At 37.4% G+C, this 72089-nt stretch overlaps 1 pseudogene; it reads right to left on the reverse strand.

The window, feature by feature from the left end:
• Positions 1-24378: 24378 nt before the first annotated feature.
• On the reverse strand, positions 24379-25890 carry LOC105099342 (solute carrier family 52, riboflavin transporter, member 2-like; annotated as a pseudogene).
• Between the last annotated feature and the right edge of the window lie 46199 nt (positions 25891-72089).

A 72089-nucleotide genomic window follows, 5' to 3' on the forward strand; every position in this document is an offset into this window, starting at 1 on the left:
GTTACGCTCTCTCAGCTCCTGCTTCAGTCCCTGCATGTATCTATTACAGTGTGTAATCATATATGTATTAGCGTGATTCATTTCTGTCTCCCACACCAGACTGCTGGCTAGAGGTCAGTCTGCTGGTTCATAGTAGCCTCCTTGGAGCCCAGGACAGAGTCAAGCATCCAGCTCCTGCTCAGAAACCCACAGCACTGTCTAGCGCCATGCTGCGGTGTGAACATGGCTCTGCCACCCATTGGCCCTGAGCTCTCAGTAAAGTTCTTTTCCTCAGCTATAAAGTTGGGACAACAATAGTGCCAGTTATTAGGTGATATTTATATGAATTAATGTAAGTATAGTGTTTAGAAAAGGACCTGGCAAGCACTTTAAAAGCTTCTGCAATGATTATTGCATACAAGTGATATATTGTCTAAGTAGTAAGTTAAATGTTTTTAGGGAACATTCAGTGAGGAAAGGGTTATCTTTCCACTGCTGTCCAGAGAAAACCCATAGTATAGTGTGTGTCAGGGAATGTGACAGCAACCCTAATGCCCTGGTGCTGAGAGGTGCTCCCTAGTCCCTGTATCACACAGATGTGAGGAGAGAACATTCAGAATCACAGTCCAGCTTAGCAGTTCAAGCACAGGCTTTGGAGGCAGACGGATCACGATCAGATCTTGCCTCTGTCACCTATAAACTTTGTGATGTTCAGGAGTTATTCAATTTCTCCATATTTAAAACGAGTATAATAATAGTACCCACTTCATAGGGCTGTTGTGGAGATTACATGATTTTGTATACGGGGTACTATTTGGCAATCATAAATGCTCAAAAAGGCAGCCATTGTTACTAGTCACAGTAACTACAGCCAAAGAAAACAGTGGACAAGGGCTCGTAGTTTAGAAGTAAACTTTAGATAGCCCATAGGTCGTGTTTTTTGCAGTCAGTGTTGTGACTAGCATGTAACTGTTGGATGTAATCCCTTATGAGGAAATAAATACTTCCCGCTGCAAAAAAAAAAAAATTCTTAGTATTAAATTAATTTAAAAAATATTTCTATTGCCTGCTTATTTTAAGTAATACTCACTGCAAGTAGTTTCTAGTAGATAACATAAATCAGACTGCTAATGTTAGGAATGGTTTGAATCTCAACAACCTCAGGATTTACAGGCACGTGAAGCACCTCCCCGTCAAGGTACCTTGAACTCTGAGGGCTGCTGGTACCAACTAAATCAAAAGTGCTGGTGTTATTTCAACCAAATTCAACTTCTGAAATTCTCTCTCCTTACACAAACACATTTCTTAGTTTTAAATCTGCAGAATGTTAATATAAGATTCTCAGCATCTGGTTTACTGGAAAAAATATGTTTGGATTACTTTAGAAATGCAGATTTCTTGTTAGTTCTATGACAACTTGATAAAAAAAAAAGCTAGATTTTTATTTAGAATTTCTTCCATTGACATTTATTCCTTCGTTTAAATTGTGTACCCATTCATTTTTAGCAGGGGGCAAATGAAGTTGAATAAAGACATTCTACCTACAGGATTAAGTCTCTATTCAGAGTAGTCTGAGAACTCTGTGCCCTGGGGGTAGCAGCACTCAGCAACTCCCCATTATAATCAGTCTTCATGATTAAACATTTTTGATGACATTCTCTGGGTCCATTTTTTAAAGACAATTATTCTCTTTGACTATGTATACTTGACGTGATGTCAGTTTCTTGTTTTCTCAAGGAAGCTAGATAATTAAGCTAGAGTTTAGATTTTTTTGTTAGTGCTTATGGAAACTGAAGTACATGATATACTCAGCAGGAATCCAAATCCGTGGCCATTAGTTTACTCATGACAATCACATGTTTCTGTCGCTCACCAGAAGCTGGGGGTTATTGTGCTTTCTTTGATCTCCCCAGGCTGTACTTCTGAACTGTCGGCTGTAGAATGTCAGAGAAACTGTGTTCCAACTGTCAGCGAGCCCCGTGGCTTCAGGCAGGGCAGGCCCTCAGGTTGCCTCTCCACGTTGGGTCCATTTCCCCACGTGACCCTTTCTTTCCGCATTTGGTCACTGGGAGCTGTATTCTAGATTCAGAGAGCCAGAACTTGGGAGGTGGTGGGATGTGGTAGAAAAAAGGGGTCTTTCTTTCCATCTCTCCATACAGCAAAATGCTTGGTCAGGGTGTTTGAGAAGAAAGCTCAGCCATTCAGTTGCTCTCTTCTCCTGATGAGCCTTTCCTGTTGCCTTTCCTAGTAAACCTTCCTCCCGTCTCCCAAAAGTTTTTCTTTTGGTCCATAGCACCTGGATGTTGTAAACTGCAGAGAGTGAATGGACCCGAGGGTGACCAGGCTGAATTTAAAATGCTGCCACCTATGTTTGTGCCGGTTGTAGCCCACGTTCGTGGTGCTGTCTGGAGTTGTGTGTACCTGCACCACCGCATGGGGTGACCTTAACCAGGATAACGGTGCAAGAGAAATTTAACTGAAGGTTTACTCGTCAATTTTTAGTGCCAGCTACTTAACTTCCCAATTAAGTGCTAGGTTTTGCTTATTAAAAAACCACATCTAGTACATTGGAAAAATAAGTATTTTAATAGCAATTTCCTTTGAGAACTTATAAAACTCATCCTAGTTGTCAAAAGCACAGTGTATGGTATTTAAGGTGTTACTCATATGTCAGTATCACTCCTTGTCTCTTAAAGTAGATAAGGTGTGTGGGGATATATGTGCATGCAGTATTTTACCAAGAGACCTGCAGTATCATGGTGAGGGTATAGCTCAAGTGGTAGAGCACACACTTAGCATGTACAAGGTCCTCGGTTCAATCCCCAGTACCTCCTCTATAAATAATCAAGTAAATACACCTAATATACCCCCATCCCCCCCAAAAAGAGATGATCCTGCAGTATGATCCAGGATGAGGAAAGCCATGGCTTACCAAATTTTAAAATATCCAAAGAAAAGTTCCATATTTTAAACATAAAACTACCAAAACATTAGATAAAGGAGGGTATTTTTGTAATCTTGAAGAGAGGAGGGGCAGATACACCACCAGAATTATAAAGAAAAACTGGCAGAATTGCCTCTAAATATTAATGTCTCACTGACCTTTTTCTTTTTAATTAAATTTTTATTTTGAGATAATTGTAGATTCACTTGCAGTTGTAATAAACAGCACAGAGAGCTCTGATGCACTTTTTACTCAGTTTCCCCCAATGGTAGCACCTTGCAAACCTATAGTACAATATCACAACCAGGATATGGACACTGATGCAGTCAAGATACATAATATTTCCATCACCATAAGGAGCCCTCATGTTACCTTTTATAGCCACAGCTACTTTCCTTCTACCCTCATCTCCTCCTTAACCCCTTGCAACCACTAATCTATTCTCCATTTCTGTAATTTTGTCATTTCAAGGATATTACAGAAATGGAACAATACAGCATATAATCTTTTGGGATTAAAGAAATCAGCATAATTCTCTGGAGATTACACCTAGGTTGTTATGTATATTAATAGCTTCTTCCTTTTTATTGTTGAGTAATATTTCATGGTGTGGATATGCCACAATTTACCAAATCATGCACTCCTTGAAGGACATCTGGGTTATTTCTAGTTTTTGGCTATTATGAATAAAGCTATTATAAGCATTAGTGAACAGGTTATGTCACCATAAATGTTTATTTCTCTGGGATAAATGCCCAGGAGTGCAACTGCTGAGTCATTTGGTAGTTATATGTTTAGTTTTTTTAAAAATTGCCATTTTACAGTCCCACAAACTGTATGAATGTTTCTCCGCGTTCTTGCCAACATTTGGTGTTGCCATTATTTTTTGTTTTAGTCATTCTGATAGGTGTGTAGTGATATCTGATTGTAGTTTTTTAAAAAAATTTTTTTAAATCTTGTTTGTTTGTTTGCTTTTTGGGGGGAGGTAATTCGATCTATTTATTTTTGATGGAGGATTGAACTCAGGACCTTGTGCATGCTAAGCATGTGCTTTACCACTTGAGCTATACCCTCCCCCTATCCTTGTAGTTTTAATTTGCATTTCCCTAGTGGTTAATGATATTGAACATTTTTTCATGTATTTATTTGCTATCTGTATATCTTCTTTGGTGAAGTGTCACTTCAAACTTTTTGTCTGTGTTTTAATTGGATTGTTTCCTTTTTTTTAATATTGAGTTTTGAGAGTTCTCTCTATATATTCTAGATACTGGTCCTTTGATGGATATGTAGTTTCCAAATATTTTCCCCCCTCTGTAGCCTGTCTCTTCATTCTCTTAACTGTCTTTTGCAGAGAAAAGTTTTTAATTTTGATGAAGATCTATTTATCGATGTTTTCCTTTTTGCTTGTCCTGTTAAGTCTAAGAACTTTATGTTCAGCCCTAGACTATGAAGATTTTTCTCCTATGATTTTTTTTGAAGTTTTATAGTGATATTTTCTATATTTAAGTCTGTGATAAGTTTTGAGTGAATTTTTATAAAAGGTATGAGACTGAAGTTGAAAATCTTTTTCTTAGAATATGGATGTCCAGTGCTCCAGCACTATTTGTTGAAAAGGCTTTCCTTCATTAAATTGATTTTTCACCTTTGTCAAAAATAAGTTGGGCATATTTGTGTGAGTCTATTTCTGGGTTTTCTATTCTGTTCCATTGATCTATGTGTCTATCCCTCTGCCAAAAACACACAGTCTTGATTATTCTAGGTATATAGTGTCTTGAAATCAAGTAGTCTGGTTGCTTCTACTTTATTCTTTTACAAAATTGTTTTAGCTATTCTAATTCCTTTGCATTTCCATGTAAATGTTAGAATAACTTCTTCTATGTCTATGAAAATATTGCTGGAATTTTGGTAGAAACTGTTTTAAACCTGTATGCCTATTAAAGGGAACTGACATTTTTGAGTATTCTAATCCCTGAACATGGTATGTTTGTCATTTATTTAGATCCTTGATTTCATTTACCAGCACTTTGTAGTTTTCAACATACAAAGCCTATACCTGTTTTGTTACACCTATATATTTAATTTTTTTTTGGAGTGACTGTAAATGGTATTACAGTTTAAATTCAATGTCTCTGGACTCTTTACCAGTATATAGAAACATAATTGATTTTTGTATGTTTATCTTGTATTCTGTGACCTGGATAAGTTCACTTATTATTTCTAGTTTTGTTTTGTTTATTTGTTTTCTTGTAGACCCCTTGATATTTGCTATGCAGAAAGTCATGTGATTTGCAAACAGGGATGGTTTTACCTCTTACTTTCTGACAGACATACTTTTAATTTCCTTTTCTTTTCTTATTGCACTGGCTAGAACTCCCAAAATGAGACTGGAAAGAGTGATGAGAGCAGACTTTCTTGCCTAGTTTCCAATCTTAGGAGAAATATTCAGTCTTTCACCATTAAGCATAATGTTAGCTGTAGGTTTCTTTATAGATGCTCTTGTCAAGTTGGGGAAGTTTCCCTCTACTATTTTTTGGACAGCTTTTATCATAAATGATTGCTGCATTTTATCAAATGCTTTTTCTGCATCAATTGATATAATTATTGATTTTTCTTCTTTAGCCTTCTTTAATATGGTGGGTTTCACTGATTTTTGAATATTGGATCTGCCATGTATCCCTAGAATAAACTTGATTTGCCATGTTCTATAATTCTTTTTATATATTGCTGAATTTTATTTGATAATGTTTTGTTAAAGATTTCTGTATCTGTCATAGTGTTTTCTGTGGTGTTTGGTGGAGTAGCATGGTTATTGTCTAAAATGTTTCATTTTACTAAGTTTTCCCCACTCCTGATTCTTTGACTAGAGACAGCAGACTTTTGTTGAGGCTTCTTTGGTGTGTGCCCATTGGCATTTCTGAGTTGGCAGCTTCTTCAGCTCAAAGTTTGGCCTATCTGAGGCAAAAAGAAAACCCAGAGAACTCGTCAAGCTGTTGTTCCTTGGATCCCAAGGTCCTTAGCCAATCTTCTTCTCTCCACTTTTCAGAGTCTTCTTACGCTGCTTGTTTTATATATACTATAAATACATGTTTCTATTTACATAAATATATGTTATATATGTTTGCTATATATATAATGTCCAGAGTTTTTAGTTCCTGATGAAAGAAATAGAGAAAAGTACATCTATTCTATCTTTCCAGATGTGGAAGGATTCCTTATTGATTTTTAGAATTTCTTCCAATATCCAAATGTTAATAATTCTTCTCTTACTTGTACTGCAGGTATTTTCTCCAAAGTGTAACTTTTCTTTTAATTTTGCTTTTGAAGTGTTTCCTCATTTCATTCACAGGAATTTTTAAGCAGACTTTTTTTTTTATGGGTGAGAGAAAAATAGATAATTAAAATAGAAATATGACTGGCTAACAACTAGTATACAAATTTGATATCAATGAGTTCAATTTGAAGCAAAATGATGATATTATAGAGGTGCTACAAATTTCAAGTTTCAAAATGTGAAAGATTTGGTGGAAAAATTTCATGAAATATCAATCCATAGTTTCCTTTGCTTATAAGGAACTTTAAAGATATATGCAATTCTGGAAATTTTTCATCCTACTGTGATGTCTCTAATTGTTAAAAAAATCAACAATATTTACAAAGCAAATTTTACATGGAATATCTTGGAGATGTTAAGGATTCTATGAAAATTAGAGATGTATAGAATTGGTTTTGTTATGTTTTTACTATTTTTGTGCAATTCACAAAGGAGATATAAAATTAAAGCACTGGAAATACTTAGAAAACAATCTCTTTCAAAGGTGCAAAAGTCTTGGTACTCTAAGTAAGATAAATTGTCTCTGTGAGAGCTAAATGATCTTTTTAGTGTATAATAGAACCATACTGTAATTTACTAAAAATACCAAATTACTAGGCCCCAATAAAGAAAGAAATATTATCTAAATATAAGTTTCCTTTTAGGGCAATGGCTTACTTTTCCTGTTTCCCAAGATGCCTTCAGCTGCTTATGTGCTTTTAATATGTAGTATTAATTTTCCAATACAAAGCTCTTGAGAATTCACAGCATATTTAGTTTCCTCAGAAAAGTATTTTAGAGGATTACATTGCTTGGTTTTGTGTTCCTGGCCTCACATAATCACGTACACTGTATTTGACTGATGAAAATAGGCTTGGGAGGTTTGGGAAATTTTATGGATGATAATGTGGATATCTATTTCACCATTATGTCTACAACTGGCATTCATTTTTCTCCAAGGAAAGGGGACATAGGCACTGGATTAATCTCTAAATCTAATTTCAATCTTTTTCATAATAAAAAGTTACTCAAACTGTAAGCTATCAGGAAAATTACCTGATTCATACTTGCCTCTACCTGTCTATTTTCTGAGACAGTTGCTAATGCAATATGAAAGATGGGTAGGATTAATAAAGCTAAGTAGAGGACTGAATTAGCCACTGTTGGCTGGAAAATTCTCATCTCAAATTAGAGAATCTGAAACAGCAATCAAATGTCTTCATGTCATGATGTAGGTATAAAATAAAAGTAATGATAATTATTGAATTGTGGAAAAGTGGTGATATAGCATTATTTGACAGGCTGAAAAGGAATAGTTCTTAAACTATATTTTACTGTACTGGAATATAGTATTTGAATAGAGATTTTTAGTTTGGAATCATAGGGAATGGCCATATTTATAGGTCAAATATTAACAATTTCATATGGTTCAGTCTATACAAATTACCCAAAGTGACCACATATAGATGTGGTAAAATAGCAAAGTCCTTGAGTGTGCTGGATGAGTAGGGATGAGGTTGGGGAGAGAAGGTGTAGCATGCTGGATCACATAACACAGGAAACAAAAAAGTCAACTCTTCTGTACAGCAGGAGAGCAAATTTCAAGATGTTAAACCTTACTTTCAGGCCAACTATCAAACCATCACCTCCACCCTACCCTCACCAGCACCTCTGTGCAGATGTGTTCACAGGTGCATTGCCGTGTGAGAGTTTGGATCAGTCCGTAGGAAGAAGAACCAGTCATTCCTAGCAAGATAGAGATCTTGGTGTGAGAACAGTATGAAAAAATAACATGGGAAACACAGAAAAAGTAATCATGAAAAGATACAGAACTACAATAAAAGGAGCAGTGCATTGTATCTATTCCTATCCTGGTGTGTGGCTGGCTAGATTTATTTGGTGTTTTAATAGTTACCGGAAAGCTCTGTTGTTGTTGTTTTTTCCCCTCATAGGCAAACCTATGTGCTGTAGACAGATCAAGTAGTGTCACTTGAGAACTGGTTTAGATATATGAACTAACATGCATCAGTGAGTAGCAAAGCCTCAGTTCTTTACTTGAAATGTAGCTGGGTTTCTAGAATTAGCTGTTAAAGTTGTTGGCACAAGCAGCCTATGCAGGTTTTAAAAATTATACAACCTTCTGGATCTAAATTTCTGTTAGTTGTTCTTTGCCAAATATGATATCTTCGGTGTATTATTAAGAAGTACATCACAGACTACAAAATGCTCTTGAATATGGAGCACTGACTATACACAATAGGGAGATAAAAGGAGAAGTAGCACAAAACATAGTCATTTATTTCTTTTACTGTGTGGAGGAATTGTCTCTGTGTATGTTCACTCTAGCTGAAGAGGGAATGCATAAAAAACATGAAACCAGGCAGAATTTTGGAGTTATTCTCAAGGAGTGTTCCTCGTTCACTGGGGAACATACATGGAGAGCAACTCCTGCACATAGTAAATAAAATAAAAATTTAATGTATGGTTATAAATCCTAAGGAAATGTGTCACAGTGTCCTGTAGACAAGGGTTGAGTTTCTGTCTTTGGCTGACTCTGAGTGACTGTAAGGTAACGCCTGGAGCTGACTTTTAAGAGAACACCCAGATAGCAACAACCAGTTGAAAATCAACACTCATGCAAGAGAAGCTATTAAAAAGGAGAACAAGTCTGAAGTGAGTCTGGGGGGGGGGGAGCATGGATCATCAGAGGCACTCATTTTTTATACAAAGTTCCTTTCTGTCAAAAAGAGTAACTGATTTATACAGCTTTCCATTTATTTTTCCTTAAGAGAGTATTCACTGCCTACCATATGTCATTCAAATTAAAATTTAAACAACCACTGAAAACATCAATTCTATACTAACTGAGACCTTATGAAGAATCTAAGATTATTTTTTGCATTTAGTGTACTTTCAAATTTTTGCATTTAGTGTAGATTGTGATTCCATTTTCATACACCGTATACATTTCACTCCCACATATCTATCATGTAAAATAATGAAAAAGCAAACATCAGGATGCTGACATTGTACATAAAAAGATAACACCAGGAAAAACAAAGTTAAGGCAAATTTTCAAAAAAGTAGTCAACCTGATTCTACCACAATTTGAATAACTTTAAAACCACATCACATTTATTTCAGAGATGTCTTCGGCTTCTGATTTGGTTACCAGAAAATGGTTAAATGCACATGAATATTATTAGGAAATCTTGAGGAAGCTATCACTACTAAGATTTGAATACATTATTATAATTATTTTAGATAAAATCAAATTGGTTGCAAATACATTTCCTTGAGCGCAGATTTCTGGTTTATTTCTTAGGGGGTCTCATCTCTGTGGTCAAAATAAGTGCAAACACTCATCATCCCACTGAATGTATTTTACTAATCATTCCTCTCCCCAGGCAATGCAAACTCAGTAAAATAAAGCCAGCTTCTTCCCCACTGCCTGACGTGGGCATCCAACTCTACAGCCCAGACAGCATGTATGTAAATTGCAGTACGTATATTGCAGATGGAATGAATGAAGTGGTTGTTTGCAAAAATCAGTTTAGCAAATTGCAGCATACTAACCATGTGGTGGGATTTCAGCCTCTCTATATTTTTCCATATATAATATTTATTTTCAAATATCAAGACAGGGCTGATGAAACATTCATTGTAGATAGTAACATTGCTAAAAGATTTTCTGCTTTAAAAAAATGTTTTCAGTTAATCTCTGTCCATTTCTTTCTCGACACATAACCTTAGCTTCAATTTTATAGACAAGATTGAGCTCTGTATCACCTGCACGTCTTAATTTTCCTCCCTGCTGTCCCTAAAACCTCTATGTATATTCACTAGACCTTTGTTCACTTCTTCTCTAGGTAAAAATTGTACCTTGTCCTTGCTAAGTCCAAAGCTGATATCTGGATTCCATTTTGCTTGTCCTCCCAAGTGAACACACTTTGTGTGTAATCCCAGGTATTCAACTTTTCACGTCTTCACTTTTGCCTTCTCTGCTTGCTCCACCTCCTCTGCTTTTAAACATGTCAACTTTTCTGTTACAACATATTTTCCCTTGATCCTGCCGCCATCTCAAGTTGTAAATATCTCATGATGTTGAGCATCTTTTCATCTGCCTGTTGACGATCTGCATGTCTTTGGGAAAAGATCTATTCAGGTCTTCTGCCCATTTTTAATTGGGTTGCTTGTTTTTCTGATATTGAGTTGTATGATCTGTTTGTATATTTTGGATATGAACCCCTTACTTGTCATATGATTTGCAAGTATTTTATCCCACTCAGTAGGTTGCCTTTTTGTTTTAGTTGTTGATGGTTTCCTTTGCTGTGCAAAAGCTTTTAAATTTAATTAAGTCCCATTTATTTATTTTTGCTTTTGTTTCCTTTGCCTTAAGAGACTGATCCACAAAAATATGGCCATGATTTATGTCAAAGAGTGTTTTTTTTTTTTTAGGATTTTTATGGTTTATGGAATTAAATTTAAGTCTTTAATCCATTTTGAGTTTATTTCTGAATATGTGTGAAAAAAAGGTTCTAATTTCATCCTTTTACATGTAGCTATCTAGTTTTCCCAGCACCATTTATTAAAGAGGCTGTCTTTTCTCCATTGTATCTTCTTGCCTCCTTTCCTGTAGATAAAATGGCTATAGATGTGTGGGTTTATTTATAGCCTCTGTACTCTGTTCCATTGATCTATTGTCTGTTTTGTGTGAGTACCATACTGTTTTGATTACTGTAGCTTTGTAGTATAGTCTGAAGTCAGGGATCATACCCAGTTAAGGGTGGTCCTGTGATACTGTTCTGCTAATAATATGTAAGCTGGAGTCTGTTGTGGGGAGGGTTCCTGTGAAAGATCTTGCTTCCATGAAGAAAGTGATAGATGCACCTGGCACAATTTTTTCCCTTTCATTCTGCTGTAAAAGTGGATACAATGCCTGAAACCTCAGCAGCCATCCTGCACCCATGAGGGAAAACACAAGACTGTTGCAGAGACAATCTTCCTGATTATTGCATCCCTGAGACAAATGCAAGCATCCATATACCTTACAATCTGTGAGAAAAATCAACTCCTCTATTTGTTTAACTTGCTATAAGGGAGATTTTTCTGGCATGTGTAGCTGAACAAAAGCTTTAGCTGACATGTAGCTTATTTTCCATTGTATTTCCTAATTTGATATTGCTAGCATAAAGAACACTATTAATTAATGTACATTGATCCTGCTGAATTCTTATTCATTCTATTAAACAATTAGTTTGTATGTTGCATTGATTTGCTTGAGATTTTTTTGTAAAAGATCAAACCATATGCAAATAATGCTAAACTGTATCATTTCTCCCAATCTTTATAAGAATTTTTTTGTTTGTCTTAGTGTGCTGGCCAAGACTTTAGAGTACCAATTGTCATTCATTCTACAAATATTTATGGAGCACCTATTTTATGCCAGACACTGTGCTTGCCACTGTGGCAAACAAAACTTCCTTACTATACTAAGGACATTCTTGTCTTGTTTCTCATCTTAAAGAATTCATCTCAAGTTTCTTTTTAATCATGATATTTTCTAAGGTTTTTGGTAAATAGTCTCCATAAGGTCAAAGGAATTCTATTACTGATTTCTAATAATTAGAAATAAATTTGTTAAATTGTATCAGAAACTTTTCTGGGTTGATCATTGTGATCATATTTCTTCCACAGTTTATTAATGTGCTGAATCATACTGATATTTCTTAGATTTAACTATCTGTGTTCATGTGCTAAACTTCATTCGATCATGTTATATTACTATATCTTAAATGGACTATTGGTTTCAGTTAATATTTTATTTAGGGTGTTTTTGCATCTACATTCTTAAGTGAAATAGTCCTATACTCTTCATTTCTTCCTGTTTTTTATTTCAATTTTGGAATCAAGATTATTTTAACTTCATAAGATAAAGGAGACTGCTTACTTTTCTTACTTTTTTTTTGGAACAACTTTTTTTTTTTTCTTTAGGAGGTCATCCGTTATTTTAATGTTGGGTGGAATTCACTTGTACAATCTTCTGGGTCTGTTCAAGTTTTGTATTTCTTCCAATTTTGGTATTTTATATTTCCTCAAAACTATGTCCATTTTTTTTTAGATTATCATATATATTAATGTACACTTTTTCATGTTACCTTTTTATTATTTCAAAGTATCTTTTGACATTCTGATATATTTGTTATTTCTCCGTTTTATTATGTACTTATAGCAATTTAAACAAATAGAGGAGTTGAGTATGTACTTTAACTCTTTTTTTCCCATCTTATCAGAAGTTTTTCCATCTTACTAAACTTTTCAAAGCTTCCAATCTTTGTGTAGTTTATCACGTTCTGATTCTCTTGTTTTCTAATTTATTGATCCCTTATAGCTGTCAGTTTCTTCCTTCTCATTATTTTGGGCTTATTCCAGTGCTCTACCTTCTCAAGTTGAACATGTAGCTTACTTGTTTAAAATTTTTCTTATTTGAACTATAAAATTTCTTTGAGTACTGCTTTAATGGTGTCCCACAAATATTGACATGCAGTGTTTTCATTGTTATTCAGTTCTTAGCATTTAACAATTTCCCTTTTAATTTCTTCTTTAACTCAGGTGTTCTATCTTAGAATATCTTGTTTCCAGACATGCCAGCTGTCATACTTCTGTATTTTCAACTCTGGACCAGTCTGTAAGCTCCTCGAGGGAGACGTTGTGTGCTTTTCCTCATTGTCTTTCCATACAACACCTACTGCAGATATTTTTATACCACTCTAAGTGCTTAATGAATTTCTGTGATAAGTTGGTAACCTACACTAGAAAGTTACTAAACTGAAGTTTACATAGCATTGCTGTCATTGCTGGTTATAATGACAACTCTTCTTAGTGCCATACTGTAAAGAATTGTCCTCTCAGGGAAGGCATACCCTATAAATGGCCCAGCTGACGAGCTCTACTGAACTAACAGAAAGTTTAAGAACTGCAAGTAGATGATTATATTCTTACTTTTGATGCAGCTCCTATGTCTACTTAAGTCCCTGAGCAACTTTCCCCCCCTCCTTTCATTATGGTAGATGTCTGCCACAAAGCTGCAAGGTGGAAAACTTAATGATGTAATGCTGCTTCCAGCTCTGCATTTATTTGTTTGCCTAACCCAATGAAGCTAACTGACTTAGAAGGAACTACAGATGCTACCACTTATTTTTACATCCCATAGCTTTACACATATGGCTGCTTCACTATCTGCTAAAGGTGTTTCACACTCTTCTCTCTCCACCTCAAATAGACTGTGGGGTTTATTACTTTGCTAGAAATGATGAACTAAGAATCATTATTTCTATTTCTCAGTGCCTGAAAGGCATAAGTATGTATAAATTTCCATTTTAAATTAGTTGGTTAAAAAAAACAGAGACTAGGTTATGAATAAATAAGCATATCTTAAATCACAGGCACGTTCATAAATGGTTTGATCTAACAGTACCTCCACTGCTGCTTTTATGCTATTTATAATCCTGACCCCAACTCTCTGGATGACAGCCTAAGGAATGTGACCCAGGATGAACAGTTATTCTGCTGCATCTATCGGTCACAGTGAAGAAGTCACTATGGATAAACTGTCAACTCTCCTCCACTCCACTCCCTCACCCTCTTACCATTTATTGTTTTAAAGCTTCTAGATACATTCACGCACATTGCATGGGCAATGATAGCTGTAGAAAAGATGACCTTAATTTTGAACGCAGATCAAAGTTCCTTGGAGGAAAGAAGGTCTTTGTTTGATGTAGGGAGATTGATCAGGAAAGAGACATATTCTCGGACATATTTTTGAGAAAGACTTACCTATTCCAAATCAGTTAGAGAACCTCCCCTTGCAAAAAGAATATTTATAGATAGCTTTATATTTAGTTGTTTGTAAAAACATATGTTTGTGCTTTCTTTTCTTTTCTTTTTTCTTTTTTTGATATAAAATATGTTTCCAGACATGAAAGCTCAGTTTATAACATTGTACATATTTGGATAATAGCCCAGTGCACAACAGCTTGACTTGTAGCTGTTGTCCAAGGAACCAATAAGGTTGTAGATTAGGGATCATTTGCATCTGAATATCTGTGTTGATTTCTCTTTGTACAGGGGCTTTATCACTAACAATTTGCTTTTTTGTCCCAAGAAAATTTTCAGTTCATTCATTCATTCATTCAATAGAGGATGCTCATGTTCTCCCTTATATTTCTCCCAGAGGAGAGTCCTACTCTTTTCCCACTGGATGGGGGACTAATGGAATGACCAATTCAGTTTCCTTCTCTTTTAGTCTAATTAGATGGACTAATCACTATTACTGGTCAGTCCTATTGCCTGACAATGAGAAACCTCTCTCCTGGGAAATACCTGTGTCCTGTGTTCATGCAAGATGGTCCTACATGACTGTTCTCCACACCATAGGACTCCTGCGAGGGGCTTTTTCAGGAACTATGGACAGAGAAGGGGAAGTCTGACACTTTCTGTTTTTTCTGGGTTGCAAATGCTTTTGCAGACTAAGCGTTTTCAAGAGGCCCTACTGTGGCCTCAGGTTCTAATTACATTCTTCAACACAGCTTTATCAGTCTTGTCTTTTCTTTTTTCGTCCCTTCCTCCCTCCTTCCCTTCCTTCTTCCCTCCCTCACTTCTTTCTTTCTTTCTTTTTTTTCTTTTCTTTCTTCTTCCTCCCTCCCTCTCTCCTTCTCTCTCTTTTTCTTTTGTTAATAGATCATCATTAACAAAACTGATTTTTAGATCTCTATACATCTTCCAGCATCCATTCTTTACAGGGAAAGGCCTGAATGGAAGGAAAGGTGAGGTATGACACTCTAAATCTCTAATATTATGAGATATAAAACATACAAGGCTTCAGTCCTCAAGTAGCTTATAATGTAGTTGAGGAGGCCAGAAAATAGCATATAAAGTTCAATTAAAAATTTAAAGTATTAGTGTTAAGTTTCAACTCACTGATGCAGACAGAGATTCATAAAAGACAGCAATCATTGAGGGTTGAAGTACTCAGAGTAAGATTTATAAAGAAGACGGTAGAACTTTGGAAGCAAACTGGTTTCAAATAAGTAGAGAAGCATCCCAGAAAACAGAACTAAGAAGATAAATTTTGGGCAGATTTTGGATTAATATAAGGAAGCTCTTTCTAATATGGAAGAGCCATATTAATTTAAGATAATTCGTTCTAGCAGAGAACCAATTAAAGAAATTCTTTGAGCAGAAAATATAATAAGTAGGGGGAAAAAGTTCGACTGAGAATTAGCCTATGGGATAATATAAAGCATGCCAATTTACGCATAATAGGGGTCCCAGAAGAAGAAAGAGAAAAGGGGATTGAAAAGGTATTTGAAGAAATCATGACTGAAAACTTCCCAAACCTAAAAAAGGAATCACATACCCAAGTACAGGAGGCATAGAGGGTCCTGAACAAGAACCCAAATAGATCTACACCAAGACATATTATAATTAAGAGACTTAGAATTGAAACTGAAATTAAGAAAATAAATTTAGTTTATCTTAGAGTTAATGAAATTTTAGTTTTAAGTCCACATATGTATTCTTACAATAAAAATAAATCTAATGAATTTAAATAAAATATTTCTGATTACACTGTATGATGGTATGTTGTGATAATTTTCACAAGGTTTGACTTCTGCAACTTGGTCAAAAAAATTTAATGCTTTTTCAATTATTCTTTCTTTTTCTTTTCCAAGTTAAAATGGCCAGTGTATAGCATTGAGTTAGTTATCATCTTTGCTTGTTTTATAGTTTAATCATTGGCTTTTGGATTCACTTATTTAATAATATAATTGATACCCTTGAACCCATGGTCCAATTCAAGAGCTATGGTGCAACTTTCATCTTTGCTTGTGCCCGTCTCTCTTCCCTCCAACTGCTTCTTCCCTTCCTGTTACCACTATCTTGAATTTTGTGCTTACCATTCCCTTGCCTTATTTTTTCAGTTTTAATATAAATATTTGCTTCAATATTTTTAGTTTTATTTGCTTTTGAACTTTAAAACAAAGGTTTCATATTATATCTAGTCTTTTAGGACTTGCTTATTTCTTTAAATATAATAATGCAAAAATTTAACCGTATTGCTGAATGTGAATTTTAATTCATTCATTGTTACCGCTGTATGTCATTCCACTGTATGACTATACCACAGTTTATATATCTGCTCTTCAGTCAATGTACATTATAGTTGTTTCCAGTTTGGCTACTTTTATTTCATGCTGCTACAAAAATACTTTTTGGTGTCTTCTTGGTCACATGCGCAAGACTGTGTCCAGTTAACAGTATGATGTCCAAGAAGGAAATTGCTGGGTTGAAAGATATGCATATCTTCAAATTTATAAGACAGAGCTAAAGTTTTTTCCAAAGTGTTTATATCAATTTATACTCCCAACAGTAACATATAGGAGATTCTATTAACTCACATCTGCTACAACACTTGGTGGTGTCAGGTTTCTTCATTTTTATCAATCTATAGTTATAAAATGGGATCTCACTTGGTCTTGATTTGCACTTCCTAATTTCTCATGAAGCTGACTTTTTCGTATGTGTTGGTCATATGTGCTTCCTCTGAAGTGACTGTTTATGGTTTTCTGTTCTCTGAGCCTCAGTATTTTTTCCTTTTCATTTGCAAATGCAGATAATAATGCATATCTAATAGTATTTAACCAGATACTCTATGCAAAGCATCTGGTCTGTGTCTGTCACATAGTACATTTTCAACAGAAAAAAATTTTTTATTCTTTCCTTCTGTTCCTGAGGTTATATTCTGTTCTCACACATTTCCGGATCCTTCCTTTCTTCTTCCCACCCTCATTCCTTTCTTCATTCTTTCTTTCCTTTTGTCATTCCAACCTTAGAGTCCTTCTCTTATATTCCAGCCCACTCTCTGAGGCTCTGTAACCTACATGGACCATCCAAGGAACCAAAAGGTGCTCACTGTCTTTTTGGACTTTCAAGAACCCTGTCTGAGTGGACCACTGCTTCCCCATGCCACCCCCTTATTAGGAAGTACTTCTACTTGGTCTTCAACCATATTTTGTTGACAATTTGCTCAGCTTATGATCAGAGACTTCTGTTCTTTTGGATTTTGTGCCTACTCCTCAGATTGACTCTTCTTTGTCACATCAGCTGTTTCCCCAAGGCCTCATTTCATCCTGCGGTAAGTTAGCACACTTGCTCCCTGGGTCCCAAGATACGACTCTACTATGAGCACAAGAGTCATCTAAGTCTGGGCTTTGCAGACTTTATTGTATATGTGAATCACCTGGGGGTTTTCGCAGACATGGATTCTCATTCAATACATAACAAACTTTTAGGTGATGTGAATGCTATTGGTCTGTGGACCACACTTTGAGGAGCAAAGGTTTAGATAATTTCTGATTTTAATGGTCTGAATAGTAAACCATCACATTTTATTCTTGAGAACACTTTGCTATCTTTTCTCTGTATCCTCTCTGGCTTATCAGTGACTCATATGTTTATTAAGTAAATGTTTTTGAGCACCTACAATGTGGCTGGCATTAATTTAGTGAAAGAGACACATCAGTTAACAAAATAAACAACCCTGTCCTTAAGGAAGTACCATAGTTTAAGTGTAACTTCTAAAAAAGCAAATGATTAGTATACATAAAATAGATAAACAAGTTTACACTGTATAGCACTGGGAACTATATTCGATATCTTGTAATAGCTTATGGTGAAAAAGAATATGAAAACGAATATATGTATATTCCTGTATGACTGAAGCATTCTGCTATACACCAGAAATTGACACAACATTGTAAATTGACTAAACTTCAATTAAAAAAAGCAAATGACGTATCTTTTATACTACATTTCTTCTGTTCCTCATTTCACAAAGCAATACTTTAATTTGTTTTTACATGACAAAGACAAACAGCACTATTTCTTGTTACCCTTGACTCTATGTGGCAGTCTCCACTGAATGCTATTTTAAGTTTTATGAGATTTAAAAAAATACTTAAACTGTTTACCATATAATTTTATTAAGAATAAACAATCTTTTAGTTTAAAGTTTTTAATAGAATAAACCATGGAGAAAAAGTATGCTAAAACTTTTGCAAAATAAACATTTAGGATTTTTTTTTGATAAAGAAAAAAAATTTTATTTCTACATCTCTTCAAGTTTTCTTTCAGACTAATCTTCCCTCATTTATTATTTTGCTTTTGTATTTCACCACAGGAAGTAATTCTCAATAAACCTTAAAATTCAGGGTGGCTTGGTGTGCGTTTCTCTCCATAACACACTTCAAGGCAAAGCTTTTGAAGTGGAGCAAACTTCAAAGTTGGACTCTAAGCTTTTGAAGTGCATCTACCCTGAGAGCGATTTTCAAAACAAGAGTTATATGTTCATTCTCCCTTGTGCTTCACACGTGACAGAGAAGAATTTGTGCTGGCAAACAGCACCTCTCCCAAGGCCTAAACAATTTAAACCAATAAGCGCAGAGTCCAAATGGTTTAAGACTTTAGAGGCACAAGTCAAAAATTTGTTTAAAAATATGAAAGGAAGCTTGGAGGCTCTCTTTACTATCCATGAACCAATGGATTAAAACAACTGTTCAATTTTCGAACTTGGTTTGGAAGAGGTAAAAATGACTGTGAGATGACTACAAAAGTACAAATTTAAGATATTTCAATTAACCCATTTCATCAAGTCCAGGCTTATCTCTTCTTAATATGTGTTTAAAATGCATTTCAATGTCCTTTGAAATAGAACAGAACAACAAAAATAGATTATCAGAAAAATAAAATAAAAACACAGTATCTAGCTCCCTTAATGTCACTTGATGAGGGGAAAATGAGTATTTGTGGACTGGTAATGAATCAATGGCACGAAATTTCTAAAATAACTTATTTTTTGTATTACAGTTATTGTTGAATAACAAACAATGCCAAAATGTATTAGCTTAAAGAAACATTTCAGTTCATTCACAATTTTGTAAGTTAGGATTTTGGGAAAGGCTCCTCTGGGCAGTTCTTTTCTTCCTTGGGGTGCCTGGGGCTTGAAGACCTGTTCCCAAAATGGCTTTTTCACGCATATAACTGGCTTCTCAGTGCTCCTTGGTACATCTTGTTCTCCAACTGGCTTCTCACCTTCTAGGGTCTCTCCAAGTTGCCTGGGCTCATTACTTGGGTTAGTGATGCCAAAGGTATCACACTCTCATGGTGGTAGCTGGCTTCTCCCAGAGCAAGCGTTTAAAGAGACAGGAAAAGCATACCAAGCTGTAAGGCTTCCCAGGACTTAAATTCAGAAGTCCCAGAGCCTGATTCCTGTGCTTCTATTGGTCACGCAAGTCTCTTAGACCAGCCAAGTTTCAAGGAGAGGAAGGGGGTAGATTCCACTTTTCGATGGGGGAATGACATGAAAAATAGTTTCCCACTGTGTGATAGGGGAATGGTACCAGGAGGGAAAAAGTTAATGGCAGCTGTCTAGAAATAAACTATCACGAAGACCATTCTTTGTATGTATACAAATTATTGCAAGACTTTGGGGGCCACAGTCTCTCACTATGCATTAAACAGTTTCCTGAAGGAGTTTACATGGCTTCAAAATGGGTCAACTTCTTGGGGGAGGGTGTGTCTGGGGCTCAGTTTCCCTCTATTTTGAGAAACACAAAAAGTCACTTTGCAGGGGTGTATATGGAAGCAAAAATATTTTGAATAAACTTAAATCATCTTAGCAACTTCAACATTATCACTGGTAAAAACCAATTACACTTTTATTAATAAAATAAGTTCTTGAAATTATATTATCTGATGCTAATCATTTCATTAATGAAGCATAACTCTAATTCTGAAGTCGATTCCTTAAACTTCTCATGAAAATGTTTGAACACAGAATGTCATCATTAATACTTACCAAATGTCTTTGATGTTAAATACTAAGAGTTTCCTAATAGTCTTTTGCCTGATATCTATGTCATGATTAGTAAAAGCTCTATTTTTAGGAAACTAGCAGAGGCAGAAAAAATAGGAAAAATTTAAATACAAACAAGTATTTTTCCCTACTTTTTAAATTGTAGCATCAAGAGTTCTTGAAACATAATTACAACTTAATCTACATCTAGAAAGTTCTTGAAAAGTTTAAACAATTTTAACTCCCGAGGAAAAGAGTACTTAATGGCTGGAAAAGATCACAAGATGCAGCACTTAAAGAAGTACTGGAGCCCGGAAACTGGAAGAACTCTGAAGAAGCTAGATCCGGGGTCCAACACGTCCTGTCTGGGGCTACATGTACCATGATGGGCTTGAAGACAGTCCCCAGATAAGTTTCTGTTGTGAAGGAGAAGGGGAAAGAGGGCTCTTCTTTTACTGTTAGAAGCCAGGTCTCTGCAACAACGTATTACTACATTTTAAAGCTCACAGTTTCCTAAATTCCTATTATCCCCATTTCACTGATGAGAAAACAGGCTTATTGAATTTGAGTCATTTGCCCAAGGTGACATGCCTAAAAAATGAGGAGCTGGAATGTGGTCGCAGGTCTGTTGCTCTCTGAAGTTCATTTACTCTGCTTTTTACAACATACATGAACAACCATCACCCCCATCTGCGAAGACAAATGGTCACAATGTAATTTTATAGATGGGGAAACTGAGGCTCAGCGGCATGTTTAATTTTTCATCCAGGAAAGAAGAAAGGTCTGAGCAACTGAGCAAAACAAAACTAGAGAATAGAGGTGGCAGGACTCAAATGTGTTTCTATCACCACCTCTTTCTGCAGCACTGAGGCCCTTAACAGTCGACTCCTGTTCTCTGGTTTCACATCTCTACACTATTAAAGGCTAAAACTCATTCATTCATTCACCCATTTGTCAATGAATATTTATTTAGTGCACAGTATTCACGAGGAGGTTATAATATTTAAGGTAGTTGAAATATTTAAGATGTGTCTTCCTAGTTCTTGTCTCCAGAGAATTAAAACTAAGCATTTCACATTTTCTTTTTTGAAATAAATAAAACCCCAAAAGCTCAAGGTAGCACCTGAATCTGTTTTCATTTTTATTTTTAATTTTTATGTCAGACCTGGGGCAAGCTGGACCAGATCTAAGGGAAAACCACTGACTTGCAGTCAGCTGAGAGATAACTTAGTTAATTTTGTCGGCAAATTGTCTCCTTGACTAAGAAAAAGTCAAGGCCTGAGCTTGTCTGCGGCCAGAATGATGCCTTTGTCTTCTGGAGGACATGGCCTTGCCTATGCTAAAGCAAGCAACAAGCTCAGGCTGAAAAAGGACTGGAGAGGAGAGCTTTATTTATGCTTGTATATAAGTTGACGTGGAAATGACAGGAGTAATATCAGGAGTAAAAAAATACTCGGGAAGGAGGCAGTATTATTTCTCAGTCTTTTCCAACTTTTTAGATTTTTCAGACATACCTTTAATTTTTATTTGTAAACTTAAGACACATATGACAATACTTAAATCTTAAGGCCCCATTACCTTTCTTTTACAGCTTTGATATGATTCTGAGGGGAAGTGTTCGAGGTGGGGGGTGTGGGTTGGGGTAAAAGGTTTAACATGAATATTTTATTAATGTTAAATGGAACTAAGATACATCTACACAGCAGAAAAGGTACTTCTGGAAAATATGACATGGAAAATGCTCATGATATAATGAAGTCTAAAACACTGGAAGACAATATCATGTTATAGACTGAGACCACAGTCTACAAAAAAAGACTAGAAAAAAAATAAAATATTACCTGAGTTATCTCAGGGTGAGGATGTTTATTGTGATTTTATTCCTAGTATTTTTCTGTTTCTAAGCTTTCTGTGGTGATCATGCATTACTAGTGACTTTAATAGTCAGAAAAAAGCTTCATCAGGAAAAGTAATTTCCTGGTCTCTGGGCTTGAAAAACTAGATTTCCATTATGTTCAGATATAGCTAAAATTCAAACCCACAAATCTTTTTTACCTTACTGGTTTGTTGTTTCTTCATCCCATTAATGAATTCTGTGTATGAACAGAGTACTACCCAAGAGGAGATGGAAACTGATGAGACACTTTAAATAACATCCCCAAAGAGAGGAAAGAGCAAAGAAATGGAAGAACAAATAGTAAAATCAGAGGAATAACCAGGGCAAAGAGTCAGGATTCTTGCTTTCTCTTTCAGCATAAACCACCAATTAGATTCTCCTGAAGTCCTTTATTCCTTCCTCCCTCCTCTTCTTTTTTCTATTTTCCTTTTTCTCCTTCCTTTCTCATATACTTCCCTTCTCCTCTCTTCCAAATCTCTATTTTTTTTTAAATGGTAATAATTATAGCCACCTACTACGTGCACTGCAGTGTAAGTTTTTGAGGGGCGGGACCAGGATTCAAATCTAGATCCTTCTGACTCCGAAACTCCACATCATGTTGCCTCCTTATTGAAATCTAAAGGAAGAAACTTGTGTTTGATATTTCTCTTGTTAAAAATAAAGGAAAATGCAGACTGCAAAAATGCTTGTGATGTTTCCACATCATTCTGATTTGCATTCAAACAGATGAAAACCAAACCTAAACTAATTATATCTTCCAGCTTTTCCAATGTCAAATGGCACTGCAATATGTGAAACAAAGATTCAGAAGTAATCTTCATGATCAGAATACAAACACAAGCTAGAGAAGCCAAATGCATAAACTGTTGAAAACAAAGGACTGACCATAAGCCACAGAACATTTACATTCATGTTTCTGAATAGCTCTCATTCATTATACACTTAGATATAATTCTCATCTTCAGCTGAATTTAAAGTAGAAGTTTCCCACTTGGTAGGGTAGCAGTGTTGAATCAAAAAGCAATTTATATTTTGCTAAAAGATAAACGTGCTTCAAGGCTTCCCTGTACAAATGTGGCAGAGATTCAACATCAACAAATCCTCCCCACTCTCTTGACAATGTTTGTTTCTTCATTAAATTGCAAACAAATTAGCAACTTTGCTTGTTATGCTAATATTTCGGCAATGATGACTGTCATTCACTGTGTATCTAACCTTTTGAAAGTCTTTCCATCAAGATTTCCGGAGAAATTAAATTGTTTTAGCTATTACAAAGCTTCATTAGAGCTCAACTAAGTGGCAATTCACATCTAAAGCTTGATTACCTATGGCATCTATTGTTTTTGGCTAGTAAGTGCTTTTTAAAAATAACTTATGAATGTGAACATAAAAAGAAGCATTTTAAAGTGAACAATTCAGTAGCACTGAGCATAGCCACAATGTTGTGAAACCACCACCTCTATCTAGTTGCAAAACATTTCCATCAAGCCAAAGTAAAAGCCCTAGCCATCAAGCAGTTTCTCCCCACCTTTCCTCTCCCCAGCCCCTGGCAACCATCATTCTGTGCTCTGTGTCTGGATTTATCTCTTCTGGTGATATTTCATATAAGTGGAATCATACAACATGTGACCCTTTGTGTCTGGCTTCTTTCACTGAGTATAATGTATTTGAGGTTTATTCATATTGTAGAATGTATCAGTATTTCATTCCTTTTAGTTTTCAGCTTTATTGAGGTATCATTGACAAATAAAATTGTAATATATTTAAAGGGTAGCCCATGATGATTTCATATCCATTGTGAAAGGATTCCCACAGTCGACTTAACACATCCATCACATTATATATTTATCTTTTTTGTGAGTGCGTGTGAGAACACTTAAGATCTACTCTCTTAGCAAATTTCAAGTACACTGTACAGGTTATTCAACTATAGTCACCATGCTATACTTTAGAGCCTCAGAACCTATTCACTTTATAACAAAGTTTATACTCTTTACCGATCTCTTCTCATTTCTCTCATTCCCAACCCCTGGCAACCACATTCTACTCTATTTCCGGGGTTTGATTTTTTTTTTGACTAAAAATGCTTTATTCTACAAATCCCGCACAGGTCCTAGGCCTGGGGCCAAGTCCATGTCCCCATCCAGGCCCTGGCTCGGAGCCTGCTCTGTGGTCCCCAACCTGGCCTGAAGTGCCAGGTTCTGTGGAGTATGCAGGTGTCCAGGATTATGTCCTGTGTAGGGTGGGCCTCCAGGGCCTGTGGGCACCCAGGCACTGTGGCAGCCCCAACTGGAAGACAGGTGGGGTGGGGCGAAGTCCCCACCAGCCCAGTCTTAGGGACCATATGGGTTGACACAGTCCTTCCCGCTGCAGACTATGTGGTAGATGCTGGTGGGAGGGAACATAGCAACAGCTCCTGGGCAGGGAGCCCACCTGTATAGCCATGCCAGCTACCAGCAATGCCGGCTGCCCCATCCCCCAAGCCATGCAGCAGGGAGCTGGCAGCCACCTTCAAGTATGAGGACATGCCCAGACACAACCCAGGACACCACCACAAGGACCACCCCTACAGATGTGACCACCAGGACTGGGCAGAAGCTCAGGATTGTCAGCACCATCAGGTAAGCCCCAAAGAGCATGCCCAGCACAGAGAGATAGCCCAGCCCTGCCAGGGACCTGCACAGCATCCCAATGGCCAAGAAGCAGGCAACGGGGTTAGTGGCAGTGCCCAACACCACGGCCAGGTAGGCCAGGCGCCCGTTAAGGCAAGCTCTGCACAGTCGGCAACATGCCGTCGGTCTGAGCGCTTGTGACCGCCAACAGGCCCAGCAGGCAGGCACCACGGGTGGAGAGCAGCCGATGGGCTGCAGGGTCTGGGCTGGGGGTGGTGCCTGCTGCCTGGCTGGGTGGCTCATGCAGCAGCGAGGCCTCTTCCTCCTCCTCCACTTCTGGGGCTCCCACCTGCAGCCCAGGCCCTGGTCCCCTAGGGTACAGACGGTGGTGACAGCAACAGCACAGGAGACCCTGGAAGGCAGCAGCGGGATTGGGGGCCAGTTTGGCCTTGCTTGGGGCCAGCCGCCTCCACAGGGTCACCGCTAGCTGACCCAGGTTCCCCAGCGCCGCAAGCACAAAGAAGGATAAGGGAGAAGTTCTCTTACCGTTACAGGCAGGTCCGCTCACATCCCGTTGGTGACAGCCCATGAGCCACGCGAAAGAGGGCTACCAGCAGGTGGGTCAGCACCAGGCGGCCGAGCGCGGGTGCTGCCGGTCAGCCCAAGGCTGGAGCCTTCAGGACAGGGCAAAGGTCACAACCAGCTCTTCTTTCTGCACCGAGGACCACAGAAGACGCTTCGCCTCTTCTGGGCACTAAAGGCCTCATCAAAGGGCACCAGCAGCCGGAGCGGGATCACCACACAGCAAGGCAGCAGGCAGAGACGCAGGAAGGCGCCACAGCCCCAGGGGCAGATGATTAAAGAGGAGGGTATTCGGATCTGAGTGGCCGAGACCACCACCACACTCACTGCCACGGACACGGGACAAGTACTGCGGGACGGAGCCACCTCTCAGGCGTGACGAACACCTCTGCTGTTGGAGCGAGACCAAGGACAGCTGGAGCGTCTTCGGGCCTGGGGGTGTGGCCACGGCAGGCCCCGCCCTCGTGCGTCAGCGTGGCGGAGAGCCGTCTGGCGCGCCCGGTCCCAGCGCCTGCGCACTCCCTGACCCGCAGGTTGTTCCAGCACCGCGCGTGTAGGGCGTCGCCTCAGGCCCGGCCGGGGCCACAGCCCAGAGCCTGTTGGGCAGGGGAACGCAGCCGAGCCCGAGAGAGGACTCCAATTCACCTGCATGGACTCGGGGAAGCCACCACCCACTGCTAGCGTGAGTTTTATATATATATATTTTATAAGCTTCCACATATATATGTGCTGCCGAAGTGAGCACAGTATAAGCTTCCACATATAAGTGATATCATGCCTGGTCAAAAATTAACTGGCCATATTATCTGTGGATTTATTTCTGGACTCTCTATTCTGTTTCATGGATCCAGGTATTTATTTTTATGCCAATACCATACATTTTTTATCACTTTAGCTTGGTAACACTGTTTGAAATCAGGACGTGTGATGCCTCCAGCATTGTTCTTTTTCAAGAAGATTTTTGTCCGTGCAGGGGTCTTTTGTGGTTCCATATAAATTTTAGAACTGTTTGTTCTATTTCTGTGAGAAATGCTGTTGGAATTTTGGTAAGGAATGAATTGAACCTGTAGATCACTTTGAGTACTATGGACATTTTAACAGCATTAATTCGTCCAATCCGTGAGCACATAATATCTTTCCATTTATTTGTGTCTTCTTAAATTTCTTTTATCAGTGTTTTATAGTTTTCAGTGTACACATATTTTACTTCCTTGGTTAAATTTATTCCCATTTTTTTGTTGCTATTGTAAATGAGCTCGTTTTCTTGATTTCTTTCCCATAGTTTATTGTTAATGTAAAAAAATGCGACTGATGTTTGTATATTGATTTTCTATCCTACAACTTCACTGAATTTGTTTATTAGTTTCAAACAGTGGTGTTTTTTTTTTGTTTTTTTTTTAATGGAGACTTTATGGTTTTCTATGTATGATATTCCATTTGCAAACAGGGACAATTACACTTCTTGTTCAATTTGGATGCCTTTTAATTCTTTTTCATGCCTAAATGCTCTTTTGGATGCCTGGGATGATCCCAGCCAGCATCTAGATGCTAACTAACTAGAAGCCAGACCTGGTGGGGTATGCAGTCAGAGTCCCTCCAGGGAAAAACTGGAGGTAGGCACTTTTGTCTGCTTCCTCTGTATTGAGCCTGGGGCCACAGCCATGGGGAGAGCTTGCATGCCCGTTTAAAAACTGCTCTTTGTTTGCTGTGTCCTGTATAAGCTCCATTGACTCTCAGAAGTAGATGACATGGGGGCCCTGAGGTGACAGCCTTAAAACTTGGGGTGCTGTATATATAGTCCAAACCCTTCACTTCTCTGGGAGAGGCTGGAATTTTGGGGTTCACTCCTGACTGAACAGCGCTGTGGGGGGTGGTGGTAAGGTTTATGATGAGAATGTATTTTAGCCTTTTACACCGGTGTTTCGATGTGGGTATTTTTTCAGTCACCTGATGTGTAAAGGAAACTCAACTAGTTTCTGGATTTCTCTTAGTGGGAACGGCTGTGTGTGTAGCTATACATTTGGTGCATGGAAGGAGGGAAGCCCAGGATCATCCTGTGTCTCCATCTTGGTGATACCACTCCAATATTATCCCTTCATTTCTTTTTGTGGCTAAGTAATATCTCATCGCATGGTTCTACCAAGGTTTGTTTATTTATTCATTCATTGATGGACATGTGGGTTGATTTCACCTTTTGGCTATTATGAATAGTTCTGCTATAATGTGTCTTTAATCATTGTTTTTATTCATCAAAGCTGTGTAGGCACGTCGTTTTGAAAGTCAAATTGTTCCGCAAAGCCTCTTACGAAAAGTAGCAGTTCCCTGAACAACTCTCCCACCACTTTGCTGCTGAGTTTCGCTGTACCCTAAAAGTTGGCGGGAATAATAACAACGCATAGCCTTGTGTGATCTTTGTAAGTTGTTCTCCTTTCTGCTCATTCTTTCCCTGGACTCAGCCTGCTGCAGGTCTCCAGGGCTCAGGTGGTCTCTCTCCACGTGGTGCCTCCTCTCCCATTCCTGGCCCAGCAAACTCCAACCATCTAGGCTCCCCTAACTCAGTCTCTGTCACCTCAACTTTGGGCTCTGTTTAGCCTCCCTCTCCCTTCCTTGCAGCCTGGAAATTGCCTGAGTCTGGTCCATCTGAATGGCTTACCTTGTTTCCCTTCTCTCTGAGACCACAGTCCTGTACTACCTCTTGTCCACCGTCTGAAAACCACTTTTTCATATCTGGTTTTCTGGGTGTTTAATGCAAGAGGATAAATAAACCCAGCTGTGGGCAGTGGAGGGAGAGGGGACACAATTCAGTCCATAGCAATGATCAACTATTTTTCTTGTCTAGAGTGTAAGCCCCTTTGGAGAGAGGAATCATGTGTTTTTGTTTTTTTCTTTTGCTTTGTTGCATTCTCTCTCTCCATCAACACCTCTTCTGCTGCCCAACCTCTACACATGCCCTGAGCATCATCTAATCAATAGTTAGGTGTTGTGACCAGGTAAACTCCAGGTGTAGCCTCGTTAGTTCATGATTGACGGTGTAAGATCCTTCAGCATGTGCTGTCTACAGTGGCCCAAAGACACTGGAGGACCTACTGAATCATTACTAGATACTGTGGGAGGTGATGAAGGTAAATGCTCCTCTATAGCAAAACCTTTCTGTAATCTGCTGACATGTCAAATTATTATATGGGAATAAAAGGTAGTATTTTTGTCCTCCTAAGAATATACTGTCAATCTTAAATGGAAGAGTTTTTAGGAAGCACCTGTTAGCATTATAAAATCTTTTTTTAAGTCATCTTACCCTGTACATGTGTACTTGCAGGAATCATTACATGATAAAATCGAAAGGTACTCCACAAATCATTTTGTAGGAATGGCAGTTATTAACACTGTAGCCAATACTTTTCCTAGTGAAATCTGTTATATCCCAACTATCCAATTATCAAATTAATCCAGTGCTAACTGAGCAACCCTGAGACTATTTTGCTTGAAGGAGTATTATGAACTGCTAGAGGGACACAAGTTTGCACATCAATTTGTAGAGACTCAGCTATTGTTGACCTTTGACTAGTTCTGGTCCCTGAATTAAACATAATAAACTTGTGACTCATCTGGATTTTAAATTTTGGATGCTACTAGCAGCAAACTTTAAAACAAACATTGCATTTTAATATGCTTATTTTTCTGAAGTGGATGAATCGAACATTTCAGATTTTAGAACCCATAATTCATTTCCCACTATGTTTTTCAAACAGAGAAATGAACAGAGAAAAAAAAATCTTTATTATTTTAGCTCTCTGTGTTATCTGACATTATGTTCAGTGAGATCATTTTGAAAAGGTTAAGTGACTTGGAAATTTACAAGATGTCCTTAGTTTCATGTCTTATTCAGTTCTTCTCCCAGGAGAGGATGTGGAAGACACTGCCCATGTTAGCCATCAGCATTTCTGACCTGTGGAACCATCTGAATTAAGCTGTACTGAAGAAAAAGGGAAAGAGTATTAAAGATAAATAATATGTATCTAGAATTATGGCAGACACGAAAAATTATGATGTGATTCCTGTACAGATAGTGTTTTTAGTAAGTTACTGTAAATCAGAGTGACATAAACATTAGAGAACATTACAAGGTAGTATATAATTTAGAGCTCATGTGGTATGAATTGTAAATGCTAGAAAGATTCAGAGAAAGATGTTAGTGTGGCTTTAGAGGAACTGAGGCAGACAGCAGAACATTGTGGAAGTTTATCATTGAAGAGAAGTTAGAATCAGTTCAGAAGCAGGAGGAAGGAAGGCCTTCTGTCTAGGGGAGCAGCACCCAGCAAAGATGAGGAGGTGACAAAGGAGTGTTTTTGTCCCGTAGGAACCTGCTGGATGAAGGTCTGATAGGAGATCTGTAATATGGGAAGAAAGTTGAAGAAAATGCATTTATGATAGAACCACTAACCACCAAGACAGCTCTTTGTTCTGGAAATAATTTTCTTCTAACTGCAAATTTTGGAGAATATATCCAAGGTGGAGGTGAGAACAAATAATGCAACATTTCAGGTGGGCTGCTTCCTGGCTCAGGTCCTACCTGGCTGTGTGATCTTGGGAAGGTTCCTTAATTTGTTGAGCTTCTGAAGTCCCCATCACTTGCTCTCTCTTTCCACTTATCTTGCTTTACTTCCTCCTGTCTTCCAACATACACATATCATGTTGATTTCTGTGTTGGCCCATAAACTTCTATTTTCATACCTTTTATCTGGGTTAAACTTCTTAATTAAAAAAAATCCTCTCTGTTTATAACACCTTGAAGTCTGGAGGCTTTTGCAGAGTATATGGTCCTCTTGGATCTTTCTCTTCTCTCGACTTGTATTTTATTTTGAATCTGTAGCCCGACCCATTCAGTCCTTACTCATAAACTCTCTCATGTATATTTTTGGGTGTGTGTTTGTGTGTCTCACACTTGGTTACATGTTTTTTATAGCCGTGACCTTGAAATAATATCAAACCCACAGGAGGTGATCATTGTGCATGTCACAGTTAATAGTTGATATTTCTGAATTTTTGGCTGCTTACTTTGACATTCTTAAGGATTGTTTACTAAAGTATGCTTTTAAGTTGAGGGGGGAAAGAAGTTGTCTTATCCACCAGAGTTCTTATTTCTGTATTTTTAAGATCTTTCACAGCAAAAACTGAAGTAGGAAATAAGAAAATGAAATCCTGGGGCTAAGTCTATTCACATATTGTAATAAAATCTATTTATACGGTGTTTCTTACAAAGTTTTCCCATTGATAGTTTCATGATTTTAGGTAAATGGTCACATAGCCGTGATTTTCTCCCTAAAAAATTGTCTGCTTTCGTTAGTAGATCCTTCTAACATTATCTTAGTGGATTTTATTATATTTTAATGTTTATTTTTTATACAGTGAGCTTTAAGAATTACCACACATTAAAGTAATTGCCATCACATATCCTAAAATTATATTATCGCTACAAATGCCTATTCTTAGGTATTTATATTAAAAAAATCATACTTTTGTTGCTAAAATTATCATCATTATGTAGATGATTATGATCATCTTTGAATTAGGATATGAAACATCTTAATGGAAAGTTGGATGGAATAATACATATTTCCCTTTTAATGTATATTTTCTAAAGACCTTGTAATATTTTTTGTAAAAGCCACTGAATTAAAATAATGTGTTAAATAATGATTTGCTAGCTTTTTTTTAAAAGCTTATTAGAACAAATGTTGCAAAATTATACTCAAATTACTAATGTGGTTTTAACAACAGAGCAAATGGCTGTTTTCTTTTACGTAGCACTTTACTGTTAAAGTTATGCTTATCATGGTATGTTATTTCTAACAAGCTCCAGCAAAGATAAACCTCTTCTTTTGTTCAAAAAGGGTGTATTTTGGGGGAAAAAAACCCCCAACCCTTTCACATCGTTCTTCAAACTGTACATGTTATCAGGCTGAGATGGTCCAGTACATCAGTTATTTATTTATTTTGTTGAGAAGGTGACCACTGTGTATTACTTAAAAAATTAATTCATTCAGTTTTGAATAATTAATACATAGCAGTGGTACATAATTTAAATGATTCAAAAAGAGGCATAATATAAAACAAAATTTCTTCTTATCCTTCTCTGTTAGTAACCCAGTATTCTGTCAGAGTAACCTGCAATCAGGTTTATTGTATAGCCTTCCAGAGAGCTTGTTTTTACAGATATATAAATATACACATATTCTATTTTTCACACAGATAGCAACAATACAGTTTTCCATCTGTTTTCACCAAACATCCTATATTAGGGATGGTTCAGTTTCACAGTCTATAGAGTTGTACTTTTTAGAGGCTGTTTTTTTTCATCTGTTATATATAAGTACCAAGATGTATTTACCCAGCCCCCTACCAATGTATTTGTCTCCAGTCTTAAACAATCTTTTGCTCATAGCTTTGTACCTAATAGCTTTGTACCTGCAATGTTGATTACATGTTAGAGCATTTCTAGAGGACAAATTCGTAGACATAGAGTTGTTAGGACTAAAGGACCATCCATGCTGTTTAAAATGTGGTCGATATTGACAACTACCAACATAAAAGTAGCACTAGTTTCATACCAGTGTAGAGGATAAGGGCCTGTTTATCCGTACCCTCACCAAAAAGTATCAAATTTTATGATTTTTGGAATTCTGTTTAGTAAGGTAATAAGATAATAAATGGTATCACAGTTTCATTTAGAATTTCTTTTATTGTGAATGAAGTTCAGTATCTTTCAGAATGTTTGAGCCGTTATCTATTATGCTGTGATCATCATCTGTTCATATCCTCTGATTGTTTAACTCTATTGGTCTGTTGGCCTTAGTAGGAATTCATTATATATTAATGGTTAATGACATATTGCTGTAAATATTTATTCCTGTTTGTTTTTTTACCATGAAGATTTTTTTTTTCCTCTGCATGTTTGACTTTCTTAGTCTTTTCTCTTTGTCTTTGGATTTTGTATCATACTTAAAAAGTCCTTGTATAACCTAAGAGTAAAGAAAAAAAATTTTTTCCCTTGGTATTTGCTAATGGTTTATGGTTTCTTTTTATTTCTACTTCTTTAAAAAATGTTTTAACTCCTTGCTCCATCTGATATTTACTCAGTCATAAAGAATAAAATAGGAATGAAGTAATTTTTCCTTATATGACTACCCTGTTGATACAGAATTATTTATTGAATAATACATTTATCCAGTAATCCATCTTTATCTTCTGGAATAGAAAGACCCTTTCCTCATATTCTAAAGACCTCAATGTATTCTCCCCTATTTCTGGATTCTTTCTTCTGATGCATTGATTTGTGTGTCTTAACTATGTTAGTATCATTGCACACCTTTAATTATTGTAACTTTAAAATAGATTTCAATATCTGGTGGGTTCAGTCATCATTTCTGTTTTACTTTTTCAAGATTTTCCTTGGGATTTCTTTTCTTTTTTTTTTTTTTCCGTGGTTACTTCAGAATCAGCTTGCCTATTTAAAAAGAAACTCCAATTTTATTTTAATTGCAATAATAATAAACTTATTAGGGAGAATTGGTATCTTTGTAACAGTGAATTTTCCCGTCCAATAATAGTATATGTTTTCCCACTTATTAAGGTCTAATGTATCTCTCAGTAGTGTTTAAAATATTTCTGCATATAAAGTTTTTATATTTGGACAAAGTTTATTTCTAGATATTTTATGTTTTTAGTACTGTTTTGAGTGTCTTCTCCTCTAGTGTGTGTCTAGTGGTCTTGCTTATATTTGAGTTATAAACTCAGTCATATTTCCAAATTCTCGTATTTTTTGCAATTTAGTAGTTTTCTAGTGAATTCTCTTGGATTTTCCAGGTTTATAAGCACTTAATCTTCAAAAAATGTGAATGTTACCTCCTTTCTACAATTTACACCTCCTCTTTTTCTCTTGTTTTAATTGCCTTGGTTAGTGAGTTGAGGACACTGCTAAATAGTTGTGGTAGTTAACAGCCTAGTTTTGTCCTCGACTTAATGAAAATGATCTTATTGCTTTTTGACTCTTATAGAAAGCAATTCATTTCATCTGTGTTTTCATATTTATTTGCCCATAATTGAGAAGTCTGTTTTGATCTGTGGTTTTAGTCCTACATTTGTGATTTCTTTCTCTTATCTTTATTAATTTACTATTTATATGCAAAGAGCCACCTACTAAAACTGAAAGTTCAAATTTACTGGAGATAGGCAGCTGCTGGTTGGCTTTCATATTCATGATTTTACTTTATTTTTGGCATCTGGAGATTTGTTACTTTCTTACAAGCTCAGCAATGCATTTAAAAGTTTTTAAACTCTCTTATCTAGCATTTCCAGGTGTTTTATGGCCAGGGGCTTTCAGTCTTCTATATGCTGTGAATGGAAATCTATGTCTTTTTAAAGGTTACCAGTGTTTGTTTTTTAGGAAGTGCTTTTCTTTAGCTACTCTCACCCCTTTCTCTCTTACTATATTTCTCTCCTTTATTCTTCTTCCTCTTTATTATTATTTACATTTTGTAAATGTTAGCTTTTGTTTTGCAAATACAATTTGCTTGCTGAATTTACTGGAATTGAAACATAATTAGAGAAGCACAGAGAGTACAGTGCTTCATTGGCTGCATATTGTGAATGAACTGAAGTTGTCTTTTGAAAGAATTCAGAAGAAATTGTTAGTGACAACACCAGGTTCTAAGATGCCCTCAGCCAAGGAATGTGGATGCAGAATTTCAGCTTATTAGGGTGAAACTCCAACAACCAGAACTTTCACAAACTCTAAAAAAATCTATGATCTCCCACACTGGCATTTTTCTGCAAGAGTGGATTTGTTGAGAGGGCCGCAGGAGCATCGGGTGGGGATGTCACAATGGATGATCTTTCTAGTCCCTTCTAGGTCTGATACAAACAGATGCACTGACACACTACCCCCTTGCTCTGACTGTCACCCTAAATGGTCCTCGGATGGCATTGTAATAAATAGCCCCTACTTAGTCTGCCGGCCTTGCATCGGGTCTGAATATAATCAGGACTCATTCATAAAACCAGCCTGTACACTCTGTTGCTCATCTTGTGGGGCTCCTGGGAAACATTTCTGGAGTTAAGTGGGGATGCAGCGTAAAGCTGAAACATCTCCTTTGGAGGCTTTTAAATGCTGAGATCAGTTTTTATTTCCTCTGCTGTCTTATTTATGAAACAGGAAAGTACACACAAAACTGGTGCATTGTAGTGTCTGTATGATTTCGAAGGTGATGCTTCTCATTTTTTCATAGGTCACAGCTGAAACTTGAGTCATTTTGAACCAATTGGTGGGTTGGGGCAGTATTGTGGGAGGGGCAGGACATGCCGAGAAATCACTGCACGTAGCCTGATTGATGAGAACATGGAACCCATATGAATGGGATAGAAGAGGAAAGAGGCTTAGTTCGAGCCTTCCCTGAAGACCATCGTGGCCTCTTGCCTGGCATAACATGGTAGAAAGGCACTGTGATGCTCTGTAGCCTGAATTCTTGTACAATATGGATTTTTAATATACTAGTCATTTATTGTGTGCCTACTATATGCAGGGTATTCTACATACATTAGTTTTTAGCTACATAATATTTTCCAGAATAGGAAAAATTAGACCCACTTACCATTCTGCTGTTATTGATAAGAAAAAGGAGATTTAGTGGGGCTAATAATTCCTCACATTGCTACTTTTCAAGATGATGTTCAAAATACTTAAAAATTGGATACTTAGTTGAAACTTGTATTTGACCAATCCACATATATCAAGTCCTATCTACTGGATGAGGTACAACACTATCACCAGGCCCTATTGATATTAATTTTCCCCTGAAACATTCTATTCCCTAGCTTTGAAGATCATGACCCCTGCTCCCACTGTCTTCCTTTTTGTCTCACAGCCTCCCTGCCCTTCCATCTGGTAGGGCAGAGCACATGGCTTCATCCTTCCCCGCTCCAACCAATTCTAACCTCACTGCTGATTAATCTTCTCTAGTCCCTCTTTGATCATATCCTGTGGGTCCTCAGAAAACTCCCACAGCTCTTCAGTTCTGCTGACTGCTGATCACTGCTATTTACTGAGCGCATACTATGCTCCAATCACCCTGGCAGGCTTTTCCCATACACCAATACGCTTTCTGGTTTAAATATCACAGAAATTTCAAGGAAGTAGATTTTCCTACTGTATCTATTCCACAGATGACGAAAAAGAAGTTTAGAGAGTCCTTTTCTCACCCTCATCAACTTCTATATGGTGGAGCCTGGAATGAGAATTTGCCTTGCTGTTTAAACATTTTGTCTTGGCTTAAAAAAGTCCTGTACAGTCCATTCCAAATGTAACATAGTGCCTGACATGTAATTAATTACTGAATAAATATTTGTTGATGAATAAATAAATGTTGTTATATCTTTAGCTCTCTACTCTAGCAACATAGGTCTGTTCATTGTTTTCCAGATGTGTATTGTGTTCTCTCAGCTGAGCAACCTTGTTTTGAGACTGAGCTAAGTATGTCTCAGCCCCCTAGCTCATCTCCTTTGGGAAGTCCAGTGTTCTCCACAAAGGTTTTATAAAGGTCTGTAGTCTCTTATCGATATAGTCAGTTTTGATTCTGACAGTCATATTCCCCCTCATGGCACTAGTTGAATTTTTGATTTATATTACCATTTACTACTGTGTCCTATTACTATTTCTCATTTTTAAAAATCACTCCATTAGATGGTAAAATCTTTGAGGGACTGCATTGCCTCTGCAGTTCCTTGAATCACTAACACTTGTTCAAACTCATGATTATTTGACTAATGTCAGTCTCACCCTTTGGCCTCCATGCTCCATGTTGCCAAGAATCTTGTCCATTTTTTGCTGAACATTGAATCCCTAGGGCTGACCGTAGGAGTGTTCCATAACAAATACTCAAAATAGTCATATTCATATTCATTTGCATTCTAAGGTATTAGAAAATGTACTGACTTTCGAAACAGTTTGGTTCTGCCCCTTAATAGCAACACGATCTTGTACAAATTAATTAACCTCTCTGATCCCAACTTCCTCATTTGTAAAATGAAATAATAATAGCTACCCACAGAGCTTTGTTGTAAATGCTTGGCACTTAGGATGAGCATAATAAATGGTTTGGTTGAAGTGGAAGTGGAATACAAACTAACTGTTGCTGAGATTTATGTCGTGATCCAGAAAGTTCATTACAGAATAGCATAGAAGTGCACTTCTCCTTGAGAAGTCCTAGAATACCATAAATCAAAGGATCGAGGGTCACATCCTGGGAGGGATCTGAAGTATCATCCATGTAGCCTTCTGCCATACTGCTAGCTGCTAGTCCAGCATTTCGCAATGAGCTGGCCAAAGACAGTCGATGTATAGGATATTTATAGATGTTTTGTGCAAAAAGGGTTTTGTAGTAAAGACAAAATTTGCAAGAGCTAGATTAAGAACATTTAAGTGTTCTCTAAGCAGTATTTCTCCATAGCTTTTGATATGCCTTGAGTGTGATATAACTTGTAGCATTTTCCATTCTTATTTGACCACCTCCTTTTTTTCCCCCTTTTTTCTTGCATCTTATAGGATGGATTAGTTAGTATTTCTCAGACTATCCTTAGGAAAATTTAGGATGTTTAGTTTCTAGTCTTGTGCCAAAGTGCTGTAAAAGTAACCGATTCCAGTTAACAAACTGTTCTTTAGAATATGAAGAAGGGGTTAGAATACCTTTGTGAATAAGTGTGATAGCTATTCCTAGAATCAGTGCTTTGTGAGAATGATAGTTATTAAAATACTAAGTGACTAACTAACGTGATGCTTAGATAATGAGGCAACTAAAGCCAAATTTAAAAATTTGCCTAGTTTCCCTACAACCGTCAGGGCTCTACCATCTCCCACTAAGTGTGGAAGTTTTAGTTGGTATGCTGGAGAGAAGCTGAAAGCTTGTTTTCATTCTAAATGCATGCCTTTTAGAAGGGAAATTTAAGCGTAACAGGAGTAGAATCCTTCAGGTGGAACTAGATATAAATAAATCAGAATATATCATCCTTTCTTGCATAGCTGAGAGATTTTATTTTTTACTCTATAAGGGTCAGAAAATGACAAAACTCCTATTCATTAGAGGTCATATGTTGCAAGTTGAGAGCTGGTTGCCATTTTCAAAGTTTTGAGATTCTTTTCTGAATCTGAGAAATTGCTTCCTATTTTTACAATGTGTCGTGGCTGTGAATATCTATTGGAAGCATTAAATAGCACTTTGTAGATACTGTCCTAAATAAACATCCTTTATTATTGTAGTTTACTTTTTAATGATTTCTGAGAGCTGATGTTGAGAAGTTGAGCTATCCCCAAAGTGTTCTGCTTAGATTCTTCATGTGATAATCTGAGATAATGGGGACAGTGATTCCGATAATAATATCCTTTTTTCCCTTATATTTTTTCTTTCATTTTCTCTTTTTAAGCAAGAATTTCTCAACTTTCCTTAGGCAGAAACCATTAAGTTTTCTCTTTTATGAAAAAGGCCTTGGGAGGCAAGAACTGAGGATTTTCTGTGACACTGCCTAAACATATTTTTCAATTATGTATGTATTTTCAAAAGGCAGTGTTCTGTATCACAGGGAGATCTACAAGGTATTTTTTTCAGTTTTCATGTTTACTTATAAAGTAGCCAAAACAAAGGAAACAATTTTTCTTAAGACCTAATTTTTCTGTCCATAAAAACATTTATTGAGGGCTTACACTATGTCAGGCTGTCAAACAATGATCTAATCATCACAGCAATTTTACCAATGGAAAAAACAGACAAGAGCCAGGATGTCACCCAGGCAGCAGCTCTCACAGCCTGGTTCCTAATTGCCTCCTTCTAATGGCTGTGCCAGGTGCTCCAATGGAGTCTAAGAGAATTACCGGGGGATAGAGGCTCTACCTTCCACTCCATCCCCCAACTCCTCCCGCCTACTCTCCCCTCAACCCCTGCCTGTAAAGTAAAAGTATACCCCTATTGCTATTGCAAAGAAATCCTTGAAGAGGACTAAGATGCAGAATTGAGGATGGGGCAGAGAAGTGATGCCTGTCCATATTCCTCATGATTGAACCTCAGCTCAGCCAGCCAGAAATACCTGATTAATGGGGTAAACCCAGAAGAGCATCTGGCCCAGCCTCCCGAGGGACCTTTGGCAGTGACCTAGGAGAATGGGCTGAATAAGAAGTTAAAGTGAATAAAATAAAGTAAACTGTAATAAGCACCACGAAGCATTTCTGTAAGAAACTGAGTGACTGTGTGGAGTTGGGAACAGGATGCTACACAAGCAGACTTCCTCCAGTGTAGCCCAGTAATGGTGAGAGTGGGAGGGTTGTGGCTGGGGCCATTATTTTGGCACCCTGGGGAACTCTTGAGAATGGGAGTAGCAAGGGAAGGGTGGTGTCAGTCATGGCCACTTTTGTGTCTGTGAGAGATGCCCCAGAAGGCCCTTGACCGAGGAGCTGGGTCTGGTACTAGATTATCAGTGAACCCGGAACTGGGTCTTGTTAACTGTAATTACACCCTTTTTGTACCCCTGGTACAACTTTGTTTTGGGGGAGTTTTGGGTCACACAAGCTAGTGTTTGTAAATCTGTCTGTGAAAAATTTAAATAAGACATTCTGTACTCTCCATATAACAATGCTGCACTTAGGGGCTATTTGATCTGATAAGGAATCTTCCTTTATTTAAGAACAAGAGACTCTAACAAGATTCTGTTGTTCATTTTCATACTCTTATTTCTATTTTCACCTTATGTCATATTTTCATTTTCTTTTATTTTATACTTCATATTGGTGGTGTTTAACTTTCCTATGAAAGTCACAATATTTGGTATGAACAAATAGTTAAGTGGGTCAAAGTCTGCATCTTTATTTATGAACCAGAATGAGGGTTCAAAATATTGAAAAAATTTTGGTTTCTGAACCAAAATAAACTTTTCCCCCTGAAATTCTCTAGTACTATCATATTACCTCCTAAAACCCTCAGCCAGGAGAGAAAATGTTCTCTCTCTACCAGGAAATGAATTAACTGTCATAATTTTTTGAAGTAGATTTAATAGAGTACCTGATGGACATGCGAAAAATAATTCCCCTTCACTATTGAAGAAAATTATGCCTGCCTCGAGTGCATCGAGTGACCATTAAATGAATTATTATAAACTTGATTTCTTAATCTATTCATGTCTACACAAAGGCACACAAATTATTCTGGTTCAGTTATTGACAACATAAAAGGTATATATATATATATTTAACATATATCCATGTTTTCAGGTTTAAATGAGAGAGTTAGTTATAAAAATAAATTTTGTAACTAAACTGGACTCAAGTGAATAATTATGAATAATTTGCATTTTTGTTTTTCTAATCAGGAACATCTCCTCAATTAAAGTATATTTATGTCACTGACTTTCTCAGTTTTATATTTCACGGCAGAGATGAGTTTTTTCAAACACCACCTTAAAAAAAGGCCATGTGACTCTTCACTCCAAACAAATCCTATTTGCTTCCATCAGGTTGGTCTCCTGCCTGTTTCCTAGCCCTGCTGTGCTCAGCCTACCTTGAGGTTTTAAGAAATGTGTTTATATAATCTGGAAGGCCTTCCCCAGTCCTATATTACCCACATCCTATGAGGCCTTATTCAGGATATCTATACACATTGATAATTTCCTTCTTCAAATCCTTACCAGTTTATCTGTATTACCTAATCAGAATCTTAATATATATACTGCCTTTTTCTCTAAATGTCTCTGCCATGTGCTTTTACACAAGTGATAATGGATGTTAGTTTTGTTCGTGACTTATTTCATTGTACATCCTTATTTCTTCAATTATATTATAAGCCTCCAGAGAGCAAGCTCTGTCTCTCAGTTTAATTATTTTGTGTTCCTTCATACCTAGAGGAGGGCTTATGTCTGTGAGAGGTGGTTAATAATTTCTTAGGCATTGGTTGCAATTTTATGTTTTCCCAGAATAGCTTTTAATTAATCTATGGGCAGGTTAATTCATAGGCTAATTTAATAAGCTTACAAAGTTAAAACTGTCATTAGCCAGTCATTTCTCTCAGTTAAATACAAAAGACAATATTTTTTAGGAGTTTTATTTCCAATGTTTTGTACTCAGTCACTGAGTGATAACAGTGTGTAAGGCATTCTTCTTATGTATCCAGGCTGAGAGGGTGTGTGTAATGGTGATTATTTTTTTAATCATGTTTTAAATTCAGCCTTAGGGGTTGGTTGAGATATAGGATATATGGTTGTCAGGATTCAAAAAACACTGAAATTTTCTAAACACTTTCTGTTACATTTTTTAAAAAATTATAAAGTAATACATAGTGTCTAAAATATGGAAAAACAGAGCAAAACAAGAATCACCCATAATCTGACTGGCTTCCTCATCGTGAATACAGTGGTGTATCTTGGTCCTTACAGTACTTTTTGTACATCAGGAAAGAATTGAGAACTTTTGCGAGACCCAAACTTTTACACTTTGGAGGACCTTCTTTAAGAAAAAGAACACAAAAGTACAAATATAAAATTGAGTTCAAAAGTGAATATTTATGTAGAAAAGTAAAGGAAATCACATGAATCACAAATTTTATAAAGTTGAAAACTACCATAAATGTCACACAATCTATAAGAATAAAAAATTATTGTTTGATATTTTTTTGTTTGACAGTCCTCCCCCCATATTTTGGGTTGAGTACTTATTGATTGCTTCTTCATAAGCCAACATTTTTGTAATAACTTTTTTTTTCTCAGAAAATCTCAGAAGGCAATTCAGTCTTCTCTTTCACATAATTGATCAAAATTTATTTGTTATTATTGACAATTTAGAAGATTCTTTCTTTAAACCTTTATACTCCTTATTGGTAACTTCCTCTGTGTAACAGAGGGAGGGAAGGGACGGGTATTTCTGGCCAGGGGGAAAACCCTGCTTCCACAAAGGCTGTCTAGTCCGCAGGGGATAGAGGGTCCAAGTGGTCCTCTGAGTCAGGAACTGGGCAGTGACTCATTCAGATCCTTCTTTTTGAGGACAAAGATAGGGTCTGAATGCTGTAGAAAACTCTCTAAGGTGTGTTCTTGTTGGGCCTGGTGGATGTGCAGGTAGATCTGGTAGCCTGCAAGCTTTGAACCCCTAGTGGACCCCTGGGATATAGACAGTGACCTCCAGCCTGGGGCAGTGGCTGAAGCTGCTGCTTTCTTCTTCAAAGAGGACACACCCATCCTTGGAAGGGCTGGTGCATAGTAGGGGCTCAGAGGTAAAGCGTGGTGGCTTTGTAATCACCGGCTTCTTGACACATATTTAAACAAAGTAGTATTGGAGTGGTGTGATTTTTTTTTCATTTAGAAATTATTGTGGCTTTTTTCCATGCTAACAAATATTCTTCTAGAACTTGATATTTAAAAGATGCTCGGTAACTACCGTATAATAAAATGTACCATAGTTTTCTTGGCCAGTCTTTTGTTGCTAGACATTTAGGGTCTTTCTAATGTTTAATGTTACAAACAGTGCTGTATTTAACATTCTTATGCACATATCTGATGCCATCTTTCAGGGTAATTTTTTTCTTAGGACAAATTTCTAAAAGTAGCAATTTTGGGTAAAATAGTGTACAGATTTTTTTTAAGGCTTCCAAATGTACACTGTCAAGATATTCTATAGAAATATTTTAACAATATATCCTCCCGATGACAGTTTATGAGAGTAAAAGATTGCATTTCTTGAATGGAAAGTGCTATAAATTAAGACTGTTAATTAACTCGGCACCCCAGAGAGGGCCATTAAGGAACTGCAGACTCTTCTGAGAGAGACATACACGAGGCATGTCTGACTGGCACATTTGTCAGAATAAGGCCACAGAGTAGCAGCCTGCAAAGAACAACTTTCCAAAAGCTTTTTACTGACATCAAAGCCTGTGTTCGGCCATTGAATTTTATTACTTAGGTAGTAGTATGATGTATGATTTGATAATGAAAGAAATTTAAGATGGAATCTTGAAGGTTTGACTGTCTTTTGGGAAGCTGAGAGAATTTGGTGCAGTATGAATTTAAGCCCCCTTCATAGTCAGTGTCTGCAATGTAGTATTAATGTCTTTTAGTTTTGAAGGATGGTAACAACCAGCATTTTCTAGTCAGGCATGAATACATTACTGTGGTTTTACATCAGTAGATTTGATGGTGTGATTATTTTCTTTCCCTGTTGTACTTACTATGAAATATGAAGAAGCAAGTGCATATAGCATAATAAAACCCATAGAATGCTATCATTATTATTCCACTATTATTAGTGAAAGCCAGAAAAATAAAGAACAAAAGTGCTGTAACATATTGCTAAACAAATGAAACAATTCATTTTTAATAATGACTAGAATTTTTACACATTACACAGAAAGGATTTAATTTATAAAAAATTTAATTGCTTTGGATATTTAAAATCTCTTATGAAGCCCAGAATTTAGAGTTCATTAAAGCCTTACTGTCTAGGGAGGATACTTCAGTGTGACATGTTATAAATAAGTCAAAGAAATTGAATCAAAAATTCATTGCTGATTCCACAAAAACAAGTAATGATTCCTTTTAACAAAAGGCTCATGTGTCTTTTCCAGGAAATACAAAGTGAAAAGCTACAAACATAATGTACCAGTGGAAGGTAGTTATAAAATTGAACTGGAAGAAAGCAAAGGAGCATTCAAACAGCACTTGACACTTGTAACATTTGGGGTCTTATAGCATTGGACATGCACAGGACTTTGTTATGCCCAGGCAAACATATCTCTGGCCAGTTTCCCTCAGTGAGGCACTGTCTCCGTTGCTCATGTCCACTTCCAACTCTAACATGATTGTGTTTGCTTCCTTGGCATCCACGTTATGTGAGGATCCCTAGCTGTAATAGAATCTGGGAAGTACAAAAACGCTGGCTGACTTTTGTCCCTAGGTTCCAGTTTTCCAGCCTCTCTAGCACAAGAAGCCATGCAAGAAGGCAGTTGGAGTTCTTTTGAGTCAGCACATTTGCCAGATGGGACATAGGTGACTTAACTTTCCTTCACACAGAACATGTATTGTCTCTTGGGTTAGAGGTTGATGCATAATGTGCTGAATTCAGCCAATAATATAATTCAGTCATGTTTTGGGGATACCTACCAGGTGCTTCAGGATCCACAGATAAAAAATATTTAAATTATTTTTACTCTAAAATGAGAGGAAAAGTCCACAAATAACTATCATACAGAATACTATCATTGTTGTAAAAGAAGAAACATGAAGTAATCTAAAAAATTCAAAAGAAGGAGAGATTATGTGTTTCTGGGGGGAGATTTGAAAGACATCATGTAGGAGGTGGCATCTGAAATGTGCCTTAACAAATGGATGGAATTTTGACAGGTAAAGGTGTCACACTAGAGGTGGAGGGAATAGGATGAGCAAAGGTGGAGTACCGTAAAAGCATGGCATGTGTTTGGAGAACAGAAAGTCATAACATTCTGCAGAAACACAGAGAGGTAGGGTGCATAATACCAGAAAGTTCATCCATGATGAGAGGATATCAGTTAATTCAGTAGGTGAAAAGTGGATGTGGTGGTAGAACTGAGGAGTGACAGGAGATGGTTACTAAGATTTTGAGCAGTGAGATGGCATGATCAGAGCCTAGACTAAGTCAGAATACTCTGGTTTAAATGTTTTGAATTGCTTAGAATAGAGAGATGCTGAAGTTAAGAGACATGATTGGAGGCTATAGCTGTAATCCAGAAGATTGACCAGAAGGATGTGAGCAAGGCAGGTGGCAGTGTGCATCCATTCAGGACCCTACTTGTGAGCAACAGAAACATCTCTGGCTAACCTAGGCTACAAAGCGATTCACTGGAAAGGGATGGGATGGCTGGAGAAACAAGCACAGAAAATGGAATCCAGAGGACAAAGGGAGCTGGAACCATTGCCAAGATGAACCCCCATGAATAGCCTGGAGAGAGTCCTGCTGCTGGCTCTTGTTGGTGAACATGCCATTGGCCTATTAATAATGCTGCTGTTGTGTATACTTTCTGAAGTGTTCCTACATGTTTGTATGACTTCTTTAAGTTTCATAGACCCAGGCAGGAGAATCTGACTGGCTAAGTTTTTATCCCCAGGTGCCAGGGATTGGAAGAGAGAGGCTCTTCTACTTTGGCTTCCAGAATGGGAGGTGGGGTGCTGCACCTGGCTGCTGGGAGGCCACAAAGAAAAAATGTCAATGTTCACTGGATCCTACCTCTCTGACTGCTTAAGAGATCCATCCTTTCCCTATACTTACACCGAAAAAGAAAAATACGCAATATTGCTCCAACAACCAAGAAGCTATTCACTCCCTCTTCAGTGGGAAATAGCCTAAAGCCTTGTCATATTTTGTATCTGGTTCAATATCTCTGAGAAATGCCTTTCTCGCCTTTTCTTCATCCCATCTTGATATTCTCCCATCTTTGAACTAGTTTTTTAAGTTGGCCATGACCAGTAAAATTTATATAGAGTAATGGGAGAAAGGGAGAAGGAAGGAGAGGGAAAAGTCTGTGCCTCTGGTTGAGAGGTTGTGTTTAGAACTTATGACTACTTTCCTCCACAGCTTTTTTGATAATCCTTTGCCTCAGGTGTTCGGGGATCAGAATGATCCTAGTCTTGCCTGTTTTTTACTTCTGTATTGTAAGTGGCTATTACAGTGCCTGGCACAGAGTGGGTTAATTAATTAACTCCTCCCGTGGACTTGAGTATACTAGGGGGAAAAAGAAAAGAGAATGAAAAAGAGTGAAGAAAGCCAAATGGGAATAATGGGATATAATAAAAAGAAATGATGTTTGTATTATGGAAATTCCAGAAGGAGAAGAGAAAGAGAAAGGGACAGAAAATATATTTAAAGCAATAATGACTGAAAACTTCCTGAATATAGGGAAAGAAATGAACATCCAGATCCATGAGGCCCAAAAGATCCCAAATAGGTTGAACCTGAATAGGGCTACCCTGAAACACATTATGTAATTTAATTGTCAAAAGTCAAAAATGAGGAAAGAATTTTAAGCGTAGCAACAGAAAAGAGAAAAGTTACATACAGGATAACCACCGTAAGACTATTGGCAGATTTCTCAACAGAAACTTTTCATGCCAGAGAGAATGGGATGATATATTCAAAATATTGAAAGAAAATAACTGACAACTAAGAGTTATATACCAGCAAAGCTGTCCTTCAGAAATGAAGGAGGGATAGAGACTTTCTTGAACAAACAAAAGCTAAAGGAGTTCATTACCACCAGATCTGCCATACAAGAAATACTAAAGCGAATTCATTAAATAGAAATAACAGAGCACTAATTAACATTATGAAAACATAAAAAGGCAATAAGGTAATGTAAATTTCACTGATAACAGTACATATGTAGTCAGAGTTAGATTTTACAATATGATAATAGTGATACATAATTCACTAAAAACTCTAGTTTAAAAGTTAAAAAATGCAAACATAGTAAAGTAGTAAAGATAACCGTAACTAAAATAATTTGCTATTAGTTACACAGTATTAAAAAAATGTAAATTGGAACAGCAATAATCTAATGTGAGGAGAAGGAGAAGTAAAAATGTAAAGTTTACAAATTCTATTCAAGTTAAGTTGTTATCAGTTAAAAATGGGGTATTATAAGTTTAAGATATTTATGTAAGCCTCATATGTAACCACAAGAGGAAATCCTATAGTAATTGCACAATAGAACACAATAAAGAGATCAAAGAATACTGATCTCAGAAGACATCAAAATACACAAAAAAGCTAGTAGGCTAAGAAACAAGAAACAATAGACCTGCACACAACCAGAAAACAATGAACAAAATGGCAATAATAAGCCTTATCCTTACTTATTGATAATTACTTTAAAGATAAACAAATTAAGCTCTCCAATTAAAAGACATGGAATTGGTGAATGGATAAAAAAAACAAAATCCAACAATATGCTGCCTACAAAAGACTCCCGTTAGCCTTAAAGATACATAAAAACTGAGTGTGAATGGATGGAAAAAGACATTTTAAGCAAATGGTAACAACAACAAAAAAACAGGGATGGCCATACTTACATCAGACAAAATTGACTTTGAACTAAAAATGATAAAAAGAGACAAATAAGGTCATTATATAATGATAAAGGGGGTCAATACATTAAGAAGATACAACGATTTTAAATATTTATGTACCCAACATTTGAGCAAAAACTAACAGCACTAAATTGTGGAACTAAGCAGTAATACAGCAGTAGATGAGGGCTTTAATACTCCACCCTCAACAATGGATGTATCATGCAGAGAATAAATAAGGAAACAGCAAATTTGAACATTACAGACCAAGTAGATTTAACACATCTATATGGAACATTCTATCTAACAACAGCAGATTAGGTATTCTTTTCAAGGGCACATAGAACACTTTCTAGGATAGCTGATAGGTTAAACCATAAAACAAGTCTTAGCAAACTCAAGAAGATTGAAGTCATTCCAGGTATCTTCTCTGACTGCAATAGCATGAAACCAGAAATCAATAGCAAGAGGAGAACTGTAAAATTCACAAACACATGGAGACTAAACAACACTCATGAAGAAGCAATGAATCAGAGGAAACGTTAGAGGGGAATTAAAGTTTGTCGAGTCAAGTGGCAGTGGAAATACAACATGCCAGAACTTGTGTGATGCAGGAAAAGCTGTTCTTAAGAGGGAATTTCATAACAAAAAACACCTACATTAAGAAGCAAGGAAGATCCCAAATAAGACACCTAACTCTATGCCTTAGAGAACTAGAAAAGGAAGAGCACGCTGAGCCCACAGTTAGCAGAAGAAAGGAAATAAAAATTGGAGAAGACATAAATGAAATAGAAAATAGAAAATAATAGAAAATACTAACTAAACTAAGAGTTGGTTCTTTGAAAAAATAAACAAAATTGACAGACTCTTAGCCAGATTAACCAAAGGGAAAAAAAAAGAGAAAAGACCCAAATCAACAAAATTATAAATGAAAAAGGAGACATTACAACTTATACCACAGAAATTCAAAAGATTGTAACAGGCTACTGTGAACAACTATACGCCAACAAACTGGACAACCTAGAAGAAATAGGAAAATTCTAAGACAAATACAGTGTGCCAAGACTGACTCAGGAAGAAATGGAAAATCTGAATAGACCAGTAAGGAGATTGAATCAATAATCAAAAGTCTCTGAATGAAGAAAAGCCCAGGACCAGATGGCTTCCCTGGTGAATTTATAGAGAAGTTGTTGTGAGTATATACAATGGAATGTTAATTAGCATTAAAACCAAGTAAATCCTACTATTTTCGACTTCGTGGATGGTCCTTGAAAGCGTTACTGCTAAGTGAATTAAGTCAGACGGAGAAAGACAAATATGATCTCACTTACATGGAATCTAAAAAACAAAATAAAACTCATAGAAAAATAGATTAGGCTTATGGTTCCCAGAGGCAGAGGGTGAGGGGAGAGGGAATTGGAGGAAGATGGTCAAACAATACAAATTTCTAGTTATGAGATAAATAGGTACTAAGGGTGTAATGTACAACACGATGATTATAGCTAACACTGCTATATAATATATAAGAAAGTTGTTTAAAGAGTAAGTCCTAAGAGTTCTTACCACAAGAAGAATTTTTTTCCTTTTCTGTTTATTGTATCTATTTGAGAAGATGGATGTTACTGGAACCTAATGTAATCATTCCACAATATATGTAAATCAAGCCGTCATGTTGTATGCCTTAAACTTGTACAGTGATGTGTGTCAATTATTTCTCAATAAAACTGGAAAAAATATTTCTATGAACCAGTTGAGCGTAGTGTTAGAATTACTGCCAGGTATTGGGCAAGGACATCTAATCCAGAATGTTAAGTGTGCTTGTATTGATAAATTTATCCCCCAGTATAATGCCTCAAAATGCATTCTTGTACATGTCTCCCAGAGTTTTGCCAACATCAGCAGGCCACATTCTGAATTGTTTTTGGTGTATAATTCTTTAGTCTTGGGTTTGAACTTTTCATTGGCCCCTTGGGGTCTGTTTGGACCTGGCTGTAGTTACAGGACTGGTGACAGTAAGGTGTATGTGTGTGTGTTCGGGTGCCTACCTGTACCCACTTGTGTTGAGGGTGGAACATGAGAAGAATTAGCTTCATCTTATAGGTAACTCTCTGAGGCAAGGAAGGTATTCTAAAAATGTATTCCACATATGAATATCTAATTTGAATTTGCAGATTGATATGTAAGCTGCAGAGACATAAAGTAATGACTGTTCAGAAAATGTTGCCAAATTGTTGAAGTCTGATTTCCCAATGGATTCATTATCATAAAATCTCTTTTCCAGACCAAGGAAGATTTCCCTGGATCAAAGGGGTTAGATTTGGCTGGGTTAGAATAGATCTCTTACTTCCCAAATCCAAATCAAGACCAAATAATTCCACTGAGACCTTGCTTTGAATCTGATAGTCCTTGTGATCAAAGATTCCCTTCTGCTCTCTCTAACCTCGGTTTTTCCTTCCTTCCTTTTTTTTTCTTGCATTGAAGCATCTGATCAACATGTTTATCATAGATCATAACATATTAGACTTAAGCAAGAACTTGACTTTTTATACTCTTTTGGGCTTACAAGCACATAACTGCAAATTTGAATCAAATAAGTATTTTAATGAACATGTTTAAAGTAAAAACGGAAGCCCTTATACATCATTTATTGCAATGCTTATTTTTGCATAAAAATAATCAACTGAACTCTCAAAGAGTGCAATAAATTCCATAACTAACATTAACAAACAAAAAATGCAGACACGAACCCATCCTATCCAAAGTTTACCCAATAGAGTTTCTTTTGCCTGAATATAATTTGTACTCACTTGCCTGGGGATCTGTGGAAATTTGCAGCAGAGCCAAGTTCTTTTGATTCCTGCTGAGATTCTCATGATGCCAAGTCACTTCTCACATCCCTGACCTTGGGTTGATACTGCTTGGGAGAAAGTTATTTACTCAAGAAAGAACAAAGTCGCCATTGGAGTTTAAGTTTTTACATATTATTTCTTAGTTTTTCTAAAGGTATGATTAAAACAACTATAAAACATTGTGAAAAGAAATCAAACTCTAATTTCACCTCTAATTTAGCTCCCTACCACAGCAGCTGTTTTCATTCGCTCTTGTGTTCCCTTCTTTTCTGAATCAGACAGGACAGATTTAGGGCTTCTTGGGCAGCCCAGCTTTCTTAAAGAGGCACTTAGTAAGCTTTCCATCGTCTTGATGTCGGTTGGTTTCACGTATTATGATATGTGATAACCATATCACAGTCCGTCTCTAACTGCTTTACGTTTATACTTCTCTATTATTTTGTTTGTTTTCTGCCTCTCCTATCTTTTCTCTCTTGACTAAATTACTAATCTGCAGAAGTTAATTTCTTCTAGTGCTGCATGTCCCAAAAGGATCAGCAGTGGGCTCTGCACGAACTTTCCTTCCTTTCTCTCTTTTTCAAAGCTGTTTTATCCCATTGAAAGCCTAACTGAGCATCACACCCTTAGCTGACCATTGCTCCTGGGGACTCTAATCCATTCAGGGATTTTAGCAATGGGGATGATCCTTTTGACTTGATCTTTGCTTCCAGGCTGGGTTTTAATCAACTTTAATCAGTCATAGCATTTCTGAGTTTTTACATTTTACTGTTTGGGGCTGAGAAGCAGTTGCCTCTTTCCACCCTACAGCTCTCTGAATTCGTGGACTCTGTTACCTTTCTTGTTTTCCACCTGGGCCAGTTAGTTTCTGAGCTCACCTCCCTCTTGTAAACCTTGCCAAAGGCAGCATCTTTACTGGTGCACAGTATCAGCAGTTCACTTCCTCATGGCTTCCTCTTGAGCTGCAAGTTCAGTCAGTGTGTGAGCTGCTTCTCAAGTTACCACAGGTGACATTTTTTTCAGGTGTTTTGCTACTATTAAAACATGGATCGCCACCTTTCCAACCTCTGTTAACGGTTTTCTTGCTGTCTGCCAACTGACCACTAAGTCAATAATGCATAGTTTAGGTTTTTACTATGGTAGTATTCCACTTTTAGGTCCCAATTTTTACATCTGTTTGAACAGGGTCAGTTAAAGTGTAATGTCAAACAACTCTAGCATCTCAATGACTTGATACAAGGGGAATTAATTTCTTGTTCATAATGTCCACAGATGGTTGGTGTCTCTAGTGACTCAGGGCTTCAGGCTGATGGAGAATCCACCTGAGCACATCCTTTGATGGTTGCTGAGGCAGAAAGAAGGGGATGTGCAGGATCATGGGCTGAAATGACACACATTAGCTCTGCTCACATTTTACTGGTCATGATACATCATGTAATCAGGCCTAACTTCAGGGTGGGTGGGAAAGTGCAGTCCTTCTGTTATGGGTTAAATTCTACTCCCCAAAGGATGTTGAAGTTTTAACCTTCAGGACCTGTGAGGGCGAACTTATTTGGAAATAGAATTTTTGCGAAGGTGAAATCAAGTTAAAATGAGGTCACTTGGATGGGCTCTAAACCAATATGACTGGTGTCCCTTGAAAAAGGAAAAATGTGGACAGAGACAAACATGTATGATGTGAAAACAAAGGGAGAACATTATCTATAAGCCAAAATGTGCCCATGGTACCAGGTACCAGAAGCTGGGAGAGAGGCCTAGAACAGGTTCTCCCTCACAGCTCTCAGAATGAACCAACCTGGCTGACACCTTCATTTTAGACTTCTAGCGTCCAGAACTGTGAGACAATACGTTTCTGTTGTTTTAAGCTATTTAATTTGTGGTACTTTGTTACCACAGTTCTAAAATACCTACTGTGTATCCAGAAGGAGGAGAAAGTTGGAATATTTGTGAACAGTATTAGTGACCATCACAATGTCTTTATTCATGTAAAATATACATAATTTTACTAGTTTTAATCCAAGTTTATAGATAACTTGGTGTTCCATTTTCTTCACTTAACATTGTTTATGTCTTTGTGCTTTTATACTTGCATATTTTAATTACTAAATTGCTGCAATAAAGGACTACTTTATCATGTAGTCCTAAAATGTTTAATTTACAATTTTCATGCTGTTAACAACTACTATGAATTGCAAAATCAAAAGTAAAACTATAAAATTCTCAGATACCATCAATTTCCAACAAGGCAATAAATATGAGGTACCAAGAGTGTAAACACGTTATCCAGTGTTCCAATAAATATACTTACTACTGACTCTTAGAAAGTCAGAGACTATTGCCAGATTACGTTTGAGTCTATTATTATATAGATAACATGCGCCAATCTGTTCTGCTACTAGACTTTCTCAGAGCTGAAAAATATGTGTGCAATATAAAAAAATTCTCTTTCTAAATATTCCAAGGAAAATCTAAATTTTATCCCTTAATTCAGAGATAAGTAAAGCAACCTCTGATTTTCGAGAGAATAGTCCATGGGAAAAATCCAAATTAAATTTGTTCTTATTCTTAGTATCTGGTGTTGCTCAAGAAGAAAATTCTTTGATCTTCAACTCTTACTCAGACATATATCCTTGTAAGGGATATTGCGCTACATGCTGGAACGCTTCTTTCTTCTTTCCTGCTCCAGCATTAAATTATGTATGACTCCCTGGTGTATATAAATATTTCCTTCTAGTTGGAATCTCACTTGCAGATGGTAGAATGTCATAAATATAAGCAACCCCCCCAACCCCCCAGTAACAGGCTCAGGACATGCAAGGTATATGAATGTCACACATCTATGAAAAATGCATGAGATTCTTTCTTAGAGTGATGATGCCATTTTTATTTCTTATCTCTATTTAACCTAGAGAAAAGGGAATGAAATGACAGAATAAAATGAAATGTTTTCTTTAGGCTACATTTCATGGTTTTCAGGGTTGAATTAAAGAAATCCTTATTTTAGTGTCCTGAAGTTTCTGTAGCTTGCTGAGACCATTTCAGTACCAAGCCCAGTTTAATAAATTTAAGGGAGTGTTCAGCACAGTATGTAGGAAGTTAGATTCTCAACCCTTGTTCTTGTAGTCTGTGTGCGATTTTTACTATATTTCACAAAACTCCAGGTGCGAGAAAGTCAGAGTTTGCGGATCTGAGGATGTCTAAGGAGCTGACATATGAAATCAGCTTTATAATTTGAGCTTTTCATCAGCATCAACCAACGACTCTGTCACCACTATCAGTGAGAAGCAGTTGTTACTTACTACAGTTACAGCACTTACTACATGCTGGCCCCAGCGCCAGGGGCTTTACCTGCATCCCCTCCCGTGGTCCTTACAAGAAGTGGATAGTGTAGATATTGTTAGCCCCATTTTAATAGATAAGGAAATTTCATTTTAGAAAGGGTTCATCCAAGCCAGTGAGTACTGAAATGTGAATTTGAACCAATTTGCTGTCTCAGACTCTCCTGGCCATTACTTTCCAATAATTTTTCATGTAGTGGCAACACAGAAGGTGATGAGATTTGCATACAGACTGAGAAAACTAAAGGGGATTTGGGAATATCTATGGTGAGGTTGGTGGAAAACAAATTTTCATATTTTCCCTGTGTTACATAACTATTAGAAGAAAAGTAAAAACCAAAGTATGAGGATTTTTCATGAAACTTATAAATAAAATCTTGTCACCTTTTAAATAAGGAACATGAACTCACCTCCATGACTGTAAATTTTTGGTCTCAGATTTTAGGCTTGAAGCAGGGAAGCACAATTTCTGACCAGACTTTTTAATGACAATTGCTTCAAATTCTTTTTTTTTTTTTTAACATTTTTTTTATTGATTTTCAAATTCTTGGTAACTAGACACTTCTTACAAACAGGAAGGTGAAAAAAATTTGAATTCATTTTAACAACCACTTACCTGAATTATATTTAATAAATCTAGGGGTTCCTTTTATCTCATTGAAATAGTTGATGGTAAAATTTCATGTGCCAGTGGGTAGGCTTTGAGTCTGATCTTCTTCACATCAGGTATTTCAGAGGAATGATAAAGTGCTGCCTTCTCCTGGAGCTGTGTCTACGTGAGTGCCATCCGCTCACCCCCACCCCTGCTAACTGCGCAGTTGGGGGCCTCTGAGCAGAAGATCTTACATTTTAACGGGATCACTGGGTATTGTGTTAAGAATATACTGTATAGAGGCTGAAGTAAAAGGAGGGAGACTGGATATAGCTTGCTAATAAGATTTTTAAAAAGGAGATCAAAAATAATAGATTTTGGCTTAGAGAACTGAAGTTAAGTTTATAGAAAATAAATTTGGATTTGAACCCAAGATTCCAAAGCCTGAGCCCCTAACTCCCACATTTGCCCACCAGATAACATTGTACGCCCTGATTCTCCTACAAGGGCCTTTCACTGCTAACTGATACTTCACATTTAAAAAATGAGCAATTTCAAATGCTGTTCAAAGTCTTGGTTGATCTTTTTTTTAATCATGAGATTTACTTTCCTCTTGTTTTCCTTATTTATACTTCCCTAGAATGTGACTGGGTAAAAGAGACCATCCTGCCTTCTGTCTAACCACAGTGAGTTCCCAGAAGGCATTGAATACATGTGCATTCATGATTATTGATCATCTAATACATGCCAAGCATTGTGCTAAATGGCAAGATAGCGTCCTAACAATTTAGTAGGGGGAAAGAAAGCCCTGTAAATAGAAAATGGGTTGCTGCATGTCATATGATTACAGAGGATGATGCCATGAACTCTGCTTGAGGGCACCATGAATGGCTTCCCAAAGAAGTGACTTTTGAGGTGGGTTTTGAAGTGTGAATAGGAGTTTGACAAACAAAATATATACGTACATAGGTGTTATGATAATCTGAGCTCCAGTCATGTGGTAGGATAATATCATGATATAGCAAAAAAACACCAGGCAGGAAATGAAGAAACATATGTTCCTGTCCTGATTTGTACACTATAGCTTAGGGAAAAGTCATTTAACATCTCTATCCTGCAGACTGTTTTGTGAAAGAATTTTGAAAATGAAAAAAATCTTGACAAGTGTAAGGGAATTATTGGCACCTAGCAGTCAGCATTTCTACCCTCTGTTCTTTCACACAAGATTTTATGACTATGCCTTTTTGAAATTCACTTTTCCTCCCTTGCCTCTCTCTGTTTCCAATATTATCTTTCATTAAAAATCATCTCTTTTCTCTTAATGAAGCATTTCACAGTTGATTCTTACTCAATACCACATTTTCATTGAGGATAAAATTTTAAAATTTAGCTGTTAAAATTTAAATACATATTGGAGCTCCCAGGATATGTGCAACATTGTTCCATGTACTGTGAGTACATAAAGATTGAAACATTCTGCCCATTCCCTTGGGGATTTATAATCCAGGAGAAGAGACTTATATACAGGGATAAATCTGACACGGGGAGACAGGAGTACAGTCAGGGAATCTGTGATCTAGTGGTGGAAGGGCAGATCCACTACACATGAGGAACTCTCTCATGTAGGTCAAACTTTAATTGAAAAGCGGTAATAGGTGCCAATAAAGTGTAACAGTAACATTAGGCCTATAGAGAGTTATTCTATTTACACCACCCTTTGTTTTACATAATCTCACTTGATCCTCACAACAAACTCAAAATGCAGGAAGGTATCATCTTATTTTATGGGTGAGAAATTCAAACTCAGGGGAATTAACTCACCTCCTCAGTGTTTGTAGTCGTGAGTGGGAGAACTGGGACTGACTTCTAAATTCACTAATTTTTGCATGGCACCAGCAGACAGATTTTGGAGGCTGGAGGTGGGAAAGAATGGGACTGGAAGCAAGTTCTTGCTATGGCTTCTATTTTTAAAGAATCCTTGGCTGACTGACTTTCGGCTTGGGGGTGTGGGGGTGAAACTACCTACGTCCCCAGTTTCAGGGAGTAACCAACAGGTGGCACCATGACCCAGTGCAAACCTTTTCTCCTTGAAGCTTTAACACAGACCACTGACCTTCCCTGAGGGTTTATCAGTTAAAGTGGACAGATTCAAGTAGATCTCATAACCCTGCTTCCAGAGATAATCAGAGTCTGCTTAGTTACACTCTTAAAATCAGTAAGTAAGGGAGTGGAAGGCATGAGGATGTTGAAACGTACTGACTTTAGAATTATCCACCCTGTGCTTTGGACAAGGAACAGAATCCCTCTCAATTCCAGCAAGTCACCTCTCAAGGGAAGTGACCTCCCACACTGGTTTTTGTGAAGATTAGTCATTATGTATGGTGGCTGGCCCATAAGAGCTGTTCAGCAAATGGTAGTTGTATTTATCCATATCTGAAAAGAGGTAAGGAAACCATTAATATATATCTCCCTGCCCATTTGCTATTAGAAAGACATGTCCAAGTAGTTAGTCTGGTGTCTTGTATTGGTGGTGTATTATACTTGCAGCTGAGCCCTTTGCCAGAGGGTTCTTTCATGAAGAGTAGGCAAGGTGGAGACTGGTGAGTGGTAGAAAGAGAGTAAAGTTGGATTTTAATTGTACTGTGAGGGCTTTGATCATCTTTCTGAGAAACATTTTTTTTGTCAAAAGTCCCCAAAGCTGATGAACTAATGCGCTCTTCTTAGGCAGGTGACTAAGTATTTTACATTATTGGAATATCACAGATAAACTGTCTTTCCTCAAAATTTGTAGTGTAATAAGGGAGAAAGCACTAGTACCCATGAAACAGCAGAAAATACTAGATTATAATTATGTATGTAGTTAATTGCTAAATGATGTTTGTGTAGGATTAAGGGTAGTTTTTGATTTTCTGCTTATCTAATCTGGCTCTGTTCATTTCTGTGATATTTGGAACGGCTGGTTATCAGGGTAATTTCTGGGGAATCATAGCTAACTTCTCAACAAGTAACCTAAAGGGCGACAATAAATGAAATCCACAGAGGTCAGAGGTCAGGAGCCCTTTACAATACATCTCTCTCCATCCGGCAGAGCAGGGCACCCCTAGGGAGTAATAACCTGAGTCTTGTGAACCTGGGAGCTAGGGCGGCTCTTTCAGGTTACAAGGTAAGCGATGTCAGATCACCCAAGGAGAAAAAGGCTTACTGCAAGGGTGCGTAGAATAAGAAATTGACAATGGAAACTTCCTCAGGAGACTCCATGGCATCCAGAAGTTTGTTCCGGTACAACACTGCTCATGCAGTCTCGTTCCTTTCACGCCTCCTCAACAGCAGAAGTGTTTTGCTTCCTTCTGCTGCTGCACGAGTGTGGACACTCTGCTTCTACTGCTCTTGTTATTATCTGATAACTGCCTATGTTCCCTTCTTCTTTTCCTCTTGCAATGTCAGGGTTTCTGCTGACTTGTGGCTTGTAGTCTTCTGTGAGCTTCTGAATAATTTCCTTTTATCACTTTTCTCTGTGTCTCCTTCCTTCGGTCCAACAACCATCTATCTGATGACCCTTTTGGGATTGAACAGAGGATTTGATTCCATTGTTTACCCACCATGGATTATATAGCACACTCCTGGGTCATCCCATCACATTCTGGTAAACTACTTTGGTTGCCTTAGGTCAGGTATCTTTCCCTTGGTCACTGAATGCTATCAAGGGCTGCGTGGTTCAGGGCATGGAGACCTATATGTCAGGAAACTGAAAATGGGTTGTGGCCATGGCAGCCACTTCGAGGATTCTCAGCCGGGGCGCTATAACTGCAGCCACGTTTCGTGGTGCTCCCAGTGGGCTGCATAGGTAATTACCATACAAGAAATAAGAAATTAATGTTTTGACTGAGGTTTCCCATGCAAGCTATGGGAACTGTGCTTAGTTTTCTATTTCTGCTGTAGTAAGTTATAAACTCAGCTGCCTAAAGTAGCACAGATTTACTATGTTATAGTTCTGTAGGTCAGAAGTTCTGTATGGGTATCACTGGGCTAAATCTGGGTGGCGGCAAGGCTGTGTTGTTTTGTTTTGTTTTGTTTTTTGAGGTCCTAGGGGAGATTCTGTTTGCAGGGGCATTTAGGTTGTTGGCAGAATTCAGTTCCTTGCAATAGTAGGATTAAGGATTTTTTGCTTCCTTGCTGTCAGCTAAAAGCCCAGCCTCTAGAAGCCACCCACATTCCGTGGCTTATGGGCCCTTCCTCCATCTTCAAAGCAATGACAGCAGGTCAAGTCTCTCTCAAGCTCCAAGTCTCTCCTGCTTCTTCTTCTATCTTCTCATCTCCTTGATGGGTCCTTCTGCCTTCCCTTTCTACTTTTAAGGACTCGTATGATTATATTGGGCTCACCAGAATAGTTTAGGATAATCCCTTCTTCCCGAAGTCTGTAATGTTAATCACCCCATCTGCAGAGTCCCTTTGCCATGTAAAGTAACATGTAACATTCACAAGTTCCAGGATTAGGGCATGGATATCTTTGAGGGGGCGTTCATCTGCTTAGGACATCATTTTTGGACTTGCACTTGTCTTGATCATGACTAATATAAATCCTCCAGAAATTATCTCAGTTTTCACGTCCTCCTGAAGCCTTCCTCACATATCTTTGGCAATTCTGATCTTTTCTTTCTTTGACTTCCCGTATATACCTTATTGGTTTCACTACATTTTGTCACATGATCTTATGGTATTCTTGATGGTTCCTGCTAATCTCTATATATTTTGTATTTCTGTAGTTTCCTCGGTGAGATTGTGAACTCTTGAGGAAATTCATGCATCTTTTGTATTCCTCACAGCATTCACTCAGTGCTGAGTACACACAAGCAGTTCAATAAATGTTTAAAGTATTATATAAGTAGCAGACTTTGGGGGAAGGAAGCCCAGTGCAGAATCTGTCCCTAGGATGATGACCCCTTCATTGATCTATCACCAAGGTAGAGCTGCTAAGGGATTCTTCTAATAAGCTTTCTAATTCCCTTCTCTTACTCTGGCAGCCAGAGTTGATTAGAATTTAAATCATTCCAGCATTCCATCAAATCGTTCCAATCATTCCAGCAAAATCATTCTATTCTTTCAATAGAGTTTCTGCCCTTGGATTTTATTGTTCCTTTCATGAAAGACAGCTGAATACTTCAAGCATGGTTAGAATTCAGGAACCCTTCATGGACAAAGATCACAAATAATTACAGTAAATCCAAGTCTCCATAAAGATAAGAGAATAGAATGGTAGGAAGTTCAGGGTCAGGCTCAGTGCCTAGATTCTGTCACTCCTCTTCTCTTCCAAAGTCCATAGAATACGTCCATAAAGACAAGACCAGGGATAAATATATATATGTTATCAAAGGACCAGAAAGTAGTCCATTAATCTAAGAACAGTGCTTTTTAGTAAGGCACCAAATTGAGGATGCCCATTGAGAAATGACCCTGGGACCCTCACTGTTCTGGTTTACCCACTTACCTGCAGACAGGAAGCTGTAGGAGGGCAATCTGGTCTCTCTATGGAGGAGGAAGCCAGGCTTTTTTTTTTTTTTTTTTTTAAACAGACATCTGAGGCCAGGTAGTAAGTGAGAAATAAAGGAGTCGATCTTGATTTTGAGCAGCTCACTGGTTATATGACCCAGTCTCATTAGTCACTCTGTGACTTCAATACTCAGAGAAGAGATTGGAAATTTTATTCCCACTGCTCCTTCCTGGGAAGTGGAACAAGAGTCCCCTCTCTTCTGTGGACACGTGAGGGCAGGAGGTAGACACTAACCCACGTCCTCCCTTTCAGAAACTAAACTTCATTGTGCTCTGCTTACTTATCAGTCACCAAATTGAGCTCTTCTGAATATATTTTCTCATTGATCCTCACAGTAATCTTGTGAGTAGACATTAACAGCATGTGCTTTGATCTTCAGAGGCTGTTACTTCTCTACTCCCTCTGATAAGGGATAAGGATGCACGTGGGCCATTGGTTAGGGGTGGTAGTTTCTTGGAAAGAGTAACAGGTTAAACTGTGTCTTCATGTGTATTTTCCTTTTGCTTTGTTATTTGGGAACCTCTTTACCTGCAGAATTCTCTTTGAATCCTGTTTCTGATGTAGTAGGTAAGAGGTGCTTCTCTCTCCCTAATGTCTTTTAAAAATTTAAAAATTTTAGGTTTACAGAAAAGTTGCAAAAACTGTATCTAGTTCATATGTGCCTTTCACCAAGCTTCTCCTGATGCCAGTAATCACAGTACGATGATCACAGTACGATGATCAAATTCAATGACACAGTACGATGATCAAATTCAATGACAAAAACCAAGAAATTACTATTGGTACAATTCTAATCACTCAACTACAAAGTTGTAGTTCAAATTTCACCAGTTCCCCTCTCCCTGAAATATCCTTTTCCTGTTTCAGGCTCCTTTCCAAGACCTCACTTACAGTTAATCTATCTCCTTAGTCTCCTCCAACCTGTGACACATTATTTCTATGTCTTTCATGACCTTGACACTTCTGATGAATGTTGTTTAGATGTTTTGCAGAATATCTCTCAATTTGGGTTTGTCCGATATTCTCTCATTTGAAAGAGGTTATGCATTTTTGACAAAAATTCCACCATTGATGTTGTGTTCTTCTCAGTGCATCATAGCAGGGAGCAGATATGTCTTATTCCCGGCAGTAATTTTGATCACTTGTTTAAGGTGGTGTCTGCTGGGTTTCCACGGTAAAGTTTGTGTATTTGAGTATTTATTTGTGTATTTGAAATTGATAACTACAGTAGGGGAGATATTTTGAGAGTTTAGTAATATCCTCTTTTTCCTCAAACTTTTGCCCATCAATATTAGCATCTGTTGTTGGATGTTGTCTATAACAGATATTACTCTTGTGTTGGCCTAATGGTAATTTTTCTAATTCCTTCCTTCCTTTTGCATTTATTAATGGGATTTTTTTTCTGGTAAGAAGAGATGTCCTGTACCCCCAATTTATTTACTTATTCAAGTATTTATAATCTGTAGGGATTCCTGGATATTTATTTTATTCTGTGGTTTATAAATCCAACACTATTTTCCTTCCCTTTCCTTCCCTTCCTTTCTCCTTCCTTTCTCCTTCCCCTCTCCCTCCCTCCTCCTTCCTTCCTTCCTTCCTCAAATTGTTCCAGCTTTGGCCATTGGGAGTTCCTTGCCATTGGCCCTTGTGTCTCTTTGACACACCTCATTCTTTTTGTGCACTTCCTTATTTTTCCAGCATCACAGGATGTCTCAGGCTTACCTTACATTTTCTCTGCTCCAGTCCTGGTATCAGCCAGTTCTCCAAGGAGCCTGGTTTCTCTTTTGGAGAATGGTGTTTAGAAGGTGAAGATCTGGGCACTGGGTGTGATCCTTGTTACTGTGGTATCATTGTTCTCAGGCCCTCTCAGTGGTAGCCTGTATACTAACCCACGTATATACACATACATCTACATGTATTTCTATATTCATATATCTCTACATATCAAAAACTGGATTCATACTGATATCTCTGATTCCAATCCAACACAAGGTCTTTCTAGCCTTCCCTCTTTCCTTATTTTTAACTTCTTTCTCTCACAATGAGATAGGTGGATTTCATTATGTAAAACATACTTATTTGTTCAATCCTGAAATACACATGAGGAATTATAAAATTACTTGTCCATACTCCTGTGAGAAACAAACAGATTTGCTTAACAGAAGGTAATATTTTTGTATATGGTGTGAGATACAGACCTAATTTTACCTTTTCCAAACAACTTGTCAGCATCAGTGAGTTGTCCCAGGACCATTGACTGAATTGTCTCAGCACACATATTAAAATGTCCATTTTTATCCCAGTGATTTAAGATGCCACTTTTATCATATACTAAATGCTCATATATACTTGTATCTATTTCTGGATTTTTTATCCTCTTCTACTGATCTGTTTGCCAGTACCACACTTTAAATCAATGTTTTATAATATATTTTAATGTCTGATAGGCTTAGTTTCTCCCTGTGGGTTCTTTTTTAAAAAATGAAAAAGAGAAAAAAGTGGGGGATGAAGAAAAGGTGACTTGTTATGGGCTCAATTGTGTCCCCCAACAAAAAACTCATGTCGTTGTCCTAATCCCCAGTACTTCAGAATGTAGCCATATTTTGAGATTGGGTCTTTGCAGTTGTGATTACGGTAAAATGAGGTCATTAGGGTGACCCTGATCCACACTGACTGGTGTCCTTATAAAAAGGGGAAATTTGAACACAGATTTGTATGACGGGAAAGTCATGTGAAGACACAGGGAAAAGATGGCCATCTTGGAGCCAAAGCGGGAGGACTCAGAAGAAAGCAACCTGTGGTATCTTAATCTTATGCTTTTAGCCTTTAGAACTGTGAGAAACTCAGTTTCTGTGGTTTAAGCCACCCAGTTTGTGGCACTTTGTTGCTGCAGCCTTAGCAAACTAATATATTTACCTAGAGAAGATTTTACTTACATCAAGAGACCAGCCCTATTGATTAATTAATAGTCAGTGTTTCTTTGCAAATTCTACTCTGGAGATAGATTTTTTTTAGACCAATTTGGATGTGCTCCGAGCCTCAATATTGCTGTCGTTCATTCAGCCAGTAGGCAAGTGGCGTGATCAATATTTTCAAGCCATGTCCTCAGGGGTCCTAGAAATGTAACTTTATTTTTTCTATAATTCACCCTTATCTCTATCTCGAGCCTCATTTCTGTCTGGTGGCAGAAAATTTACCCAGTTAATTCCAGTTTTGATTAAGTATTTCAGATTAGGTCCATTTTAGGGCTTTTTCTTCCCAAATGACTTCTCAGAGATTGCTTCAGAAAGATGCAGTCATCAGTCATGTTTTGCAGTGGCCAAGCTTCGTAATGGATACTCTTATCATCTCCTTCCCTGTTTCTCTCCCTATTTTTCATGCCTGCTTTTTGTACTCCCTAAAATGTGTTGCAAACAGACTTTCTTAAGGCTCTGCTTTTTTTTTTTTTTTGCAGACGAAGACAACGCCTTTGCTTGTCTCGATGGGCCCCACTTGGAAATGATCCCAGTCCTCCTTTGCTCTCTGAATGCCAAAATTATCTGAAAAGGAGGATTTATTCATCCTTTTTTTTCCCTGACTCTAAGACCTGATCCTGGGTGGGAGATGTAGAGTTTAGAATCCTTTCTTTAAAGATGGAGATTCCCCCCTACCTCCAGACATGTGGAATTTCCTCATCCTTTACAATGTCACACTCCACTCTATGTATTTTCTGTAGTTTATTTAACTGGTATCCCATTGATGGATATACTTTGCTGTTGCAAACAATATTCTGGTGAATATCTTTGTATATCTGGTAGACACTTGCAAGCTGATCCCCTTACTCCTGGTGCCTCTGTGCTCTCATCAGCATCGTGTGAATTTCATCCTACAGTTCACCAACAGTTTCACCAACATTGAGGCCTATCAAACCTTTCAGTATTTTTCAAAATTGATGTACAGTCTAATTGATGTACAGTTTGTCAATTTCTGATGTATCGCACAATGTCCCAGTCATGTATATACATACATATATTCTCAAACCTTTTGATGTTTGACAATCTGGTAGATAAAAAAAGTTTAAATGTTTATTTCTCTTTTTTTCTGGCTGAGATAAGGCACTGTTTTCATATATTTAAGAGCTACTTATCATTTTTGTAGCTTGTATGAGCCTGTTTTTTTCCATTCTTCTATTCGTTTATTGGTGTTATTGGTTTTCCTGAGGTCATTATAAAGAATTATCCCTTTGTCTAGGACATGTTTCAAATATGTTTTCCCTTGATTTTTCATTTGCATTTTGACTTTGCTTATGATGAGTTTTGTCACAAAGAATTTTCAATTCTGTTATTATCAGTTGTTTTCTTTGTCATCTTAAAACATCTGTGAATATTTAAAACTAGGAATGGTAGCAAAGAAGTTGCTTTTTCTTTTCCTCCTGCCAGAACTGAAAGCAGAAGGCAGTATCACTGTTTCCTTCAGATTTTACCTTACATAGCTCCTCTGTAGGACTACATCAGAGTGGATCTGAAGTGTTGTCTTCCCAGTTCTCTCAAAAGAAAAACCCTCTGGTTTGTCCCAGTTTGCAGACCTCTTAGTGTCTTATATATTCCTTCAAAACTGTGAACAAGATTTCTGAAAAAAAAAAAAGAAACAAACAAAACAAAACTAATGGTGAAGAACACTCACTTGAGCTGATGTCATGCATGAGAAAAGCAAGTTTTAGTGTAACCGTTCGAGTGTTGATAACTGCTGTAGTCTACCTCATTGTCTAAATTAATGGACAAGAGTGATACAGAGAGAAAAGAGAATACTGTGCTTTGATTTTCGTTTCTTGGCAAATTTCAAAGCAATAAAAAAAATTCTTTAGAACACGTTTTAACATTTCTAGCACTTTTTCAAAACTTCTGGTATGATTACGCTACTGGATTAGGGCAGGTAAGAATTGTCTTCTTACAAAAGGAATTTCATTTCTAAATGCTGCAAAACTGGAGTTTGTCATTTCCTCTCTTCTTGCTAGCGTAACTTTACATAATCTGGCAAGGCCCTTCAGTTAGTTGGATACATGCCCTCTTGTGTGCCTCAAGTAACCTCTTCCATGTTGACAGCATGGTTTATTGTTAGAAAGAAAGGATGACCTTAAGAAACAACTGAGCCTGTGGGCTCATTATTGTCAATAGGGTGGGCTTAACGTCAGCTAACTATGGCTGGAATTATAGTCTTGGTTAGAAATTTCTCCAAATTTAAATGTACCGCACCCCTACAACCATCTTTCAACAGAATATAGCAAAAGAAAAAAAGAAAAAACCCATTTGGCAGTACAACTCATTCTTTGGGGAGACTATAACAAATTTTCTTTTAAAAAGTGTGAAGTCACACGTTAATCTGTGTTTCCTATTTGTTAGAGCCCGTCAAACTGCTTTGAAGATCACATGAACTTCTTACCAACAGTGCAGGGGGTCCCAGACTTAGGGGTCAGGAGGGTGTTAATAAGAACTGCCAGTTTATGTATGTTTTTCCTTTAAAAATATTTGGCTTCCACTTACAATTTTGCTTTCCATTGCTTAATACCATTTGAAAATTACTGTTAAATCACATAGACTTACGAAGTAATGATCAAGTATCCAAGCGCTGACACTTTTGTGCTGAAGGCTTCCTTTCTTTTTTTAAAAGAAAAATCTTCATCATTCTATCCTAGTGTTTCTTTTATAGCAGAGGAAAATACACAGGAACCTGAGTTAAAAACTTTTTGTTACACAATTTTTCAAAATTTGAAATTGAGGTATAATTTACATATAATAAAATATACAAACTTTGAGTTTAATTTGATGAGTTTTCTTAACTATGTACATCCATGTAACCACCATCCCCCCAAATAATGAACATTTCCATGTTCTCCAGAAAGTTCCCTTGTGTCCCTTTTTAGTCCTCCCACTCCTCTTCCCACAAGAGACAATCTGTTGATGGACATTTGGATTATAACCAGATTTTTGCTGTAATGAATAATCTGTTGTGAACGTTGTACATATATTTCTGTGGATATGTGTTTTCAGTTCTCTTGGATAAATGCTTAGAAATGTAATTGCTGTCCATGGGGCAGATATTTATTTGGAGGAAACTGCCTAACAGTTCTCCCTTGCACCAATTTTACATTCTCATGGCAGTGTATGAGAGTTCTGGTTGCTCCACATCATCACCATGGGTGTCGTCAGCCTTTGATTTTTGATATTAACTATTCTAGTGAGTATGGAATAGTATCTCATTTCAATTTTACTTTGAATTTCCCTTTTGAATAATAATAAAATTCTTTTTATATTCTATTGATCACTTGCGTATCTTTTTTGGTTAAGAGTTTGTTCAAATAATTTGTTCGTTTAGAAAATTAGGTTGTTAATTTTTTTTAACTTTTAATTTGGAGGAGTTCTTTATATATACTGGATATCAGATTTTTAAAAATAGATGTTTAGCAGATATTTTTCCCTAGTCTTTAGTTTGTCTGTTAATTTTAAAACTGGTGGTTTTCAATGAGCAGAATTTAAACATTTTGATGGGTCGGTCTGTTTATCAGTTTTTTCTTCTATGGCTAGTGCTTTTGTGACTTAAGGAATCTTTATCTACCTAGAGCCTTATGGTTCTAGTTTTCAGGTTTAGGTCTATGATCCATCTCAAATTAATTTTTTGTATGTGGAGTGAGATAGCAGCTGAAGTTTAATTATTTATGTCCATGTGGATTCCAGTTTTTTTTTAAACTACCAAAATTTGTACAGAACACTTTCTTTCCCCTATTGGATTTCCTTGGCATTTTTGGGGGGAGGGGATAAAATTAAGCAATCAAATATGTGTTTATCTATTTCTGGAACCTCTGTTTTGTCCCATTAATTAGTCTATTTGTTTATTGTTGTAGCAATATCATACTATCTCAATTAATATTACTTTATATTAAGTCTTGAAACCAGGCAATATGCATCTTCAATTTTATTCTTTTTTTAAAAAAATTACGTCAGATTCTTTGCATTTCCGTAAGTATTTTAGAATCAGCTTTTCAATTTCTTCAGAAGAGCCTGCTGGAGTTTTGGATTGTACTTAAGACATCAGTTTGGGTAAAATGGTATCTTCACAGTACTGAGTCCTTCAATCTATGACCATAGTATATCTTTCCATTTATTTAGGTCTTCTTTAATTCCTCTCAGAAATTTTTGTAGTTCTTACTGTAGAGCTCTTATGCATCTTTTGCGAAAATTATTCTTAGGTATTTGATGTTTTGTGTTGCTATTGTAAATAGTATTGTTTTAAGATTGCACTTTATAATTGTTTATTAGTATGTAGAAATACAATTGATTTCTGTGTTTTGCCCTATTATTCTCCAAACTTGCCAGATTCTCTTCTCAGTTCTAATAGAATTTGTTTTTGTAGATTGCATAGGGATTTCTGGGTACACAATCGTAATAATTGCAAAAAACAACTCCTTTACTTCCTATCAAAACTGTATGTCTCATTTTGATTTTTCTTGCCATATTAGCCTATAACTTCTAGCACAATATTACTAGTGTACTAAAGTAGAAAAATGACTAGAAATGGTGAGAGTGAACATCTTGCCTTGTTCCCAGCCTTAGGGAGAAAGCTTTCTGTGCTTCACTTTTATTTTATTAGCTGTTAGTCTTTTTTACATTCCCTTCTTTAGATTTTCTTCTTTTCCTTTTGGACTATTTCTGTTCCTTCTAGTCTTTGTTTCCTTCTAATCCCTTTATTAGGTTTCCTTCTATTACTTATTTACTGAGTGTTCTTTTTAACATCATGAATAAGTGCTGAATTTTGTCAAATGCTTTTTTGTCATTTATTGAGATAATTTTATAATTTTTCTTCTTCTGTTCAAATAACATTGATAAATTTTTATACATCAAACCAACCTTGTGTTCCTGGGGTAAGTCATTCTTGGTCATAATGTATTATGTTTGTTATATATTATTGAATTCAGTTTGTTAATATTTTGTTAAGGAGTTTTGCACCTATGTTCATAAAGTACAGTGGCCTGTAGTTTTCTTTTTCTTTTTCTTTTTTTGGTTAGGTTTTTGTAGTAGGGTTATGCTGGTATCAAAATGAGTTGGGAAGTAGTTTCTTCTTGATTTTTCTGAAAGAGTTGAACAAATCATACGGTTATCTCTTAATCAGTGTTACAGAATAGCAACACTTTAGACTTGATGAGTTGATGGCAGTTCAGCACTTTTCCAAACTTTTGTTTTTGAAGTATCTGATATTTTAAAAGAGCTGTCAAAGAGACATGGTAACTGTCAACTTCTCTATTTCCTGATCCCTCTCCATTTCCAAGTTACATAATCTGAACTTAATTTGTATAGATTCTAATTTCTTAAAGGTACCTTTTTTATTTTTATGTAATACTATACATTGTGTATAAGGATAATACTAAAGTGATCATTTGTAGTTTGTGTTATTTGCAAAAGCATGGTAGTAAGCATGTTTTACTCTCACCCAATGCCCCCGACATTAAAATCTGTGCAATAAATGTTTCATAGATTTATACCAGAAAAAAATGTTTTTCCAAGCAAATATATAGGTCTTAAAAATTTGGACTTTTAAAAATTTAGTTACTATGAAGCTCAAGGTTAAATTTAGCATTCAGTTATAATATCTAACTTAAACTAATTGTTTTAGATAACCTTTCTGAATTGGCTAGAGGGATTAGGAGGAAAAGAATTAATCAAAACATTTTTGCTAATATTCATTGAAGACCCAGTTTAATTGAACACACAACACAAAATTCTTAAATTAGAGGGAAGTGGTGTAATTTTCCTGCTCTATACCATGAGCTCCAAAGTGGAACATTCTTAGTCCAGGATTCCTTTTTGTGTTTAGTAAAGGATGGGTGGGAAGGGAACCCTCTAGCATCATGACTTGATTCAGTTTTTGATTAAAAGCAGAAACCATAGGAGACACATCAGATTTTAAAGCAACATCTGATTAAGAATAAGGAAAATGTACACCACTTGGATAGTCATAGTCCCTTGAGCAGTGCACCCCTCATTCAATCTACTTTGTCCTTGGAACCTCTTTCTTGCTCCCAGTTAGTCTTGGTCATCACCATCATCACCTGTGTTTATCAGGGGTCCACCTCCTTCAGTGCTCTTAAATCATTTCTTAAATATTGATACATTTGGGTCATAGGATACAATGTTTTATTAATACTAGGAATCAAAACAATTTTGTGGTTACGTCTAAGCTAACAAACCTTTCATTCACTAAATCAAAAAATACATTAAAAATTTTTCCCCAAAGTTAGGTAATAATAAAGGGATTTTAAAATAAATTTCCCACGGAGGCTATACTTGCTCTCTTTTCTTTTCTCTTCCAAAGTGTGATGATCATAAAGAGAACTCACAGAAATCTCCTACTCATGGTGCCTGGTTTACTTAACTTCTCTAGTTGCCATTTTTACTTTTTTAAATTGTAATTTTCTTATTTTCTGTCTTCTAAAATTGTGAACTGCCTAACATTTTTTAATAGAAGGGTTATAAAAATAAATATGTAGCAATCTAAAACGTTGAACAGATTGTGGTAAGTCATTTTTATAGTTCTTCCCACAAAAGAGTGTAGAACTGTCACAAGTCAGAGGCAGGGTCACCCTCCCTGCATTGTCAAATCATGTAGTGTTTCTGCAGGAAAACAAGAAGTATCTTGGGGAGGAGTGATGAATACATAGACATGTGATGCTGTCTCCCTGCCAGCAACTTCTAAATTTGTATCCCTTGCCCAGACTGCTCCCTAACTCCGTCCTTCATTCCCACAATGTTTTCACATATATCTAAATGGCATCTTAAGGTTAACATATCCCAGACTGATTCTTGATCTTCCCAACCATGCCTCATCCTCCCACGGCCTTCCCCTTTCAATAAATGGCAAGTCCATTTCCCCTGTTCCTCTGGCAAAGCACCTTGGAGCCATCTTTGATTCTTCTCATTTACTCATGTCCCACATCTGATCCACAGTGTCTTACCAGCCAGATCAACAAAATGTATCCTGAAACTGACCCTGTGCATCACTTTCATTACCACCACCATGGTCTCAGTCATCGTCATTTCCCACCTGGATTATTGCAATAGGAATTTTTAACCTGCTTCCATCCTGCTCTTTTCAGAATAATCTCAATAATGCAGAGATCTTGTTAAAATTTAGGTCAGATCTTATCACTCCTCTGCACCCCTTCCCTGTTCCAAACTCTCCAAGAGCTTCCTTTTTGTCTGAATCAGAGTAGAAGCCAGAGACTTTACAACAGCCCCTAGCATTCCCATGCTCTGGCTTCCCATCACCTTTCTGAGATCATTTCTTCCTCCTACTTGCCCTGTCTGTCATTCCACTGAAGCCAAACTGTCCTCCTCACTGTTCTTGGAACTTGCAGACATGCTCTCAAGGACTTTGCATGTGTTCTTCCTCCTGCCTGGAATGCTTTCTCCAGGTGTCATCATGTGTAACTTCTCATCACCTTCAGTCTTTAATGAACGCTGCCTTCTTATTGAGGCTTCTCCTAGCCAAACATGGCATTGCAGTCTCTCCCCTGCACTCTCTATCCCACCTCACTGCTTCATTTTTTCCCTTACCTTTTATTATCACTCACGCATCCACTAGTTTCCTTGGGCTGCTATGATAAGCAACCAGAAACCAGGTATCTCAAAACAACAGGTATTTACTCCTTAAAGTTCTGGAGGCTAGGAGTCCAAAATTCAGCTGTCAGCAGGGTTGGTTCTGCCTGGAGGCTCTGAGGAAGACTGGTCATGTCTCTCTCCTAACTTCGGATGGCTGCTGGCAGTCCTTGGTTTCTTTGGCTTGAAGCTGCATCACTCCAATCTCTACTTCTGCCATGTGTTCTTTGTGTCCAGATTTCCCTTTCCTTAGGAGGACATCAGTCATATGGGATTTAGGGCCCACTTTAATAATACAGCATGATCTCATTGTGTCTTGATTACATCTATAAAAACTGTATTTCTAACTATGGTCATATTCACAGGTTCCTGGTAGACATGAGATCCAGGGGGAGGGGATACTATTCAACTCAGTACACTAATATACTTCTCTTGTTTGTTGTCTTTCCCTCACTGATACTTAGATTCTTGAGAACTTTCTCATCACTGCATCCCTTGTGCATAGACTAGTCTGAGACACGCAGTAGGACTTAGTAATGTGTATTAAAGAAATAATACCTTTGGTTGGTCAGGCTAGATTTTAGTTAGGTGGCAGATGCCCAGATATATTACAGCAGGTGATTGCTGTGTTATGTGGAGAGTCCATTTTTCTAAGAAGTATAGCCTAAGGCTACGAATTCAACCATAATGCTTTATTCCTTGATTTTCCTCCCCAGATCTATTCACAGAGCTTGGACTAGCCTCCAATCACCCCTGAAGCCATAACATAGAAAATAACACCTGTTGTAAAAGACTCTGAGATCTTGAATAAAGGTACCACATCCACGCAAGGACCATTCTTTTAAGACCGTTCTAATGTCACTTGATGACAGAAGGCACTAAAGAAACTTTTGATGTGCTTCTGGCTTCTCTAAATTCCCTGGATAATAGAAAATCCAATAAGACAGTCCAAGAAAAATATTTCCAAACAAAGCAAATAAAAGCCCCCAGCATACTTTTGACGTCAAAGCAAAACTCTTCCCACATTTAATCCTAGTGTGTAAATTCTTGGGTGCAGATGAGTCAACAGCAGCTAAGTTAACAAATAAAATGTGAAGCCTCATATCTCAATATGAGCCTTTATATCCCATTCAAGGAACACAACTTCAAGGCAGGCATTTGCCTCTCAACTGATGGAAATTACATTTGATTAGCAAAGGTTGCTGCCACTGATTTTTAAAAATTAAATGATTGCCTTTTACTTTAAAAAAGATCTCAGTTGTGTTACTTGCTATTATTAGACTTGAATAAAAAGACCGTTTGGGACTGATGTCAGTCTTTAGCGAGTTGATGAAGTTGTAGGTCATGCACCTGAGTGAGGTTCCTTGCCAGGCTTTCCCATGCCTTTTTATTTTTTAATCATAACCATAGTAGGAGTGGGATGGTGCCCTCCCAACAGGGTGCCCTGCTGGGGACTAAATGTTTTTCCTTCCATGAGATTCTGTTATAGATTGAACTATGTCTCCTCTCTCTCCCAATTCATATGTTGAAATCCTAACCCTCTGTATCCCAGAATGTGACCTTACTTGGAAATAGTGTCTTTGCGATGCAGTTAGTTAAGATAAGTTAGTTAGGGTGAGCCCTCAATCCAATAACACAGGTGTCCTTTTAAAAAGGAGGACTTTGGACACAGACATACACACAGGGAGACACCATGCGAAGATGAAGGCAGAGATTGGGGTGATGGTTCTACAAGCCAAGGGACACCAAAGATTGCCAGAAAGTCAGCAGAAATTCATGGAACAGATGCTTTCTCACAGTGCTCAGAAGGAAACGACCCTGTGGACATCTTGATTCAGGATTTCTACCCTCCAGAACCGTGAGAATAAGTTGGTGTAGGTTGAGCCACCCAGTCTGTGGTGCTTTGTTATGGCGGCCCTAGCCAACTAATACAGAGCCCTTGGCAGCTACATCATGTACAGATGGAGACAGGGTGTCATCGTGGAATTTCTGAACATGGCTCCTTTTTGTAGGGTGCCTACAGCATAAGTAAACCTGACTGTCCTGCACAGAGGGTACACGACACCTTTTGTACTTGGAACTTATAAACAACAACCTGCCCCATTCATAGGGCATTGGTCCACGGGGAGAAATGTTTCTCTAGGGGTTCTGGGTTTTTGTGATGTTAGATGTTGGAGTCAGTCCTGCCCTGGTGCTTTGGGGCTTGGTGTGTCCATGAGAAGTGATTAGGTAAAATCAGAGAGTGTGTTGTATGAATGGGAAGACCTTGGACTCAAGTCCACCAGGGAACAAAGGCTTTGTGAGTGTGCCACTGGGAGATTAACTTTCCTAGCAGAATCACTGAAGGAAGACTGGGGAGTAAAGGACTTCCCAGTTACTGTGCTACGGACCTGATTCTTGAGGGTGGATTTGATAGTGCATGCAATCCTTCCTCTCCCAGAAAGCCATGGTTTCTTCTCGGGAGTCTGATTTGACATTCCTCCAAAGCAGCCTTGTGTCTCCTGCTGGCAGAACCCCATTGTGTTCACATCTCTGACCTGCCTTGCTCCCCAGCAGCCCTGGTCCACAGCAAGTCAGATTCCAAAACTGACCTTTCATCTCTCACCCAGTTCACCCTTTTCCCTTTCCCCAGCTTGGGTGTAACCCACAGCAGTGCAGCCTGCAGTGGGAAGGAGGCCAGTGGTTTGTTCTCTTCCACTTCCCCTCCACCTTCTTCGTCACCCTCCTGGGTTAGGATTTGGAGCACACAGGAGAGGGAATAGAGGAGAAAGGAATGAAGGTTTTCTTCTTTAG

This window comes from Camelus dromedarius, chromosome 21 (assembly GCF_036321535.1).
Source record: "Camelus dromedarius isolate mCamDro1 chromosome 21, mCamDro1.pat, whole genome shotgun sequence".
Lineage (NCBI taxonomy): Eukaryota > Metazoa > Chordata > Mammalia > Artiodactyla > Camelidae > Camelus > Camelus dromedarius.